Source organism: Natator depressus, chromosome 3 (assembly GCF_965152275.1).
Source record: "Natator depressus isolate rNatDep1 chromosome 3, rNatDep2.hap1, whole genome shotgun sequence".
Lineage (NCBI taxonomy): Eukaryota > Metazoa > Chordata > Testudines > Cheloniidae > Natator > Natator depressus.
Genome location: NC_134236.1, coordinates 201,773,943 through 201,846,031, shown reverse-complemented (window position 1 = coordinate 201,846,031; position 72,089 = coordinate 201,773,943). Strand labels below are relative to the sequence as shown.

The following is a 72,089-nucleotide window of genomic DNA, read 5'->3' as shown; positions in this document are numbered from 1 at the left end:
AGTCTCTCTATGCATTAATCCCATGGGGCTAACGGGAGCTACTCTCATCCACTGAGCAAAGAATGGACTCCCACACAGAAAACCAGTGACTATGGGTATGATCCAGAAACACCACCGAGTATGGGAGTCTTTCCCATTGAATCATAGAATCATAGAATAACAGAGTTGGAAGGGACCTCTGGAGGCCATCTAGTCCAACCCCCTGCCCAGAGCAGGACCAATCCCAGCTAAATCATCCCAGCCAGGGCTTTGTCAAGCCTGACCTTAAAAACTTCTAAGGAAGGGGATTCCACCACCTCCCTAGGTAACGCATTCCAGTGTTTCACCACCCTCCTAGTGAAAAAGTTTTTCCTAATATCCAACCTAAACCTCCCCCACTGCAACTTGAGACCATTACTCATTGTCCTGTCATCTGCTATTACTGAGAATAGTCTAGATCCATCCTCTTTGGATCCACCTTTCAGGTAGTTAAAAGCAGCTATCAAATCCCCCCTCATTCTTCTCTTCCGTAGACTAAACAATTCCAGTTCCCTCAGCCTCTCCTCATAAGTCATGTGTTCCAGACCCCTAATCATTTTTGTTGCCCTTCGCTGGACTCTCTCCAATTTCTCCACATCCTTCTTGTAGCGTGAGGCCCAAAACTGGACACAGTACTCCAGATGAGGCCTCACCAATGTCGAATAGAGGGGAACGATCACGTCCCTCGATCTGATTGACTTCAGTGGGCTCTAGATCTGGCCCTGTAGCTTTGTACCATGCTCAGCAGAGTGTAGGCATGGTGGGACCAAGCCAGTAGGGTGGTCTAGGGTAAGCAGAAGCACTCTTTCTTTTCTCGGAGAACCTCCTGGGTGAGTGTCAGAAGAGAGTTCAGAGGTGGCCTTTATAGGCATCTGAAGCAGCTTGCTGCAGCTCTTTCTTCCTGACTTTAATCCAGCTGCCGTAGTGATCCAGCTGGCACTGGTCTGGAATTTACTACATGCTCAAACACTTTCTCTGAAAGTGGCTGCTGCAGTAGGGGAAGATGCCTCTTGCTCACCCAACTTACGACGGCTGAAGGCCTAATAACAGATGTCTTGTCCTCCTTTCCCATGCGTTTTTTACTGCTTTCCTGGACCGCAGCACGTTACATTACTGTGGGCAGCTAACTGCCATGTCAAAAAGCAGAAACAGGTTCCCTCATTTGGACTCTCATGGCAGCAGGCAACTGCTAATGGTGCGACGTGCACTGCTCAGAACAAAAGCTTTATTCCATCTCCCTATTTGATTCCTTCTTTACCAACAGCCACGCTCCCTCTCAACTGCACGGGGGCCAAGGAGGAGGAAGGGGCAGGGAAATGTTACAAAAGTGCAAGGTTTCAACACGCTTACTAAGCTTGTGATTTACTTGTAGAGCTTAACTCTTTTTGCCAATTATTTTAATGATGCTGCAGGCGCTTCTCATGCTTGCACAGTTGCTGTGCTGCTGAAACAGTCTGGGCAGATCACATGGGGAATATTCCGACAGAGAATGGGTCACCCAGTAAGAAAAAGCAGCTTGGGGAAACCACTCCTCCTTTGCCAGGCCTCCCCTTCCCTCCTCCCCTTGTCTGTCTGCCTCTCTCTCTCGCTCGCTCTCTCTTTGAAAGCTTTGAAGGCTTAAATCTCAGATGGGGGCTTGCTTGAGCTTTTACTGCCTTTTCTATCCCCAAAAGCTTATGTTCACTCAAAATGGCAATTACTCGAGTTTAATTGAAACCATTTTGTGTCGCTCCAGACTCAGTGCTTGATCTCAATAGTAAATGAACGTACAACATAGTTTTATTACTCAGGGCTCTGTAGTCATGTAAGCCCGCTCGCCTGAGTTAGGCTTTCCCTTTCCTACGTAATTCATACCTTATTCAGTTCTGAGCGAGCTCCTGTAGATTTGAGCCATGATAAGAACATGAATGGAGCCGTCTACATTTGAAATCAGGTACACTGACTGAAGAGTTTAACTAACATGTGTCAGTGTGTTACTGTTTGTTTGTATTGCGGTAGATGTGGAGGCTTGCACTGAGATTGGTCCTCTACATATACACATAGTAAGGGTATGTCTACACTATAAGTGGCACAGCTGCAGCTACACTACACTAGTGTAGACACATAGCCCTGGTCTACGCTACAAAGCCAGATCGAGGTAACGTTGATCTAACTCTATAAGCGTCTACACGATAATGTTGCTCCCATTTATGTAACTCGCCCACCACACCGACTTAATAACTCCACCTCCGTGAGAGGCGTAACCGTTAGGCCAACGTAGTTAGGTCGACACAGTGTCAGTGTAGACACTGCGTTGCTTACATCAACGGTGGCTGCCTCTCAGAAGCCGTCCCACAATCCCTCACAATGACAGGTAAATCAGTGCAAGCGATCCTGGGGAGGAGGCGCACCGCCGACACAAGAGTGGGCATGCAAAAGCGATTTAAGTGCTGCGGTGGGAGTACACTGACGTAAGGTAGGTCAACTTAATTTTGTAGTGTGGACATGGCCTTACTACAGCGCGGAAGGTTTTTCGTTACTTTAGTAAATCCTGGTAGCTCGGTTGACAGAAAAATTCTTCCATTGACCTAGCTGTGTCGACAGTGGGGGGTTAGATTGACCTAACTAATGCTACACAGGGCATGAAACTTTCCACAGTCCTGAGCAATGTGGCTAGGTTGACCTAAGTTTTTAGGTGTGGATCAGGCCTCAGAGGTAATGCCTGTCTCAGAGAGTTTATATACTAAATAGGCAACATGGATAAGAGTGGAGAAGGGAAGGGTTATTTTCCCCATTTTTACAGATGGGGCAAAAAAATGAAGGTCCTGATCCTACAATGTGATCAGAGCCCTGCACCCACACACAACCCCATTGACTGCCGTGGAACCCCACCTATAGCCTCGGTGTTGCATGTGAAGCCTCTGGCAGAGGTAGGAATTGAGCTCAGATTGCCCGAGTCCTATTCCAGTGCTTAACTCCAATCCCAGCCTTCCTGCTTGACTGCAGTAGAATAAAACGCTAACTGGGGGGTCAACTTAACCCTTTGTCTCCAATGTATTTTTGCTGGCATACTGGATAAAAATGTATTAATCGAAGCTGTGTGAAATGTTGGAAGTGAAATCTGAACCAAAGTGAAACCCAAAGTGACAAACCCAAAACTCGGACTAGATCAGCCACAATGCCAGTGACCCAATTTATGGTATTGCCTCAAACCCATATGGAATCCTGATTGGCTGCTGTCAGCAGTTTTGCCAGTTCCCATTCAAGCTGCGGGGGAGTGTTGCCATTATGGGCAAGTTTGGCTGCAGTTGTCTAGCTCCCCAAAGGAGCTCTGTTTGTACCAGCTGAGGATGTGTCGCCATGCCCTCCTGGAGTCCGCACGGACATTGCTGCCTTTCTCTGACTTGGCGTTATTCTAAGAATTTCATGCCATTTTATAATCAGTCTTGCATGACAGGGTACTGTCTGCACCACTGAAAGGCAGTCTCCTTTTTAAGATGTTTTAGCTTTCAGGCTGCCTTAAAAGCTCTTGTATCAAGAACCTGGTTTTCTTTAAAGGTTTGCTCTAACAAAGTGCTTGCAATCATGATTAGAAAACTTTCCAAACCTGCTCTCAGTTTGCTTAACTGATGAGATCCTGACTGGGTCCTGGGAGGTAAGCATGTCCCCAGGTGAGGCTTAGGAAAGGGAAGCCAGACAACACCCTCAGGGGAGGAGGTAAACACAGGGATTTTGGAAGCTGCTACATCAAATGGCCAGGGAATTATGATTAAAAGACTAGTCTGACCCAGAGATAAAGGTTAAAATCCTGGCTCTACTGAAGTCAATGGAAGTTTTTCCCCTTGAATGCAGTGGAACTATGAGGGAACAGCTATTCATGTGTTAAAATAATCTAACCTTATCAGACCTAATGCTGAGTAGCAGAAAGGGGTTAGCCAAGAAACTGGAGCCGAAGGAAGGTTCCTTAGTAGTGAAAGGGCCACTTAATCTGTAAAGATCACTTGTATTTAGGAAGTGGCAATGTTCCTAACTAGGCGTCCACTCTGCTCCTAATGGAATTTTGCCATTGACTTTGATAGGAGCAGGATTGGCCCTTTAAAATGGAGCCCAGAAAGAGCCCTGAGTAATTTACTGCAGAAAGGGTGGAAAGGCCCTAGGCAGCAGTAGTATCATGATGGTGATAGTTAATACTGAGGGGTATGGAGTGCCTCGAATTGCTCCAAGAACTTCTGAATGGTGGCTGGGGGTGTGATGTGGTGTGGTGTGGTGTGACAGGACACTCGAAAGCAATTGACCCCGGATTTCTGTTTTGATGAACTAGCAGTGTTATAAACAATGTGTCGGGCACAAATGAGGGAAAGATCGAGCCATGATTTTTCTGCACTGGAGCACGTCCAAAGCCAAAGCCCTGGGTCTGAAATCCATTCTCTTTGTGGGACTAGAAAATCTAAATCTAAACTTTTCAGCCTACGCAAGGAGAGCAGAACTGTTACCTGTCACAGTGCTTACTCCCCTTCCTAGCCCCAGTGCCCAGAGCACCAGCATCTGGAGCTTTGAAGCCTATGGACATTGTGCCCTGCTCTGAAAGACGGAAGCCAGAATTTTGAAAAATGGGTGCCTAAAGTTAGACTCTGAGGGCCAGATTTACCAAGGTATTTGGGCATCTAAAAAAGTAGATGTCTAACCTTCTTAGTCAAGGGAAGTTGGGCACCTAACTCACTTAAGTGTTTTTGAAAATCCCACTAGGTGTCTACATCTTTAGGTTGCAGGTATGTAGGTATTTTTCAAATATCTTTGAAAAATTGGCCCTTAAATCCTTATTTAGGTGCCTGAATAATTGGTCAGACTTTCAAAAGTGCTGTGTGCTCCACAGCTCCCACTGCAGCGAGTGAGGTAGTTTGAATGTAAAATGGAGCCATGGTAGCAGGTCCATAGCTAAGGTGGCTAACTCACTTTCCAGCACAGACGGGATTTTCAAAAGCGCTCAGCGTTGGCCTAGTTCTGCCTCCATTCGCGTCAATGGTAAAACTCCCATTGACAGCAGGGGGAGCAGAGTTGGGTCAATGTTGGGTACTTCTGAATATTCCACTATCTAAAACTAACTGTGACCCACGCAACCTTCAGGCCCTGTGTTGTATGCAGTGTTGTTGTCGCCGTGTCAGTCCCAGAATCTTAGGGCATGTGGTGAAGATGCTCTATGCCGAGAGGAGAGAGCTCTCCCATTGGCATAAAAAAACGACCCCCGCGAGGGGCACAAGCTATGTCAGTGGGAGATCTTCTCCCGTGGGCAGCACTGTGCCCACTCGCGCTTATGCTGGAGCAATTTATGTCGCTCAGGGATGGAATATTCACACCCCTGATCTGATTTTTTTCCATCACGCTTGAGATTTTTCCTGTGCTAGGTAAATAAGGCCCAGGTATTTGGGGGAAAAGAAGCACAGGATTGAGCCGTTAGGATACGTCTTCAGCCTTAAATCCATTGCTTTTTGAAAGGCCCTTTACACTTTTCTCCCCAGCCTGGTGTTCTCCCAAATGTTGCCCTCTGATTTTTATACAATCACTGGATTCAGCTTTTTTATTGGTCCTTTGGAACATTTTTAATTATCCCTAAAAGATCATAATCAGCTGCAAGGAAACAACCTGAAAAAGTAACACACTGATTAAAGCATCTATAGCTGTTGGAGTTCTGTGGCATGATGCTTCCAGCTGTTTAAGTCGGGTAAAAGAGCATTTTAATGGCTCAAAGCCATTTAAAAATGTGTGTTTTATACATATAGCACATGCCACTGTTTGCCAGCTGGCCTTGACTGACAGCAAATTGCCTGGCCTATAACCTACTGTACCGTAAAGCTGCCTGATTCTAATGGGTTATTTATCCTTTCTTGCTATTACCCCATTGTTTGTTTAAAAATAGCAATATTAAAAATTCCTTTGTCACTAGCAGGGCTGATTAGGAGATTGTTGTAAAGTACTAGCTGGCAATCTTGAGGGGCATCAAAATCTATTTACATCTCCTAACACAACCGGGATATTCCCTTTGCTAATTTACTGCTGACATTAAAGAGCTTCATTTGGACAGTTTACACCTGGCAATCCAGCAACCTCTACATTCAAAGGATTCTTTAGAGAAGCTGAAAGGTCTTTCCTTGGCTTCAGTGGACTTTGAATCAGGCCCCAAATCAAAATATTTCAGTAACTGAAACCCATGTGGTTGGGCCTGAAAACACAGAATGGTATTTTCTGCAACTCTTTAAGTTACTATGGCAATTTGTATGCACAATTTACCAGCAGGGTGGATGGGCTGGACAGCTTAATACACTAGTACAATTTCCCACCTAAGCCATAAGTCTGAGCACTTAAATAAACCTTTCAGCTCTTGCCTTTTGTTCTTGCTATGGGGACATTAAGCAACAACTTTTTGTAGCTGGACTTCTCCCACACGCTCTGCGCAGCTTCAGAGGTTGACCACAATGTGTCTGGGGTGCGCTGTGGGTGAAATTCATACCCACGCAGTGGACCAACACAAGGCCTATGTACAACTTAAGTCATATTTTGAGGGTTTTTATGCAACATACATGGCGCATATGAATTGCACTGGCCCTTTGCCCAGGAGTGAATTTACAGGCTTGTTAAAAGCAGTATATACATTTTACCTAGAAATCTTCACCACCATCTGGTGCAGAGGAATTATGTGCTTCGCAGTTTTCCGCTGAGAACTAAAATGCATGCATGTCTGTGTGTTTCTGGGGCATGATGGGGTGTGGTACCATGTGCTAACGAAGCTGGTTTTACTGGCATTCATTTAGGAGGGCTGCATTACTGTGAATGATACAGTTCATCCTGACCTAGTGATAATGAAACCTTCATATTACCACATTGCGATGGGGTGTATCGACCCCATCCTGCCACAGTCACTAAGGGGTTAAGACAAAAACATGAAAAATGTCATAGAAAACGTTCAGCAAAAATGACAAGACAAAAAAGACCCCCACCAGAACAACATTTATTTGCATCACTATTTTTTAATCTCTTCGGGGAGGGGGGGGGAATTCCCCACCAGCCGTAGCGATGAACATTGCATTTCACTAGGCAACGTGGAATTTCAGCTTTCCACTAATATAAAGACTGTGGCCTTGATTCCCCAAACATTTATGCATGAGCTTAACAGTTATGACTTCTATGGGACTGTTCTTGTCGGTAACGGTAAGCATGTCAGTAAGTGTTTGCAGGATCAGAATCCGTGGGTTGTATTCTGGATGGCTGGCTTGTATAAGATGAATTTGACTAGCAGTTGTTGGGCATCAGACCAGTAATCCATGGTCTCACCTGATTCAGGCTCCTGACATCTTTTGGGGGGCGGGGAAGGAGGGTGAAGAATAATATTTGGTGGGCTGTTTTGTTTTGGTTTGGTTTTAAAAAGTGACTGTTGGAAATCTACTCAGAGGTTTGGAATGTTAGCCCCAGTCCCCACGGAGACAGATCAGGGAGCAGAGAGTAGGTGAGAAGGTCAAAGATGCAAAATAAATGAAATTTATTCCATGGTTCCACAGCTTGTTTGTTTATGTAGTGTTTTGATTTATTTAAAATGAGTTTATCCCATGGCTGAGTCACGGAATTGATTCAATGTTTGTCATACTCACCCACCACATGTGAGTGTGTACGGAGTGTATGTGTGTAAAAATATATATCATATAGAAATATGATTCAAAACAATATAAACGGCAAAAATCAAACACCCCCATAGTAATGCTATTCTAACTGCACCATTCAAATTAGAAACTGCAAAGTTTAAGGCACCAACAGGAATGTTAACCAAAATACACTGCGCATCCTGTATGTTTTATGCTGTATGGTGTCTTAAGATCCTGATTCCTGACAAAACTGAAGGACATGCCTGACTTTAGGACTATTTGCAGCATGTTTTGAAACAAATAAATGTGTAAAATTAAATGGATAAGTCACTGTATGCAAGAGTGTAAACTCAAGTTGTTAAATACAGTAATCTGCTCAAATACACATTTAAGAAGAAATGCAGGTAACATTTCTATCCTTCTGTGAATCATGGGCTGGTTAAAGTTGTTGTAGGAGATGTAATTTTTATATTTCCTGACACTTCAACCCTAAAATTCCACAGTCGTTTGCTTTTAATTTTCTAGGGGTTTCCTATTTTCAGGGGGTGGGGAGGGAAGGGTCTGGGACATAAATGCTCCCTTGCACAGCCAACAGATACCAATGCCCACCTACTAACTGGGTGATGCTGATGAACTTTGGAAAGTTATAATTCCTTTTATGAATATGTCGCATCTCTCTCTTCTTATGCTCTTGGATCTACAATCTTTACAACAAGAGGAAGATTCCAGTGACAGCCTGGTTGCTAATTTTGGAGCAGTCTGTGCCATACAAATTCCAGGAAAATGGCAGCTGACTGCTCTTAACAGTTGCTGGAAGAAGAGAGAGAACTCAAGAGGAGGTTCTCATGGGCAATCCACCTGAAGTGCTGGACTTGAAGGATGGCAGATTGCAGTCTTCCAGGGAGCGTGGGGCACAATTGCTGAGGAAAGATGGAGGGAAGACAGGAAAAGCAGAAGGACGCTGAGGAAGGATGGAGGAGAGAGGTGCAGAGGGGAGAACAGTCATGCATATTTGCTGCTATGATTGAGATTTAGCAGCAACACCTCTGGTTTAGCTGACAAAGACCTGATGCATCAACATCCCTCCACAGCCCCCAAGGATGTCCTGTTGCTGCTTGAATGTATTAGACTGGTGCTCCAATATGGGGCAAGACCTATGCAGAGAAAATTAAACACAGGCCTGATCAGACATATATTGTCACTCTCATGTACCACAGCAGTATTCTTCCAAGGGGAAGGGCTGGGCTTGGTCCAGTGTCCTACCTGGCCAAGCTGAACCAAGCACTGTAAAGACTTGAACCTGGATATGGCTTCTTCTTATATTGCCTCATCTTCTAGGAGCATTTCTTCACTGCTCACCTTCCAAACGATCACGCATAGAAGTAGGACAGCCAGAGGATGCAGGACATGGAGCCACCAAACAGCTCTCAATGTTCAAAAAAAGCCAGGTGGACCTTCTTGAAAATCTCCCACAATCCTCTAGGCCGGCAGCACTGTAGGAGACTATGTGTAGGATAGCTGCCTGGATTCTTTCAGAGTACACTGACACTAAGATGTGGACAGACACTCCCAGGCTTGGCTGGCTGCTGTAGTGGTCACAAATCTGCTGTGTAGACATCCTGAATGGTGTTTGTTGTAACACAGGTCAGACCGCTGTATTGGAGCCCATTTATACTAAACGAGGTTCCATCGACAGTGAGGTTGATACGTTGTAGACTCAGAGATGACCTTTAATGCAAGAGGCTTGTATTCCTGCTGGGCCTTGAAGGCTACAATAGGAACTGTCATCAGCCACCCCCCAAGGATTAGGGCCAGACTTTCAAAGGCATTTAGGAACCTAAAGATGCAGAAAGGCACCTACTGGGATTTTCCAATAGTGTCCATTTGCATTGTTAGGTACCTTTGATCTTAAATGTGTTACCACTTGTTCCTATTCAGCGTGACAAAAGAAAAGCCCGGTTACAATAGGAAAAAATGGTTCAACGGGGTGTTTTACATACACTCTTTTTTGTGGTATAATTGTGGATGCTTTCTCCAATTTGATACAGATTGTTCAGGGTAGGGTGTTTTTCTTTGAGGGGGCGTGCTTTGCAGGGCTTTATTTTACAGCTCTCTTATTTCTTCAGTTCTGCACTCAGGTCAAATACAAACTTCTGGGGGCTTTTTTTGGGCGGGGGAGGGAAGGGGAGAAGGGCAAACACTGTTAGTTGGAGTTGTCTATCTCAGTCTCCTGTGGACCATCCTACCCACCGGCTACATTATCTTCTGTTGGCTTCTATGCAATTAGCCACAGTCGGGTTGAGGAAAAACAAACTTCTGATCTATGTTCAGAATTGCAGTGATTTAATGTAAGCTATATGTATTAGAGTCAGGGCTGGAGACCCAGCCAGACTCAAAGCGATAGCATGCTAAACACTTTACAAACACAGAGGACGGTCTCTATTCCAAAGAGCTTGCAAATGAAATCAGGACAGACACATGGTAGGAGGGTAAACAGGAACAGAATGGTGAAGTGATTTGCCTGGGATTACCCAACAGACTAGTGTCAGGAATATGGTCCGGGTCCCCTAAGTCACAAATCAGTGCCCTATATACTGGACCCTACTACCCCACTGAGTTCTGACGCAGAAGGGATGATCCGGGGGTTAGGGTGTTGGCCTGGTATTTGGGAGGACGGTGTTCAATTCCCTGCCCTGCACAGTCTTCCTATGGAACCATGGGCAAGCTATGTAAGCCCAGATCCTCAAAAGTATTTATGTAGGTGCCTAACTCCCATTGACTTCATCTCTCTGTGCCTCAGTTCCCCATCTGTGACATGGGATAATAGCACTTCCCTACGTCCCAGGAGAGTGGTGAGGATAAATGGTACAAGATCATGAGGGGCTCCAATACTACTGCAATGGACACCGTGTTACCCTTGTCTGATTTTACTTCTTTCTATTCTATTTCCAGGGGAGGAGCACCCGGGAAGCCCCATCAAGATCAGGTCCCCATCATGCTAGGCACCATACCAAGACATAGTCCCTACTCCAAACAGCAGACACTGTAAGGTTCCACTCCTGTAACTGGATCTTCATGGGCTGACCCTGTTGCAGTCCCTACTGTAGTCAACAGGGCTCTGCCCAGGCCCAAGATCTCACGCCGATCTGATTTCAGCAGCAAGGCCTCTAAGACTATCACTTATAAGAGCCTTGTTAACTATTAGTTTTTTCAGCTAATGTGATGTGAGTTGACAAAGCAGGTGGCAGAGGAGGGATGTTCCAGGGGTTAGAGGCATAGGCTTCCTGTGTGACTTCAGGCAAGTCAGTTAGGGCTAAATCTACAAAGGGACTTAATTGCTTAAATCCAACACTTATGTGCTATTGAGAGTCTCAAAACCTCTGCTTGGCTGCTGCCTTGCTCTATGGGTACCTAGGTTTCTGCTAGGAAAGTCCCATAGGTCAGTGGTTCTCAACCAGGGGTACACGCATCCCTGGGTGTACGCAGAGGTCTTCCAGGGGGTACATCAACTCATCTAGATATCTGCCTAGTTTTACAACAGGCTACATAAAAAGCACTAACGAAGTCAGTACAGACTAAAAGTTCATACAGACAATGACTTGTTTATACAGCTCTATATACTATACACTGAAATGTAAGTACAGTATTTATATTCCAGTTGATTTATGTTATAATTATAGGGTAAAAAGGAGAAAGTCAGCATTTTTTCACTAATAGTGAGCTGTGACACTTTCGTATTTGTATGTCCTGATTTTGTAAGCAAGTAGTTTTTAAGTGACGTGAAACTTAAAAACTAAAAGACAAATCAGACTCCTGAAAGAGGAACAGTAGTTTGCGAAGGTTGAGAGCCACTGCCCTAGGTGCCTATGTTTCTGCTGTTGGGCATGTGCAAAATCACCTAAGTCCTGATGTTGATGCTCATGCCTAAATTCTGGCAGGATTCTTCAACTGGGCATCCCCCTGCCTATCTCACTTGAGGGGCTTGGTCTGGTAGATGTTCTTAGGCCTTCCACAAAAGACAAGTGGGGCTGATTGGGATGGGAGTCAGGGGGTGTAACCACCCCAGCATACCTAATAGCCAGGGCCCTCACCTCAGAGTGAGAAACCTGCTTTCAGATCCCCACCACTCCACCTGATTCACAGCAAGGACTTACACTTGGGTCTCCTACGTCTCAGGAGTGCCCTCACCTTGGAGCTATTGGCTATTCTGGACTGGGGTCTCAGTGTCTCCTGCTGAAGCTGTTTTACTTTGTATGGACTACATATTCCTGGATGAGACTGACTGGATAGCTCAGTGGTTAGGGCCTTCAGGTAGGAGACCTCAGTTCAAGTCTTTGCTGAGGAATGTTTTATTTCTACAAAGTGGTATAGCTTCACCAGGAGATATTGAGAGACTCATTCCATGATAGCCAAGAGCCTGGGGATTGGGGCTCTGATGTGGAACAGGAGAGACCAACGTTCAAATCTCTGCTCCAAACCAGCCAGAGCAGGGATTTGAAAATGAGTCTCTCACATCCCAGGTGAGGGCCCTAACCACTGGGCCTCTGGCTAGAACTGGCTGACCTGGCTTAGTCACCTAACTCCAGAAGAAGGCTCACAGCTGAGAAAACTGATTGGCGTAGATGCCTAACTACATTTCAGTGGTGGGGCCTCTCCTTGACATTTCTTACTGACTAGCTTAGGGGCTCCCTACTGAGGTTGCTGGCCTCTGTGAATCCCATCCTTAGGTGCCAAACTCCTCCTGCATAGGATAGAGAATCTGGTCACCTAACCGTGAATTTCACTGGGCAGCAGGGGGCCTAAAAGTTAGGGGTTGAAATATCTAACTCCCTTTGTGGATCTGTTCCTTAGGGATGGTCTACCCTACAAATTAGGTTGGCTTAACTACATCGCTCAAGGCTGTGAAAAACTTCACACCCTGTGCGATGTAGTTACGACAACCTAATTTGTAGCATTAGATGCCACTAGAATATTTCCCTCAACCTACCAGCTGCCTCTTAGGTGGATTTACTACAGTGAGGGGAGAACCCCTTCCGGTGCTGTAGTAAGTGTCTACACTACAGCTGCACCACTTTAGTGTTTCAAGTGTAGACACACCCCCAATAAGCATAATAATACTGCTCTACTTCACAGGAGTAGTGTGAGGGTAAATACATGTAAAGATTGTTAGGTTCTCAGCTATTAGGGTAAGGGAGGCCATATAAGTACTGTAGATAGATAGAAAGCCACGATAAGTTGGGGGAGCAGGGCAGGCTATTGCTACTAATGTCTGGTCTCTGTATTATAGCAGTGCTCCCCAATATGCTGTAGGTGGAACCTTCCAAAAGCCCCAGAGGGACTTAGTGATGGGACCTGTGCTCCTAAACCACTTAGACTATTCTGAACAACCCCACCCTGTTCTCATCTTACAGTAGATGTAAAAAAAATTAATCCACCAAAAGCCACATTAAGAACAACACTAAAGATGATAGACTATGTATGAACTAAGAGAAATTATAGCTAACGCTCCTCTGAAAACTAGGCAGAGCTGGGAACAAGGCAAGTAATTGAAACAAAGTGATCAAAACCAAACCCGAAAACAGCTTTACTTCCAACGTAAAACAAATGTCATGAGTGAGTGCTTGTGCAGAGTACATACCATACAGAAGCCACAAAACTGTATTGTTTTTTCCCGCAGTCCTGTCTAGTTCTAATAGGATATTTCTATTCTAATAGGATATTTAAAAAGCTGGAATGATAATGAGCTGAGAAAACATGACTCTAGACCAGAAAATAAAATGGCAAGTGTTCATTATCAAGGGAATATTGGCAAATAAGTGTTAGAGAACAAGAATGCCTGATGATGCAATGTTTTTCATCTGACACTGAGCACAGAAAACCTTTTCATATGCTCTAAATCTGCAGCTACAATAAAGCCTTCATAGAGACAATCTGCTTAAACTGAACGTCATACTTGCCTTTATTTTATTTTAATTGCAAAACGCTATCCAGTTTCACTGCTCAGACATGCAGCTCTTAAGGCAATATGCACAGCTCTGTATTAGCCTCCATTTTATTTGACGTCAATATCTCTGCAGTGACGAAGTTATAAGCTACTGAAGTGACATAACTGTGATGCAGTCATCTCTTTTATGCAGGATAACACCCACACCTAGCTTTTTAACCATTAAGATTTATATAATTGAAAAACCCTGCTTGTTCTTGACCTTCCTGTTTGAATCCTCTACCTCTCCATAACAGTATTGTTCAAATGTCCGATTTTACACCACTGAAGTCGGTGGAAGTTTTGCCATTGACTTAAATGACAACAGGATAAAGCTGAATAGTATTGGGATAAAGCGAGTATTTGGCCCCAAATAATGCCTACCTCTGGTACACTACTTTTTATCAGTAGATCTCCATCCACTTTACGAAAGAGGTCAGTATGATTATCCCCATTTTATAGACGGGGAATCCAAAGAACAGAGAAGGGAAGTGATTTGCCCCATGTCTTCCAACAGGCCAGTGGTGCAGCTGAGAGTGGAACTCTGGTCTCCAAGCCAGCGCACTATCCAATGAGCCATATAGCCTCTCACAATAAATGATATTCGTTATTTATTTAACACATTGTTATGCCTAAAAATCAGTCATGACTCCATTGTGCTAAGGGCTGTAAAAATATATGAAACAGCTGGAAATGCGTTTTTGTTGTTGCAAATTTCAAAAGTTTGCTGAAATTTACAATTTTGAAATTTCAGGGGGAAAATATAGAGGAGGGGGGGAAGTTTATGTGAAAATGTTCATTTCCCCCACTAGCCTTTTTGGTGTGTGTGTGTGTGTGTGTGTTGGCTTTTTTTGTTTTCTGAGCAGCCTTATAAATGATAATCACAGACAATCAATCTGTCTCTTAGTGTTAATGCTGCACAAACATGTGAACTGATCACCATATTCTAGATCCTTTGCAGATGTAAATCAATTGATATTAATGGTGCTTCCCTTGGATTGAGAGCAACAGATGGCTCTGGAGACAGTGAAGTAATAAATCCATAAAACAAATATGGCCTTTAGTGTGATCTAGATCTGAATGAATCTTGGGATTGGGGGGGAATGCTGCAAATGTTCATTCCAATTGTTAAATCAATTTGTGTTTGCTTTCCAGAAAGCATTGTGCCGTTGAATGGTGTCAGAAAACAAATTTCAAAGCCATATGTGTGAGAATTCCTGGAAACATAAGATTAGGACAGAAGACAGTCAAGGTCTGGAGTTTTATACCAATGCATTTCTCAGTCCCTGAGTTGCAGTCTACTTTATTCAGTTTGCAATTTTGCAGTACTGCATAATCACCGAATCAGTTTCTCTAACAATGTCATTTTCAGCTGAAAGGTTTGTTTGCTCCATACATAAGGCCTATTCTAGTTACAGATTTGTTCTTTTGTGCAGCATGGGCTCCTTTTCGTTACTTCCTTGTTGAAATGATCAGTTGAAAACAACATAAAGAGCAGAGATATCAACGAGGAAAAAGACAAAGAACACCGAATGGAGTCACACCCAGTGATCCATCCCTGCTCATGGAAACACTTAAGCATGTGCCTAATTTTAGGCACGTGCTAAAGTCCCATTGATTTAACTGCCTTGATGAAAAGGGACAGATTTAAGCACATGCTTAAATGCTTTGATGAATTGGGTGGAAGTCATTGCTCTGCATTCCACCTGTAGCCTCACTAAGCATAGAAAGGGGCTCTTCTTGAACCCACAGACTCAATAAATGCTGCAAATGTAAACAGATTGGTGATTTCAAGATCATTTGGTCTAAGGCAATACCTACAAGGAAAAACTTTGACGGTAAATGACCTTGAAATCTCCATTCTACCCAGGAATACAGAAATTAAAGTACTATTGCTTATAAAACACTGAATACAATTTTACATGTCATTTTGCTCTTTCTTTGATGCTCGTAAGTTTTGTAGTGCAAAGAGAGAGGGAAAGGTTCATGTGATAATATTGTCACCGTTCTGTTGTCTGTCACTAGCAATGTAGACATTATGGAAATGTACAAAACACTGCGTCTGCATGACGTTTCTTAATACAATTCTGATTTCCTTACAGCTATGATGGAAAGGAAGTCAAGATTTCATTCATGAACTTGAAAGATGATATTAAAGAAAGCAACAACTTTGAAGAGATGCCAGACATCAGCCAAGGTAGAATAGAATTACATGGAATTACTGTCATTGAAAACAACTCACCTCATAAGTAGCCTCCTGAGAGGGAATCCACCCTCTTTCTTTAAGGGAACAGAAGACAGGTGGGCCAGAACATACAACTGGTAGAAATTAAACAAACCATCAAGAGCAAACATGTCTTTAAGGCTCATTATTAAGTGAGATTGTAGGAAATGTCCGCACATCAAATCCACACCGATGCAAACAGGAAGAAGAGTTTAGAAAGAGAGAAAGTTCAGGATGGTCTTGACTAATTATGAAGCCAAAACAGCACTCACACCTTTAAATCATTTTCTGAAACAGCCCCCTCCCCTATGTGATATTACTTACATTTTCCATATTTTATCGTAGATTTCCCCCCCTACATTTTAAACTGAGGGGTTTGGGGGAGCACGGTTGTGACAGCTCAGTCTGGGAACTTAAAATCCAGATGGCTTCTTTCTGGCTTGTGCATCATCACCAGTATAAAGATTCGCCAGGCCAAATGCTGTCCTCGTTTACACCTGTGCAACCCCTTTTGCATTAAATTATGCCCTCACTTACACCTGTGCAACTCTTTCTCTCCACTGGCCACTGTGAAGGCGTAATTTGAGGATCGTTGGGTTGCACAGGTGTCCTTGCAAGTCAAACTGCGTTAATAGTTGTGTTGATGAGGCATGAAGCAGAAATGATTGCAGACGCAATGCACTACACACAGCTCTATTTGGGGCTGAAGGATATAGCCAGAACTTCGATAGCTGAGTCCTCCTTTGACAAAGTCAGCTGCAGGGATACAGACACCTCTCTGAACAAACTCTTCACGAGCTTCAAATCAGTGTATTTCAGACGAGAACACCTTCCTACATCTATTAAACAGCTAGCTGCCACTTTACCATTGATCAGCGGAGGATTTGCTATGGGGCAAGAAAATATGCACCGTCCTGTATGCCTTACCTGTTTCATATGAGAAATCTGAACTGATACAAGTATCTCTGCTTCAGTTCTGATATGCCAGTCTGTTCAGATTCCCACGTCCGATGTAGAAGTTTTTAGAAGGAAGAGGGGGACTAGGCATTCAGAGCTAGATTTCCTGGGGGAGCAATTGGGAGGAGGGTATAATGAACTCCCCTTTCACAGCTAGGCACTTGAACAAACAAATAGTAGGAGAGAGTCCCTGCCCCCAAGAGCTTTGGCCCAGATACCCAAAGGTATTTAGGTACCTCACGCCCATTGAAATCAATACCTTTGAGGATCTGGGCTTTCCATTCTGAACAGATAAGAGACAAAGGATGGGAAGGGAAACATCTCTCCATTAAGTCCAAGGCTTTTATGGCCTTAACATCAGAAGGCTCCATGGACCTATTTATATTTAAAATCAGAAATAGGCAACAAACCTATAGGAACCTCTTGACATGTTAAATCAGGTCAGAGTTTATCCAGGCCTTTGGAACAACTGTAGACACATTTCTCCCTACTATGGCTCATCATCCTAATATAGCAACCATATGTAGATAAAGTAAAGCTGGGCATTCAGTACAACCCACGCTCCAGGCACAGGGACTAAGTGTTAAGGCAAGAAATGACTTTTTCCTGGCGTGGCCCACTGCAGATTGAACTGGAATGGCAATTAGACATTGAAGTGCTCATTTAATGTCAGTGATGTGTAAACTACATTGCTATTGTTATTTTAGTGCTGATTTACATAATTGGAGTGCCCTGAAGTCACACTGCATGCACCTTAAATTCAAGCTAAAGAGCTCCAGGAAGTCATAAAATTAAACATGATCTGGGATGGAGTGCTGAAGGAAAAGTCGCTAAGCTGTCACCCTTTCTAGGGCTTGAATGTCAGCCTGGGCCACCACTCCTGCCCATGCAATGAAGAGGAAGCAAAGTAGAAATCAGAGCTTGGCAAGTCTCAGGACTTGTGGTCTTCATAGGAAACTTTTACCAGTTACCTCATTATCTCAGGTTTCAGAGTAGCAGCCGTGTTAGTCTCTATTCGCAAAAAGAAAAGGAGTACTTGTGGCACCTTAGAGACTAACCAATTAATTGGTTAGTCTCTAAGGTGCCACAAGTCCTCCTTTTCTCATTATCTCCGTGTAGTTAAAGTGCTACAGTTATACTGGCATAACTCCGCATTTGGACACTCTTGCTCCGGAATAAGAGTGGCTTTTTCGGGGTTGGGTTAGAGCCTTTCCAAAGCAACGAAAACTAAACCAAAGAAGGCTGCTGTTTTACCAGAGTAAGAGTGTCTCCATGGGGAATGATACCGGTGTAACTAGAGCCATTTAAATCCACACCTTAGCTCATACGGGTGTAACTTTCCTATATAGACAAGCCCTAAACTGTGCAAAATGGGCCGCTCAGAATGTTGGAAATGACCATGGAACTGTCTCCTGGGGCTTTAAATTCTCCACACATTGATTTGATCTGTGAAATCCCATCAGTCTTTTGCAAGGCCCCTCACCCACCCCTCCTGGGCGGTGCTCCGAGGAAGAGGCACAACATGGCAAGGGATTCTGGCTAGTTCAAGTGAGAGCCTATGGTAGGACCTGGACAGTTGATCCTTTGTATCGTCATTTCTGTTGCATTAGTACCTACAGGCATCAACTTTGACCAGGGCCCCAGTGTGCTAGGCACTGTATATGCATATAATAAGGGACAGTCTCTGCTAGGAAGAGCTCATGATCCAAGTAGGACAAAGGGTAGAGAAAAGGAAATGTTAGTATCCCTATTCTACAGGGAGCCACGTCACAAAGAGATTAAGGCCCAGAAGTTAGGAGCCTAAAGACTTGCCTACTGTCACACAAGGAGTATGTGGAAGAGCTGGGACCTGAAGCCAGGTCCCTTGAGTCTCAGTGAGTCCAAGATATATCACCCTTACTGAATCTATTCACCTTGACATGAACTAGATCAGGCACAGTAGAGCCAGCCCGTTCTTCCATGTCATGTTCTGAACTCGTCTCTGAAAACAGCTTCAGCAAACTGGAGTAGCCGTGGCCACACATTATCAACTGCCACATCAAAGGGTTTCGCAGCATCACACTCCAGCACCAGCTCTAGGATGGATGGGAACTAGTCGTGGAAATGGGCAATCAGGCCGCGAAGCCTATAGACCGGCACCCTGCATCTGCTGAGTAGGACACAGAGAGAGGCTCAGTGGTAAAGCCAATCCAAAAAGGTTTTCTAAGGAGGAGTTGCATATCCAGAGAGTTCTGACACATGTCCACCACTGGAGGGCAGGCATATCTTAAAAACGTTCAGGGCTGTCAGCAAAGCAGCCCTGAACTCCCAAGAACTAGGGGGCTGAACCTAGAAAGTCAAATGCATATAAAATGGTGCTTCCCAAAGGATAAAAGGAGCTTTCTCGGGAATCTGATGCTTTTCTTTCAGTCGGGCCAGCACATGATTTCCAGCTCCCCAGGCTACTTATGTGTGTGACATGCAAGGTGCGAGTGGCAAACGTTTTAGCAGGAAGCTCCACTCCCCTTCTGTTACTACTGATCCAACTAGATGCTAGAGTTTAACAAAGAGGGGGCTGTGTCACTCTGAGTCTCATATCTCTGCTCAAGCCTGGGGACACAGAGTCATAGGTGCGGCCAAGGTTGGCCTGTAAGATGGGTACATTTCAGGCAGTGTGCTTTGAAGGAATTAAGACGTCAAGGTGCCTCTGGGAAAAGGAACTGATCTGAGTCCAGGGGAACATTTCTGGAGGTGCTCCACGACAAGAAAGCAGCACAATGAGCTTGATACCTACTTAAAAAGCCCCACATATTCTTGGTTGTGGAGTCATCCCTCTGAAATCTTTTGAATATGAAAGGTCTTACCCCTGGGAGATTCTACAAGCCGGAGATATGAACCCCCTTCGTTTCAGGGGTGAATATAGGAACTCGACCTAGTTTTTCCTTGCTGGCATGACAGCAGCAGTTAGTTTTCCTCTCCAAGAGCCAAACACATCCACTGCAATCTAAACAGCTTTTTAAAAAGTGAGAAATGAGCTTTCTGTTATCTGTGCAAGGTTCAAACGATGGTTGAGGTTTGCTCTAGATTTGACCAGGACTGCTATATTGTGTTAGACATTTTAACATTAGACAGAGTACATGTAGATGCATTAGACACAGTGCATCCGATGAAGTGAGCTGTAGCTCACAAAAGCTTGTGCTCAAATAAATTGGTTAGTCTCTAAGGTGCCACAAGTCCTCCTTTTCTCTTTGCGAATACAGACTAACACGGCTGCTACTCTGAAAAAAGTGCCTTTAGAGTAACCATTCGGATGCTGTTTATAAGACCTTGAAGTCTTTGAACCACATCCACAACAATGGGGCGAGGCCATTTACACCAACTGAGGACCCGGGGTCTGTTGTTTATGTCATTAACTGCGAATGCTTTATGTTCACCCACTGAAAAGCTAGTGTGTGGATTATTTTTAACTTTTTCTATCGGCCTAGTTTATTTTAAAACACCCCGATTCTCCCAAAACCTTAGCTGACCTTCACACCTTAGAAGTCAGCAAACACCTAAATCCCACGACACGAAACTAATCCGATTTGTATAAGCAGAGCCCGAGACTTATTTCTCTCTTCTCTTGCAGAGGGAACGTATAATGAATGGATCATTGTTCAATACACATCTCTGATTTTCCTCTGCTTTTCCACTTGTAGGCGCGCAGGCTCCAGCTAATGCGATTGTCATTCCCCAACTCCAAGGTTGTGCTCTGCCGGACGTTTTAGCCAATGCATGGATTGATCCCGATTCTCGTTTGCCCAAGGACTCGGGGAGAAGAAACTATTCCCTACAGGGCTAGATCTTGTGGCACGGGAGATCCCTAGGACTAGACTTATTAAACTTGACGCTAAACTAACAGCTACCGGCTGACAGCCTGATCCAACTCCTATTGGAGCAGAATTATCCGCTTCCCATCGGAGGCGCCTTATTTTGCAAAAATCACGCTGCCCGTTCGTTGTCTCTCATCGGGATGACTAGCTCCGATACAGGCTGGCAGGGCACCGGGCGCTGCATTTATTTATTTATTGCATGAGCAGGCCCTGGTGTCTGCAGAAATCAAACCGCGACCAGGATAGTGGGGGGGGGAGGGTGTACTGATTGGGGGGGGGGGGGAGGAAGAGGGTGGGTGGAAGGAGAGACAATGCTCAAGATTTGATTTGCAACGCAGGAAAGGTAAAACCCCCTACCAAAAAAGACATGTCCAGATCCTTGATCTCGGTTTAACTTTAGCAACCAGGTTACTGGAGGATCTTTTGCAAAATAAATAAAACTCACCCGCCTCCGAACTAAGCCACCTGGAGGCAGGTAATGCTGCAGGCTAATGGGCCAGGGCTGGCGCGACGCGTGACTCCTGAAACTACCCCCTGCGCCTTCCTCCCAGAAGTTTTACAATCCTAGTGCTGCGGGTTTGGCTCTGGCAGCCGCGCCTCGTCCTAGCTTCCCCCCACAACCTTCTCCTCCTTCCCAACCCGGAAAGGCTGGGAAAGCAGCGGGGTGTGTGTGTGTGTGTGTGTGTGTGTGTGTGTGAGAGAGAGAGAGAGAGAGAGAGAGCCGCCCCAAACCCGCTCCCCTTTAGGGTGGTTGCAAAGAGCAGCTGGGACCGGCCCGAGGAGGCGGCGTCCCCTTTAAAAGCCGCGAGCGCGGCGCGGCCACCGCTCGCTCCCCGGCCTCGTGATTGGCGGGGAGCCTCCAGCCCCCGGGGTCGTGACATCAGCAGCGCCACAAAAAGCCAAGCAGGCATCCAGCCCCCTCGGCCAATTTGCCAGCGAAAGGGAAGGGCCTGGGCACCCCCCGCGCGCCGCGGGAGGAGCGCGTGCGAAGAGAGCGGGGGTCCCCCTAGCGCCGCCGGCGCCTCGCGAAAACGGGAGCGGAGGGAAGGAAAAGTCAAAACTTCAGCTGGCTGCGGCGGCCGCTGCTGGACTCGTCTCGCTGCTGATGCTAAGGGCGTATTTTTTCCAAGGAGGCGGCGGCTAGCTGATTTGCATATCGATCTCACCCCCCCCCCCCCGTGCACACACGAAGCCACCACGCTTGTGGATCGCTGCTTTGCAAAGGGAGACCCCCCCCGTACCCCCCCACCCCAGTCCCCTGGCTGAGACTCGCCGCCTCCCGCTGTCCGTCCGAGGCGGACGGCGCTCCTGCGTCCTGCCCCGCCGCTGTCAGGGGAGCGACGGCCAGGGATGCTGCAGGAACGCCCCGGAGTCCCCGCCGCGGACGCCACCCCCCGTCCCCGCCGCTGCGGCTCGCAGGTAGCGCCCGGGCCGTCGCCGAGCCCGCTGCCCGGAGATGACTCCCAGGAGGCGCGATGGGCTGCCGCGGGGGCGTTAGAGCGCTGAAAGGAAGCGGGCGACGAGCCCAGCAGCCGCCCAGTGTCTCCCAGGGCAGGGACGCCGGTGGCTTTGGCTAAGGACGTAGCGGGACTATTTCCCTCTTGCTTCTGAGAGCTCCCCCCCGCCCCCCGGAGCTGCTGAAACGTGCCCGGAGAAAATAACTCTCGCCCCCCCCTTCTTTCCCCACGGGGTGCCGCATCGCAACCCCCGCACGCCGCTGGGGAGGTGCTTGCAACGGATACAAACCCGCTACCCGGCGGGGAGCCCCCCTCGCTCTTCCCGGGCCAGACGCTTTCTATGTGGAGCCGGTGTCAATGGACGGGCCCCGGTGCGCTGCCGCCGCTGCTTAGGCGATCGGCGGGCTCCTAAAGGTAAGCGAGGCGGCCGGGCACCTGGGCGAGCCCCGCGCGAGCCTCTGGCTTTTGCACACCTGTCCCGCCGGGCTCCGACCGGACGCGGCTACTCCCCCTTCTCCCCACGGCGGATCGGCACATTGCAGTCCCCACGTGCAGCCTTCCCACTCCGCCTCCGTGCAGCCCGCATGGAAGCTACTCTAGGGTGGCTGTTCACACCCCACTGATGAGGGGTGTGTGTGTGGGGGGGGGAGGGCTTTTTCTAGGGGTGACACTAGCCTGGCCGTCCAGGTCCAGGCTGGCCCAGCCCTTGAGCCGCCCCCCGATCTTCTTTGTCTTGCATGCCCCCCCAATCCTTCTATAGCACCCCGCAACCACCAACCTGACCCAGCTAACACCCCTCTCTGGAACCAGCTGGCCGTGGCCCTAGTAGGATCCCACCTCGACATGGAGATGGCCGGAGCGGTTCCTGTCCGCGGCCAGTCGCTGTGCGCAGAGGTGCCCTGTCTCTCTCCATCTGCGGGGCTCCGCTCTGCTGTGGGCCAGGTTCTGCTGTGCAAGGGCCTGGCCCATGGGGGCGGGGGGGGCTTTGGATCCGGCCTGGGATCAGGAGTCCCTTCGGGAGGCGGTGGAGCTGCTGCAGGTGTAACCGAGAGCAGGACGTGTGACCCGGTGTGGACAGGGCAGATCCGTTTCCACGGCCCCCAGCCGTGCCCTCGGCCTCCCTCTGCAGGGGGAGCAATAGCTGGTGTGCAGGACCGGGCCCACGGGGTGTGTGTGTGTGTGTCCCGGCCCCCCACCCCCACCCAGGGAAGCCAGCTCTGGATCGGGCCCCGGAGCCGCGTGGGTCATGCCGGGGTGGTGGGACGGGAGTGGGCGCCCCTCGCCGGCCGCCCTGACTTGCCCCCCATCCCGCCCCTCTCCGCGCAGGTTGACCATGGTGGCCGCCGTCCGCTCCCTGCTGGCGCTGCTGCTGTACCAGGTGCTGCTGGGCGGCTCGGCCGGGCTCATCCCGGAGGTGGGCCGGCGGCGCTTCAGCGACTCGGGCCGCGCCGCCCCGCAGCAGCTGCTGAGCGAGTTCGAGCTGCGCCTGCTCAACATGCTGGGGCTGAAGCGGCGGCCGAGCCCCAGCAAGAGCGCCGTGATCCCGCCCTACATGCTGGACCTCTACCGCCTGCAGGCGGGCCAGCAGCTGGGCCACCCCGCCCTGGGCCACCAGCTGGAGAGAGCCGCCAGCCGCGCCAACACGGTCAGGAGCTTCCACCACGAAGGTAGGGGCCGGGGCTGGCTGGGCTGGGGTGGGTGGGTCTCTCTGCTGGGCTGGGGGGGGGCCTCTCTGCGCTGCCCCCTGGGGATCGCCCTCCCCGCCCCAGCGGTTCTTGGGAGCTCTGGGTGCGGGTTCTGCCGCCCCTTCCCCTACAGGAGCGGGGAGAGGTGGGAGGATATGGTTTGGGGGAGAGTGTGTGTGGACTGGGGTGGGGGGGCGGGGTTGGTAGGTCCTAAGCTATGGGTCCTAAGCATGTGTTCAGTTGTCAGGAGTATTGTGTAGATGAGTGAGTGTGAGCAGGTCTTGTGTGGTTGGGGTGTGTGTGCCATCAGCATTGGACCCCCCCCCCCCCCAAAAAAAAGGGGATGGGGAGAGGTGTGTGTGTGTGTGTGGAAATCTTTCCAGATAGTCAGGTTTCAGAGTAACAGCCGTGTTAGTCTGTATTTGGAAAAGGAAAAGGAGCACTTGTGGCACCTTAGAGACTAACCAATTTATTTGAGCATGAGCTTTCGTGAGCTACAGCTCACTTCATCGGATGCATGAAGTGGGCTGTAGCTCACGAAAGCTTATGCTCAAATAAATTGGTTAGTCTCTAAGGTGCCACAAGTACTCCTTTTCCTTTTCCAAATAGTGACTGTTTGGCTGCTAATTTTTGTTAAACTCACAAGAACGGTGTAGTCACGTTTTTTGTTTGTGTGGTGGTGGTTGTTTTAAAAGCCCTCATCAAAGCAGTCCTTTCAATGTAATTAATGTTCTGAGGCATTTATTCCGAAAATCTCCTCCCGCTTGTCTCCCCCTGAGCCCATGTGAAGTTTTCATTTTATTTTTACAGCTTGGGTTCAAATTAAGAATTCCCACAAATAGCCTTCAAAAATAAAAGCTAAACACCAGAAAAGTCGCCCAATTGATCTGGGTTAGGTTTTTGGAAGGTTTCTAATCCCTGGGAGAGATCAATGCAACAATCAATTGTATTGTTTGCACAATGACTTTCTTGTTTTGGGTTTGAATCTAGGATAGATTTAGTGTAGATCTAAGGTAAGCCTTCAAAAAAACAGGTTGATAAAAGCTGGTCATTGGACTTCATGTGCACCTGAGCCTTCAGGTAACATGGTCATCTCTTAAGATGCTGAATGCATTTTAAAAGTAGGTAAAATGAGTACTTACAAGAACTGGAGTGTCTGTGGCTTAAAGTAAAGCTATTCAGTTGTTCAACAAACTTTTAGTACCCATCATCTCTCCGCTTTGTTAAACGTGTGCACATAAATCTATTTGTTGAAAGCTTTCCAGCTTCTGAGAGTTTGAATCTAATTAACTAGATCACTCCTGTATAACTGGAGTCCTACATGTAGAAGTTCCAAAAACTAGTTACATTTAGCTGTTACATACAGCTAACACTCCTATCTTTGATGCTTACTAAATGCATACAAAGATGATGATCTTGACTTCCTGGATGAGTTTCTTCCTTTTTAAATTTGTCCATTTTGTAGTTAATTGGCTTACCAGTTGTATGCCCATGGATGGACAAATAAACTCGCATAACATAGCTGAACTGGGGTATCTAATCTGACACAGATAGACTTGTACAGTGAGTGGTTTGTATGTTGCCCATCTGCTCTTCGCAAAAAAAAAAGTTTCCAGAACTTGTAAATAACTTCTAGCTATTAGTCTTCAGTGGTGGCATGCTGTACTCTCACTGTAAACTTAATGAAAATACAGACTCCACATGTTATAACATGGAGCTGTGACGAAAGAAATTTTATTAGGATTTAATTAAGTTGGTATACAAAGGAAGTGGCCTAAGATCAGTCGTTATATTGTCTGATGGGAAGCCTTATAATGAGGAAGAAGATTAATGGTGAAATCTAACCTTGCACTGTGGTTTGTGCTTGTGTGTGAAAGTAAATTCTTCATAATGAATGGGGGGAAAAGCCAGTGCATGGTTCATTCATGCTAAAACACTTCTGAATGTAAAACTATACATGATTTGAGGGAGGGGGAAGAGTCTAAAAAGTTGGAACTCTACAAAAGCACATTTTATAGCTTAAATCTGCAATTTAAGTAATCATGCAACAAATTAAAAAAAAAATCTCAAAGCACTTGCCTTAAAACTATTGGTCAGATCTAGCTACCTGGAAATCCTGTTGACTCTTGAAAAAAACAAGAGTCCATGTTTAGAGGTAGACAATTACAATACAGCTGTATATATTTATAAATTTTGGGCTGGATCCAGAAACTTTGATGAATAATGCTTACTCATACAAGAAATTGAAATTAAAGTCAATGGGATTAATCACTTGAGTAAGAATTACTCACCAGAGTAACGATTTCAGCTAATAAGATGAATGAATTGTCGTCCAGCATATTTATCACCAAAGTTACACTTTTGGAAAGGCTTATTTGTTAATACTCTTGTTTATAATTTATAGGGCTACACACATGGTCTGAGCCACACGCAAACCCATGCGTTTCCCCCCTCAAATATCCCAAAATGTTTAGTATTTGGGGGTGGGGGAGAGAACAGGATAAACTTTAGGAAACCATTTCTCATTTGTATTGTTTAGAATGAACTCGTTTCATTGTCATAGTACTACCCCTGAGTTTCAGCAGGAAAAAAAATCAATACAAATGCCACCTTTTATGGATATTCAGAGTAAAATAGTAGGGTATGCTTCATAAAATACCAGTACAGATGTGGAGTTCCTAGTCTCCAATTAGGACCCAAAATCTGTATATTAAGATTTGTAAATCTAAATAGTGGAGTAATATTTTTGGAATGGAGTTTAAGGGATTGACATAAAGCCATATTTTTGAAAAAAACAGAAATGCAATAATTACCTTAAATCCTCAATCAGTTTTAATTATTCTGATTAGACCTCCACTAACTACAGTGCTAAAGTTTTCTTGCTAATGTCCTTGAATTCCAAAGTAATGCTTCACATTTCTTACCCGTTATTATAACCACCTGGAATGCAGAGTCTACCAGAATTGGATCAAAAGGCTTGACAATGAATGAAGTATTCTTAACTTCATGCTATACATGCTTGCATAAATAAACAGAGACAAGGGAAGCAGTATTTTTTTTGTAAAAGTTTCAAATCTCACATGTGGCGTTACACTGTTTAAAGTTTCCAGCCGAAGAGTAATTCACGTTTTTGCTGCTTGTTCGGTTACTGATGGTGTTTTTGTTTTCCCTCTTTGATGAACTTAGAAGCTTGGGAAGAGCTGCCAGAAGCAAGTGGGAAAACAGCACGGCGTTTCTTCTTCAATTTAACTTCCATCCCTAACGAGGAGTTTCTCACCTCGGCTGAACTTCAGATTTTTCGGGAGCAGGTGCAGGAAACCTTTGAGAACAATAGCAGCTACCATCACCGTATTAATATTTATGAAATTATAAAGCCAGCCACAGCCACTTCTAAGGACCCTGCCGCGAGACTTTTGGACACCAGGTTGGTGCATCAGAATGCAAGTAAATGGGAAAGCTTTGATGTAACACCAGCTGTAATGAGGTGGATTGCACATAGACAGCCTAATAATGGGTTTATAGTAGAGGTGGTTCACTTGGACAATGAGAGCAGTGTTTCCAAGAGGCACGTTAGGATTAGCAGGTCTTTGCATCAGGATGAAGATAGCTGGTCTCAATTCCGGCCGTTGTTAGTAACTTTTGGCCATGATGGCAAGGGACACCCTCTCCATAAAAGAGAGAAACGCCAAGCAAAACACAAACAGCGCAAACGCCACAAATCCAGTTGCAAAAGACATCCTTTGTACGTGGACTTCAATGATGTGGGGTGGAATGACTGGATTGTTGCCCCCCCAGGATATGGTGCCTTTTACTGCCATGGGGAATGCCCTTTTCCATTGGCAGATCACCTAAACACAACAAACCATGCCATTGTTCAGACTTTGGTCAATTCCGTGAATTCCAAAATCCCTAAGGCTTGCTGTGTTCCAACAGAACTGAGTGCTATTTCCATGCTCTACCTTGACGAGAACGAAAAAGTTGTATTAAAGAACTATCAAGATATGGTTGTGGAGGGTTGTGGGTGCCGCTAACACAGCAAAATATATTAGACAAATACAAAAAAAGCTGACACTTTAATATTTCCCAATGAAGACTTTATTTATGTAATGAAATGGAAAGAAAAAAAAAATACAACTATTTTGAAAATATATTTATGTCCACAAAAAAGTTGGGAAAACAAATATTTTAATCAGAGAATTATTCCTTTTAAAGATTTTAAATGTATTTTAGTTGTACATTTTATATGGGTTTAATCCCAGCACATGAAGTATAATGGTCAGAATCTTATTTTGTATTTATTTACTATTATAACCACTTTTTAGAAGAATAGCTAATTTGTATTTATATGTAATCAAAAGGAGAAAATATAGGGTTTGTACATAATTTTCCAAAATTGTAGCTGTTTTAATTGTGTGTATTTAAATTGAAAAGAATACATGGAAGGTTACTATGGCAAAGTGCGTAGCACATTTGCTTTCTGCTGTGCTACTGTTAAGGTCACAAGTTCAAGTCCAGAAAAAAGTGGATAATCCACTCTGCTGACTTTCAAGATTATTCTATTGTACAATTCTCAGGAATGCTGCAGGGTGGGCTGTCCAATCCATGAGAACTGGCATCCTCCTTAGGTGGAACATTTGGATAAGAACCAGACATTACTGATCTAGTATAAATACTGCTATTCCCAACTAATTTGCAGAGTGAATATAAGCAGGGCCAATAGAAATCTTAGACCTACAGAAAAGTTGAATGTTTGTCATCCTTCTCCTCTCATTTAAATCCTTATCCTGGCCAAATATTAAATAATAAAATATGATGATTTCTTTTCTTTTTTTTGTGTGGTGATATATGCTAAAAAAGGAACAATTTTATTTCTACTGGCCCTTGTCTCTAACAGTTGGGAATACAATTTATTTTTTTTCCTTACCTCAAGTGAGAGCTCATTTTATGCGGAATGCTCTAGAGAACGAATCTTCAAACTTTACCCTAAGTACAGAAAACTATTGTTAGCTGTGGGCGCTATCTACTTTCAGCTGCTGGTTTTGCTGACTCTCGGAGTAGTTTTGTCTTTCTTTCCGGGGTCTTGCGTTTGGAAAGAATTTTCCCGCCAAATGTTAAACCGATTTCAGATAATAAATAATAGAGCTCTGACATTTCATTCTGCAAAGTCCCATCTGTAAGAGCAAATGGTTCATTCACAAAGATAAACTGTTTTCTGGGTTTTCTTGCTTCTTAAAGACTTCATTTTATTTATAAATAATATTTTAAAAAGGGCAAAAACATGATTTGCAGTTGGCAAGCAAGGCGTTAATCGCAGCTCATACTTATGAACATTTACAAGACTGTTGGTGTGGTAGTCTGCAAGTAATTTGTAGAAGATGGGAAGAGGATACAGAGGCTGGGTTCCTTGTTGCACTGGAAGCCCTGCCAAATATTAGACTAAAAAGTACCTGAGATTGGCTTCTTGCTGATGTACTGTAAATTGGACTGAAGCCAAGTGCAGAATGAAGTCAAATTAGCCTATGGGTGGTAAGTTTGTTCTTACATTCAGAACTCTTAGCTCTTAAAAGCTGTAGAATTGGCCACAGAATAATGATTCTGTGATTATATCCTCCAGGAACTTTGAAAGTTGCTTTTTTGTTTTTAAATCTAATCAACCAAAACCTTTGCCAGAAGGTGGCATTTCAAAGCCAAGAGGGCAAGTCTCCGTCCATGGACCTTTTAGGCCAGCTTCTGAAATAGTATCAGATGCAAGCCATGTCACTAACTTGCTTAACGTGTGGGGTTGCTGGGTTGTGGGTTTTTTTAACTATTAATAAAAACCAGTATACTACAATGGATGTACTCACTGGGCGCATGGGTCAAAAGCCTTCTAAATAGACCTTCTAAATAGATCTTTAAGGCCTGTTAAAGAATAATTCCTTTCTTTGCCCCAAATCTGCAAATGCAATTGTTAGAGGGGACAGAGAAAAACTAGAGTAATTACTGGTTGGATGTTGCCATTTTTCTTTGAGCTGAAGATATTTATTAGGCTCCTCTGTCAATTTCTGTGGCAGGATAAGTTTAATATATACACTTATTCTAGCAATATCATTTAAAAACATCTATAAAGAGAGATTTTTTTCCATTCTCTAGTTTTGTGTACTTTGGAACAACTAACGTTTATTTGTAATGCTGATTCAAGATCATGGCCTAGGCTTCTGCTGGACGGTCAGTCCTCTTGGTTTCTAAAGTTCTAGTGGCATTTGGGGGGAGGCATAGTTCACTGGTTTGAGCATTGGCCTGCTAAACCCAGGGTTGTGAGTTCAGTCCTTGAGGGGGCCATTTAGGGATTTGGGGCAAAAATTGGGGATTGGTCCTGCTTTGAGCAGGGGGTTGGACTAGATGACCTCCTGAGGTCCCTTCCAACCCTGACCTTCTGTGATTTTGTGAAGATCTGCTTTGGCCATTTTAACAATTGCCTATTTTAACTTTCAGTTCCTTGCCCCCTTAAAAAATATGCATAGTGTTTTGGTCTGCACTCTGGCTTGTTGAACGCATTCATGGCCACTGGCTCATGAAGGCTGTCAGTCACAGGAGTATGTGGCAGTTAACAGATTCTCTGGGCGTTCAATAGTGAACAGTTGCAATGCATAGTCTTTGCAGTCCTAGCAATACTAGAGCCTTCTCCACCCCATGCTGCAGAAGCCACTCCTGAACTGCACAGAAATTCAAGAGTCATGCCTTGGATTATACCACTTCTATTAGCCTGAAGAGTCTGATTTAAACCCCCCTGAAATCAATAGGAAAACATCCATTGTCTTCTATTTACGCTTTGAATTGGACCCTGAATCAGATCCTAAATTCTTATGTCTCCTGACTAAAGTTCACAGCTCCTAACTCGTTGTATAGAACACTAGTCTAAGAGACTTAGAGAATAACGACTGTTTCACTCCTCCTTTAAGGCATGAGAACACACTGATGCTACAGCACTTGTCCATGCATGAGCTGTACCTGGCTCAGGGCCTGACACTGCATTCCTCATAAAGGCAAAACTCACACGGAAACCAATTGGCTTGGCTTGACTAAGGACTGCACTCTTAGTAAAATACATGGTGAGGCCCCTGAGTAGCTTTAAGCCCTTATAGGGCCCAGATCCTGGCAATGCTGTTGTAGCTGTGTAACTTTGCATGTGAATCCCTCTGTTGATTTCAAAGAGGCTGCTCGTGTGCGTCAAGTTAGGCATGTCTACAGAGCTGGGTTTACAATATTTTGGGGGAAAAGTGTAACCCCCCCCACCATCTCTCAAGACTGAAAATGTCACAGAGCTGAGTTGAAGAGGGTGGTCGGGGACTTTAAAAGAATAGCATAGAGTATAGATATTTGTGGTGAATTTGGTCTTGAAGGTTAATTGGGACCCACTACTAAACTTTGGAAAATGGTCTCTGACAGTCCCATCGGAGTTTCGGGTCCACTGACAACTGCTAAATCAGCCTCCTCAGTACTAAAACTGTGTTATCACAGTCCTTAGGAGGATATTCTTTCTCTACAAGAAGAAACAGAAGTTGTCTTTTTCCTCATAAGAGGAAGATACAGAAGCCATACCATTGCCCTTTCTAATCAGCCTGTGTTTGACACACAATCTTACATTTCCATTAGCAAGTATATTACTCGTTGACGTGCCTCTGATCTATATGTGTGGTGAACCTGGTAGACAGGCATGTTGTTTGTAAGTTTCAAATCGGCATCTTTCCAACTATGAAGTGATCAGCATCTCTGCCTAGGATCCCTGACCCTTTCACGTGACACCCTAGTGCAGTGGCTCTCAGCCTTTCCAGATTACCGTACCACTTCCAGGAGTCTGATTTGTCTTGAGTACCCCCAAGTTTCACCTCACTTTAAAAACTACTTGCTTACAAAATCAGATATAAAAATACAAAAAACTGTCACAGAACTCTGTTACTGAAAAATTGCTGACTGTCTCACTTTTATCATACAATTATAAAATAAATCAATTTGAAAATAAATATCGTACTTACATGTCAGCGTATACTGTATAGAGCAGTATAAACAAGTCACTGTCTTTACGAAATTTTAGTTTGTACTGACTTTGCTAGTGCTTTTTATGTAGCGTGTTTGGAAAACTAGCAAATATCTAGGTAAGTTGATACACCCCCCTGGAAGACCTCTGCGTACCCCCAGGGGTACACATACTTCTGGTTGAGAACCACTGCCCAAGTGAACCTAAACATTTTACATAAAATTCAGTCTGGTTCTGAGGTTAGCAACATATAAAAACATATGCGGGAGATCCTCAGTTGATGTAAATGACCTTATTTATACAGCGAGGTCCTCATTGCTGGTATGTTAGGCTCATGCCTACACCAAGTACTCTTTGCTTTCACCCCTCTTAAGCTTCTAGTGGACTTTCACTTTTATGCAATCAATTTTTATGAGGCCTGCATATGAAAGCTACTTGCTTATTGTATTCTTGACTCTGAAGTAGGAGCTCATCTGGACTGGATTTACATGAGACCCACTTTGCCACACCACTAGGAGTGAATAATTATTGAACTATTTTACCATACAAGTATTCCTAAATTGTTGATTTTTTTTTTATTTGATTTCAGGAGGCAGCTAATTGCCATATGGCAGCTTGATGTTAATGTTTAATGAAGATCAGGAAACACAGTTTATGAAAAGCTTTTGTATAGTAACTGCAGAGTTTCAAGAACTGTTTTATACTTCCTGACAGTGCAGGTCTGGCTTAATGGTTTGTTTTTATTGCTTAAGAGTGTAAACCTTTCTTCAGCCGATGTGTGGAAATTATATTCTCATCCTGCATTACGCATTTCTTGTTGCTCGTTACTCATTCACGGCTTTCCTTTCTGCCATCTGTAAGCAGAGCTTTGCTGTTTCAGCTACATGCAAAATACTTCTATCCTTTGCACAGTAAGATACTTTTCCTTAGCACCCACCCACCCACCCCTCAACAACAACAAAAATGCCTACTCTGTGTCTATATTGTTTTTTCTCTGTTTTGGGTGGAGTCTGTCTTAGATTTTGGTTGCTAGATGGTTTCTGTAGTAACAAGCAGAGGAAAACCTCAAGCCTGAAAAGGCATTTGTAAAGATGCCGTATCTTGCCTGAAGTATTACTTTATATCATTATGTATATGGAATATGCCTTTTTTTAAATATAAAGGCTACTTTTTCCCTTGCGGTAGGGCAGACAGCTGCTATGAGACCTTGATTTGTTGTGCTCTTACAATATAGGAGTGCATGAGAACCATAAGTCTTGTTCCCCATCGACTTAAGCTGCTTGAAATACCAATAAAAGCCAAAAAGTATTAAAGATGTATTTTTAAAGAAGTAATAAATGGTTCTTACAGGCACAAACCACTTTGTTTGTTTTTCAGTTACACAGGGGGCAAAATGAGGGTAGATGAAGAAGGATGCAAGACCTTCATAGTTTCACAGTAGATCAGAACTGTGGCTGTTTCCCCCCCCCCCCCCCCCACACACACAAAAAACTGTTATTTTTAAAAAAACGACCTTGGTCTTTGCTTAACATACTTTAAGAACCTAATTTGACTTGACTATACTTTAAAGCACTCATCTGTTTCTCTGAGAAATTCCAGAGGTTTAATATAATTTAATGGTTCTCACACATATGTCACATTTGACTGTGTCCCAAGTGCATCTGGGGACAAAGTTGATGGGAGAAATATTGTAGATTGGATCTTTGCTTCCCTTGCAGTGTTAACCCTTCGCTACCTGTACCTCGACCTTACCTACAGCAAGCACTGGGTTTTCATCTATGCTGAAATTGAGTCTAACATGTAATGCTGTCTGTGACTCTTCTACACTGGTCACCTGGATCCCAGAATATCAAGGAATATTCTGCAGTCTTTACTGTAGCCAACTTGCCCCTCACTTCAATAGGAATGTTGCCTGATTAAGGACTCAGGATGTACAATGGGCCCATTCAATGTCAAAGGATACAGGCTTTGTAAGACCAAGGGCCATCTTTGTGCTAGAAGTCTGAGGGCCGAAGCTCTTTTGCATATATATTTACATACGGCTCTGAATGCACTCAACTGTGATACTTGTCTGGACTTGTATTGCCCTTGGTGAATAGAGATTAGAGAACTCCCCACAATGTACAGAGACAGAAAACCTGCAGTGGATCAGCTTGGTCCTCAACCTGCATGGAGAGGTGGCCCTGGGCTGTATGTTTTATGACTCCACAGATCCTATATTAGGTAACCCTCCAATACATCCTTAGCAGTCCAGTGTAGTAACTCTATTGTATGTTTCAGAGTAGCAGCCGTGTTAGTCTATTCGCAAAAAGAAAAGGAGTACTTGTGGCACCTTGGAGACTAACAAATTTATTTGAGCATAAGCTTTCGTGATGCATCAGATGAAGTGAGTTGTAGCTCATGAAAGCTTATGCTTAAATAAATTTGTTAGTCTCTAAGGTGCCACAAGTCCTCCTTTTCTCTTGTAGGTAGTGCTGATGTACTGGGATAGGTCCCAAGTTGGTGGATCTTGCCCCCCTGTTTGTAGTTTTCAACAGGTGCATGCTGAGGTGTGTTTTTTTTTTCTTGGGGGGGGGGGGTTGGGAGGGAACAAGGAAGAGAGCTGAAGTTGGAAGTGCTTAAAGCTGCTAAACTACTTCAGGTAGAAAGATCACAGCAGTAAACTGATAAGATTCCAAAAATTCAGTTTCCCACAACAGCTGGAGGATGGCAGATTTACCATTTAATGAGGCTGTTAATCCCATTAGAGATTAAATTAAGAAGGTCTTTCTGGGAGATCACCAAGAAACGTCTGAAGATTGTACTGAATAGTAATTCTAAGGCCGGAGAGGGCTGACAGGCCTTTCTTGAACTGCAGGGTACTGTTTCATTCAATGTCTTTCATTAAACCAGAAAGCATTCAATATCAGCAGCATTGAAATAAAAGCACAGGATTTTTAAAAATTATTATTCTGGAAGTAACATGTAAATCAGAACTTTGAAATATTTGGCTGGATCCTTGGTGGGGGAAATCAGTACAGCTCTATTGACATCACCAGTTGAAGATCTGGCCCATCATATTAAAACAAAGCTTTGGAAGCCAGCAAGAGACCATCTGTATTTAAAGTAGCTATGGCCATAACTCCAGGAGCTTGGAACTTGCACAAAACCATTTTGATGGCACTCTGTACATCCAAGTGATGGGCAAGTGTTCTAGGATATAATGACGGTGCAACCACAGGCTTCAAAAGCATAGAATGTCTGTGGTAAGATGCTGTTTCCACATCAATAATATACATACAGGCATATTGAAGCTTAACTGCAAGGCCAAGGGGGGATGGGGAGAATATCTCACTACAGCATGCATGCTGAGCAAAAAGCTTCTGCTCTTTACAGCCAGAAACAATGCTTCATTTCATTATAACCTTGACTTTTGCATTTTTTCTCATGACTTATTGATAATTTCATACGAGACTTAATAGACCAAAGGACGCTTTAGGAATTAGGAAGTGAGACAGGGTACATTCTATTTCTTATAAACATCAGCTCCACTGATGGAAACATTTAAAAACAACCCATTCTATTTAAGGACAATTCAGATATAATTTTCCTGCTCTTATTTTTTTCCCTTTTTCCTTCATTTGCATGAAAAGACCCTTTGCTTAAAAGCAGGATCTCCCTTTAAGAACTCATCCCGTCTTGCTCTTTTCTTCATCACGACAAATTCTGATCCTCCATCTGACATTACGATATCCACAGCAAGCTAGTTTGATGTCACAAACTGCTGCTATTAGGCCAGACCCTAATTTATACAGAAGCCCCTTATCGCAGCGCTGGCAGGGTAAAGGGATCTTACAGTTAATGATAATTGGGCCCAATAACTTTAGATGAAGAATAAGAAGGCACAAAGGCTTCTATGATAAAATGGAGATACCTTTATTGATCCTGTTCTTGTTGTTTATCACACAGCTCACACATGATCACACAGATCATGGCTGTGTAGATTTTTTGATACCATATTCAATATATGAAGCATGGGCAACTCTCACAATAGTATCATGAGTCTTGCAATAACTGGTGATCATCTTAAAGCTCCAGCTCCTGGAGTCAAATGATAACATAAGAATCTCAGCTTTCAGTTTTTTTTTGTTGTTGTTTTTTTTTACAAAGGAACTTTTTAGCCCTCCTGATTGAAGAGGAAAGCTTGAAAACGTGACCCAAGTGCACCCTATAGGCATAGAAAGCAGATGATAAAGAAAAAACTGACAACTTAAAAAAAACACCACCACCTTCCCTAGACTTAAAAATCATCTCACAACTTTTGAATGTTCAGGTTTGGCAATCGTGTATATGGTAGGTGCTTTAAATATAAAAACAGGATAAAAGATGAATATATTTTTCCTCAGCTATTCTGTGGTTATTTCTTGCAAGTGTTAATGTGTTAACTCCTAAGTTTCGATGTTTAGGGGCAAACAATTTTTCAAGGCTGATGGAAATGAAAAATTTCAGCTTTGAAAATAGGGCAGAGTGTTATAAAAATCACTTCTGCACCTGTTAAGTTATTGACTCACGCCCAATAGTTACTTGGCTAGTGGCACAAAGGAATGAGAAACTGTTTGTGCCCATTGAGCCTTCTGTCTTTGACAATGGGTTATTTTCCTGACTGTCAACTGGACAAACTTTTGTATCTATTTCTGTAAGACAGTTGTCTTGTTAGGGGAAACTCTACAGAAGCATAATACACATGTCTTGAATGTCCCTCCATAAGCCAGGGCCCACACTTTGGCCTGTGCATTAATAAAGCTCCTCAAAGCACTAGAATTTCTATCCCTTTCTTCAGAGATGGGTTTATTTTTTTAAACAGAAAGAGTTCAACATAAAGCAGATAAACCAGGCCCTTCCTAAAGCCTCTTCCTTCCTAGGCTTTAGCCTCTGACCACCCAAGAGGTATCTTGGATGAACGAGGAGAACTCAGTCACGAAGGAGATCCAGGAGAGTGGAGGTAAGGTGTCTCTCTCCCTAGGAAGGTCTGGAGAAGGTAGTTTGAAAAGGGACATAGGGATGGAGTTAGCCCCTGGAGTGGGCCCTGGAAAAGGGGCAAGGCCCAGCGTGGTAATCCTGTGGGGTGGCATTCTAGGGGAGGAACAAGAAGCAGGTGGGGGTCTAAGCCCTGGTCTACACTAGGACTTTAGGTTGAATTTAGCAGCGTTAAATCGATTTAACCCGAACCCGTCCACACGATGAAGCCCTTTTTTTCGACTTAAAGGGCTCTTAAAATCGATTTCCTTACTCCACCCCTGACAAGTGGATTAGCGCTTAAATCGGCCTTGCCGGGTCAAATTTGGGGTACTGTGGACACAATTCGACGGTATTGGCCTCCGGGAGCTATCCCAGAGTGCTCCATTGTGACCGCTCTGGACAGCACTCTCAACTCAGATGCACTGGCCAGGTAGACAGGAAAAGAACCGCGAACTTTTGAATCTCATTTCCGGAGACTGTGGGAACTGTGGGATAGCTACCCACAGTGCAACACTCCAGAAGTCGACGCTTGCCTCGGTACTGTGGAAGCACTCTGTCGAGTTAATGCACTTAGAGCATTTTCTGTGGGGACACACACACTCGAATATATAAAAACAATTTCTAAAAAACCGACTTCTATAAATTGGACCTAATTTTGTAGTGTAGAAATACCCTTAGAAAGAAGCTTGTGAATCAGAGAAGAGCCTGTCTTAATCATAGGTTACTGGGAAACCACACAAGGGACTTGGAGGTGGGAAGTGGCCCAGGAAAGCAGGAGCAAGGCTTAGCTGCTTAATACAGGGTCCCTAGCAGAACCCAGAGCAGAGGGTGGGTCTGGGTACCCCTCGTAGTCCCTAGGAAGGAGCAGAGAAGCCCAACCCAAGTACTATCCAGTCGGGTGCTGCTGAGGACAGCCCAGAAGATGTGTTGAGAGAGAGCCTGAGAGGATGTCTTGTGAAAGGATGTCTTGTTGGGAAGTTTGGACTTCTAGTTTTACCCTGGAAAGGATCCAGACTAGATGTGACTTAGCTAGAGGGCTAAGTTGTGGACAGAAACAGGCCATTGCAGCACCAAAGTGGCTGTATAAGGGTGTTTGAGGTGAAGACACCCACAGTGCCATGCTCTGACACCAGAGGGCGATTGCTACACAGTTCCTGCTACTACCAGATAGGTGGGAGGAATCCCATAGGCAAGTCAGCCAAGAGTTTCAGAACCAACTAGTGATTTTGGGTGCCTCACTTCTCGAGTGCCCAAAGTAAGAGCCTTTACAGTGCCTGATATTCAGGGGGTGGGTTCTCAGCACTTTCTGCAAATCAGGCCTCTCAAGTTGTGTCCCCAAGAATTGATGCACCTGAAATAGCTAATTGTGCTCAAAACTCTTGGCCATGGATTTCTCTTTCTAGGAGGTGCTGTAGTTACCCTGGATACCCACAAGGCATTTCTAGGGAACTGTGCACTAGCCAATTTGCTTCAGCTCCATGCAGCTTAGAGAGAGCTTCATTGCGACTGTGAAATGTGACCCAATTGTACATAAGGATAGGAAGTGCCTGGGACTGGTGATCTGTGCAAAATGCTTCTACTCCTGCTGGGGAAGCCTTCCAGGAGCCAGATACATAAGGGCTTGGCTCTGCAAGGCGGCAATACTCACAGCTTTGGTAAGTAGTTTAGATGTGAATAAGGTCTGGTCAGTATTAGGTTGGAAAGGAAAGATGGTTCTAGTGATTAAGCCACTGGCCTGGGAATGTGGGGTCAGCCATAGACTCCCTGTGTGACCTTGGCAAGATAATTAGGCTGAGATTTCAAAGCTGTCAAAACAATTTGGACACCTGGTTCCCAGCCATTTTAATTAACTGGGAAGCTTTGAAAAATTACAGCTTTAGTTTCCCTGTGCCTCAGTTCCCAGTCTGTAAAACTGGGGGGATATTTCCCTACCTCAAAAGGGACATTAAGAGGATACATTAATGTAATGATTGTGAGGGGCCAAAGAAGTATCTCGCTAGATATACATAGACACAGGTGCTAATGACTTGCACGCAGGGTGATGAGAGTACACTGTATCAGCACCTTGTAGACTTTGCCCCCAAAGATATATCTAGCCACATTTTAGGCATGGGATACAGAGATTACGTTCACAGCATATAATGTTAGAGAAAAACAAATACGCTTGCTGAAAAGTTGCAACAACACTACTTTCTTTCTGAGGCCTGGTCTACACCTAAAACTGAGGTCGAACCAGACAGCTGGCACATAAAATGAAAAAGGTTGTAGAGGATTTTTTAATATAAGAGTTAGGGGAAAGCCGACTGGTGTGGAGGAGCACACGTTTTGGGCAGAGACATCCCTTAGGGATGAATTTATTAGAGGGGGGAACTCTGTATCTTAGTATAGAGGATAGGAAAGAAATTAGTGAAGTAGAGGTAGGAGCTAGTGAGGAATAGTCAAATGTAAGAGTCTCGTAAACAATACACATGAAGGCAAGCAACTAAATATTGACAAAATTTATGAGTACTTACATACAAATGCTAGAAATCTAAATACTAAAATGGATGCACTAGAGTTCCTGGCATTAAATGAGGATATTGATATAATAGGCATTGCAAAAACTTGGTGGAATGGTGATAATCAGTGGGACATGGTAATACAAGGGTACAAAATATAATGGAATGATAGAGTAGGTCGTACTGGTGGGGGAGTGGCACTATATGTTAAACAAAAGCATAGAGTCAAATAAGGTGAAAATCTAACATGAATCAAACTGTACCATAGAGTCTCTCTGGACAGAAATTCAGTGCTTGAATAACAAGAGTATAGCAGTAGGAATATACTACTGACCAGGGTGGTGACAGTGATGGTGAAATGCTAAGGGGAGTTAGAGAGGCTACATAACCAGAAAACATCATAATGGGGGATTTCAACTATCCTTATATTGACTGGGTACATGTCACCCCAGAGCATGATGCAGAAAGTTTCTGGACACCATAAATGACTGCTTCCTGGAGCCGCTAGTCCTGGAACCCACAAAGGGGGAGACAACTTGATTTAGTCCTAAATGGACACAGGATCTGGTCCAAGCTGAATCACTCCGCCATAGTGACCATAATGTAATTAAATTTAGCATCCTTGTAGGGTTTAATTTTTAAAAGGGAAACTATACAAGAATGAGGATTCTGGTTAACTCGAGTCAGTCACAAAGGTAAAATGCCTGCAAGCAGCATGGAGACGACTTGAAAACACCATAATAGTGGCTCAGATTAAATGTATTCCCCCAAATAAAAAAAGACTGTAGGAGGACCAACAGAATGCCACCAGGGCTAACTAGCTGAGTAATGGAGGCTGTTAGAGGCAAAAAGCCATCCTTTTAAAATGTGGAAATCAAATCCTAATGAGGAAAATAGGAAGGAGCACAGATTGTGGCAGGTAAAATGTAAAAATATAAGGCAGGCCAAGGAAGAATGTGAGAAGCAACTTGCTAAAGATGAGGAGTACTTGTGGCACCTTAGAGAGACTAACAAATTTATTTGAGCATAAGCTTTTGTGAGTTACAGCTCACTTCATCAGATGTTAAAGATGCTAAAACTATTTTTTTTTTTATAAAAGTACTTCAGAAGCAGGAAGCCTTCCAGCTAGGCAGTGGGGCTACTAGACAAAGGTGTTAAAGAAACAGAGGGTGAATTCTCTGCATCGGTCTTCGCTGCAGAGAATGTGTGGGAGATACCCACATCTGAGCTATTCTTTTGTGGTGACAAATCTGAAGTGCTGTCCTGCATTGATGTGTCAATAGAAGAGGTTTTAGAACAAACCAATAAACTAAACTGTAATAAGTCACTAGGACCGGATGGGATTCACCCAAGATTTCTGAAGGAACTCAGATCACATTACATACTAAACTTATTAGTTCTACAATTTCATATCTATCAATTAAATCAGCTTCTGTACCCGATGACTGGAAGGTAGTTAAAACAACACCAGTTTTTACAAAGGGCTCCAGAGGAGATCCTGACGATAACAGGCCAGTGAGCCTAACATCAGTATTGGCCAAATTGGTAGAAACTATAGTAAAGAACAGAATTATCAAACACATAGGTAAACATGATTTGTTGGGGAGGATTCAACATGGCTTTTGTAAATGGTGAGGTGTGACTTCCCACCTATGAGAATGCTTTGGGGGAGTCAGCAAGTCCGGGGATAAATCAATATAGTGTACTTGGATGTTCAGAAAGTCTTTGACGAGGTCCTTCATCAAAGGGTCTTAGGGAAGATATCCCATGGGATAAAAGGGAAGATCCTCTCATTGATCAGTAACTGCTTGAAAGGTAGGAGACAAAGGGTAGGAATAAGTGGTCAGTTTTCACAATGGAGGGAGATGAACAGCTAGGTCTAAAGATCTGCACTGGCAGTATTCTGTTTAACATATTCATTAGTGATCAGGAAAAGGGGGTGAACAGTCAGGGCCGTTCCTAGCAATTCTGGGGCCCTAGACGGCCCCCTCCCCACGGAGGGGGGGCAGGCAGGCCTCGGCGGTGGGGAATGGGGGGGCTGGCCCTAGGCCTCCGCGGGGGGGGGGCGGGAGCAGAGCAGGGTGGGGGCCCTGGGGAAGAGCCAGAGCAGGGGCTGGAGCAGCACGCAGCTACGCAGGGCACCAGGAAATTTGGCGCCAAATTTCCCGGTGCCCTACGCAGCTGCATACTTTGCGTATGGGTAAGACGGCCCTGTGAACAGTGAATTGGCAAAGTCTGCAGATGATACAAAATAATTCAAGATAGTTCAGTCCCAAGCAGACTGTGAGGAGTTACAAAAGGATCTCACAAAACTTGGTGACTGGGCAACAAAATGGCAGATGAAATTCAATGTTAAGTACAAAGTAATACATATTGGGAAAAAATAATCTCAGCTATACATGTACAATGACGTGTCTAAATTATCTGTTACCACTCAAGAAAGAGATGTTGGAGGCACCGTGGATTGTTCTCTGAAAACTTCCACTTGGCGCACAATAGCAGTCAAAAAGGCTAACAGTGTGTTAGCAACTATTAGGAAAGGGATAGAAAATAAGACAAGAACATATCATAATGCCACTATATAAATCTATGGTGCGCCACACTTGGAATACTGTGTCCATTGCTGGTTGTCCCATCTCAAAAAGGATATGAACTGGAAAAGAGAAGGGCAACAAAGACAATCAAGGGTATGGAATAGCTTCTGTACAAGGAGAGACTAAAAAGATTAGGGCTGTTTAGCTTAGAAGAGAGACTACTAAGGGGGGATATGAAAGAGGTCTATAAATCATAAATGGGGTGGAAAAAGTGAATAGAGGAGTGTTATTTACCCTTTCATATAATACAAAAACCAGTGAAGTTAATAGGCACCAGGTTTAACACAAACAAGAGGAAGTAGTATTTTTACACAACATGCAACTAACCTGTGGAACTCATTGCCATGGTATGCTGTGAAGGCCAACAGGATAACGGAGTTCAAAAAAGAACTGGATACATTCCTGGAGGATAGGTCCATCAACGGCTATTAGCCAGATGGTCAGGGAGAATATCGTAATGCCCTTATATAAATCCATGGTATGCCCACATCTTGAATACTGCATACAGATGTGGTCCCCTCATCTCAAAAAAGTTATACTGGCATTAGAAAAGGTTCAGAAAAGGGCAACTAAAATTATTAGGGGTTTGGGATGGGTCCCACATGAGGAGAGATTAAAGAGGCTAGGACTTTTCAGCTTGGAAAAGAGGAGACTAAGGGGGGATATGACAGAGGTACATAAAATCATGAGTGGTGTGGAGAAAGTGAATAAGGAAAAGTTATTTACTTGTTCCCTTAATATAAGAACTAAGGGCCACCAAATGAAATTAATGGGCAGCAGGTTTAAAACAAATAAAAGGAAGTTCTTCTTCACACAGCACACAGTCAACCTGTGGAACTCCTTGCCTGAGGATGTTGTGAAAGCTAGGACTATAACAGGGTTTAAAAGAGAACTGGATAAATTCATGGAGGTTAAGTCCATTAATGGCTACTAGCCAGGATGGATAAGGAATGATGTCCCTAGCCTCTGTTTGTCAGAGAGTGGAAACAGACGGCAGGAGAGAGATCACTTGATCATTACCTGTTAGGTTCACTCCCTCTGGGGCACCTGGCATTAGTCACTATCGGTAGACAGGATACTGGGCTGGATGGACCTTTAGTCTGACCCAGTATGGCCATTCTTATGTTCTTATGATGCAACCCCATGCATGGGGTGACCCTAAACCTCTGACTACCAGGAGATAGGGGTGGATCACTCCATAATTGTTCTGTTCTGTGCATTCCTCCTGAAGCTCTGGCGTGGGCCTCTGTCAGAGACCAGATAGTGGGCAAAATGAACCATGGTCTGACCCAATATGGCAGTTCTTATGATATAGCTATGGTACTATAGGGCATGAAAAAATTCATATTTGAGCTCCACAGATATGCTGGCATAAACCCCAGTGTAGACACAGCTAGGTCAATAGAAGAATGCTTGTCTCGCCCAGGTACTGTTGCTTGGGGAGGTGGTGGGGCCTAACGCGATAGAAAATCCCTTTCTGCTGTAGGCTTTGTCTACACTATGGGGTTACGCTGATATAGCCACTATCTTCATTGTAGTGTGGAACACAAGAACCCCAAAACAGAGAGACAAAGCAGGTTGCTCCCTAAAACTGAGGTACAATTGAGCCCACCTTACAGTTAGGCTGGCTGTAGATTGGCTGCTACTCCAAGAAGCTTCCCTACGGAGCCCCCTGCCCTGCAAACAGAGCCAGAAAACCCCTTAAAAGTGATAGTTTGCACTTTCAACACTGTGCTCAAAACACCACAGAGTTGGTCAGGACTTCTTAAAGAGAGATTTTGTTTACACATAGGCATAAGCCTGGATAGTTACTCAAAATACACAATTGGGCCCACAGGGAAACAAACACCATTGCAAAAACACTGTCAACAAAATATTTATTAGCGGGAAAAGCTCATTTAATTTAGATTTCATTTAAGTTCCATAATGTTCTGCCATTTTTTTTTTTTTTTTTTTTTTTTTTACAGTGAACATTAAACATTTACAAGACAAAATGACTACTTATTAACATTTCCATTTATTCAGCCTGACTTCATAACAAGCCATACACCCTGTTCAACATAACTTATGGTATGTCCCATTGCCCAGCATTATGTGATCATGCAATGAAAGCCCCATAATGCACATGGGCAAAGGGAAGGGTTAGAGGAACCAAGGGAGCCCTTAATTCCTGAGTTCCCTGACTTTTGTGGGCTTAATTCACAATTTTAACATTCCATTAGTAAGTGGTTTGTTTTTTTTCCTATTTCACTTCAGAGATTAAAGGCTCCTTCAGAACTGACATTTTTGTTACTCTCGTCAGTCCTGTATCAGCTGGGAAGGAAAGGGGAGCAGTTATCAATACCAATTTTTACATGTCGCCAATCTTATTGCCAAAACTGGTCATCAGAGGTCTGTTCAACATTGAATACGTTCAACACAGGGCTGCTACTCTTGATAGGACTTTGGTCAGAAAAGTGTTTTGGAGGCAGTGTAACCTATTGGCTACAGCGTGGGACTAGAACTCAAGAGACTGGGGTGACTTTAGGCAAGTCACTTTCCTGCTTGGTGCCTCAGTTTCCCCATTTGTACAATGGGGATAATGATACTGACCGATTTTGTACAGTGCTCCGAGATCTATCGATGATATGAGGCTGGTGGCAATATCATTTCAGTTGCCTGCTATTGATGGGCCTGATGCTGCATATCACCCTTATTGTTTGACAATAATACCTAGAAGGCCCACACGGGGCCTCACTGTACAAACACAGAGTAAGAGGATAGGTTCAGATCCTCAAAAGTATTTCGGGTCCCAGCTTCTATTGAAATCAAAAGCAGTTTGGAGCCTAAGTACCTCTGAGGATCTAGGACATAGCCCCAGCGCTAAAGAGCTTCCATTGCAGTCATGGTGTCTTTAACTTCAGAGGAAACAAAATCAGGCCTGTTGTCACCAATGCATGTACCGGTTTATCACATGACCACTTTGTGGCCAGAGGACCAGATTCTAACACCTTTACTGATCATGAATGGCAACTTTTAACATGAGCAAGGGTATCAAATATGGCCCCAAATTAATCTTTTATGATGCCATTCTAGGTTTTAGATGAACTAAGTCCATTCCTAATTTGTTGACACATTTGTTTCCACGGACCAAAGATTTCTGTCTCAGATTCTTCAATGTCCCTTGTACATTCTGAATTTGGAAAGGTATGTTGAACTTCACCGATACTATCTTTTTCCTCTAAAGTTTTACAGCGTCATGTTCAAATCCCTGAGCCTTTCTCTCTCTCTCTGCATTCCACTTGACTCAAATATTATCTGTGAAAACTGAAACCGCTTGGTGTTTTAAAATGAAATTGGGACAGTGACTTATTTTATAAGATTTTTCTGATTACTTTGGTTAAACTTTATTCCCAAAAAAGCCAAGATATTAAACGTTGACACATGGTTATTCTGTAATGTGTACATAAAACTATTTTTCCTAGAGACATTTCAGAAGGATTTCTATTAAATGGCCATGTAAGTATTTTCATGTACTTTCACACCTCTAAATTTGCTCATTTGCCTCTGCCTGGTAAATATGTGGTTTAAAAATCTATGCAAACATACAATATGAAAGGATCCTGTCTAAATACTTATTTACAAAAGAGGGTTAGAATGACCCTAGACAAATATTTGCCTCCTAATCTTCCAGAAAAGATTTTATTTATTTCTTCTTTCACTGGAAAAACAAACAAGCGCCATCAAAATGACATTACAATTTTTGCCTGGGGCCCTGATCCTGCAAAGACTTACATGTGTGCTTAACTCTAAATATTATGACTAATTCTATTGGGGCCTAGGCAAGGCTTTTGTAACCACCACAAACCACCCTGCCCCACTTCATATCTTGTTACAAACCCCAAATGCTGTCCAGGTTTATCAAAGTTTGTGACCCTTCTGAGCATGCCTGTTCCTCCACTTGCCCCCCTTGGGTTCTGGGGCAGGATTTATGGTTTCATGTGAAAAAGACTGACACGTGGCACTTCTGCATGGTTTCAGCCCTAATTCCAAAACTCAATGTGAAACCAGGGCTGCGAACTCACCCACCCCAGAAGCAAAGAAAAAGTTCATTGACACCCATGTGAACTACAGCTATTAGGGTTTGCAGTGTCTGTCTACATTAGCGGTACTCCCCTCCCCCAAGTGCTGAAAAATCATGAAGTCGGCCTCCCCCAAAATCATGAGATGGCTGAATAATTAGGAGATTTAAAACCAAACACACTTTGGATTCCTTTTATTTGTCGTCTGGGTTTTGAGCCTTCGAGGGTTATGCTTTCAGGCTTCTCTGCAACCATGAGGGCTGGTGACTGACTTCTTAACAGCAGAAGTGAAAATTCTCACATAATTACCTGACTCCAGGAGATGGGGCTTGAAGAAAAAACACCAAATATCACAAGACTCATGATTTACACACACAAAAAAGTGATAACACTGTTCAGGGTGTTCTTTACAAAATAGTCCTAATATTTATGGGCAGCCGATGAACTTGCGTGGCTAGCTCCCTGCCCCTCCTCTTATGCCCCTCCATCCCCACAGGAGCCCAGAGCACCCCCCGCTGTGGCCTCCAGCCTTGCTGCAATGGGTGGCGTGGATGCAGAGCTGGGTGACAGCGCGGCCCGAGCACCAGCTACCCCAAGTCCCCACGGTAGAACGGCCAGCCCCAGCCTCGGGCAGCCTCAGAATGCAGGGAATGGCAGGAGGAAGCCTGAGGGCAGAGCATGGGCAGAGCCACACCAGGCTGTTTGGGGAGGCACAGCCTCTCCCAGCCTATGATACCCGCTGCCCATGATAATATTGCGAGCGCCTGAACGGCTGAACTAGTGTTAGCACTATTAGGGCTTTTTGCGGGAATATTCAGGAGTGTGGAAATCATGGTGTCCTTGGGACAAAACCCAGACCAACGATTTCAGTGGGAGTTAGACACCTAGGTACTTTCGAACATCCCACTAAGCATCTATCTGCATCTTTAGGTACCTAAATACCTTTACACATCCAATAGTATCTCTGTGTTCCCCATCTGTAAAACAGGGATAATTGCTCTTCCCTACTTCATAGGGGTGTTGTGAGGAGATAGACAGTAAAGATTGCAAGGTGCTCAGATACTGTGGCAAGTACCATAGATAGAAAGGGAGATGGCAGATGACCAAAAGATGTACCCAAAGTATTCTGACATCATTCCCAAATGCCACTATTTTGGCTATTAGAAAAACAAGGTGACTTCTGGTAGGCCACTCTGAAAGATATGACCTCACTCACCTCGTCTCTCTAATATCCTGGAACTAACACTGCAATACTTTGATTAGGCAGAGTTACCTGCCGGTGACGGAACTATCCTTGGGCAATCACAACAGCCTTCTCGTAGGACAAGTGCATCCTGGTCCAGATAGGGATTAGGACTTGCCTTTTCTCAAGTCCAACTGACTGACATAGCCAGTGTTTTATGCTTCGTTGTTCTGAGTCTTCTGCCATATAAGATCTCACAATGACAACAAGATTAATTAACTAACTCCAGCTTTATTGTGGCTGCTTACAACATGGCTTCTTCCGCCTCATGGTTTCTCAGGCAGTTCCCAGGAAAGCCTGAAAGTGCCTGCTTAAGCAATCTGCAAGTCCCAAATGTGACTAATGAATTTTGTGCCTACTCTCATTCCTAAGAACTGCTGGAATAACTCTTCTTTCTCCCCAAAATATAATGCCAGTCTGGACACACAACTCATCTCTTATCTGAAAGAATGGTGTTCTCTTTTTAGGTACTTAGTCTTTTGTTGCTGGCAATCCATGCAGGACCATGAATTTCAATGTCTGCAGCATCTATCTTCCTCTCTATCTCTCTCAGCCTTTCTTCTGAGATAGGTAAGGACTGCACCATATTTATTGTCTCCATCTTGGCCTCTGCAGATCCCTCCTTGCTGGGTTCTGGCAGGTATGCATGGCTCAAGGTGTCTGCCAACTCCAAGACTATGCTTGGACAATACTTGATCTGTACCTCGTACCTCTGCAGTCACATCATAGAATATCAGGGTTGGAAGGGACCTCAGGAGGTCATCTAGTCCAATCGCCTGCTCAAAGCAGGACCAATCACCAATTTTTGCCCCAGATCCCAAATGGCCCCCTCAAGGATTGAGCTCACAACCCTGGGTTTAGCAGGCCAATGCTCAAACCACTGAGCTATCCCTCCCCCCCATCATCTGCTGTAAGCACTTTGGTGCACTGGCTTTCTCCAAATGCTTTTGAGGTTTATTGTAAGATTGTATGTTTATGGGGCAACCATAAGTGTATTGGTGAAATTTTTCCATTCCAAAGAATATTTCTAACAACTCTTCTTCAATTTGAGTATAGGCCTTCTCTGTCATGGACAATGCTCTGCTTGCGAGCACAACAGGTTGTCCCCTTTACAGCATGGTAGTTGACTCAGATGCATCACATTGCAGCATCGGGGTTCCTCTGCATTGTACTACTTCAAAATGGGAGACTTCCCAATCATCTCTTTTCCTTTCCAGAATGCTTGCACATGTTGGTCTGTCCAGTCTCATAAGGTGTTTCGACCTGTCACCTGTCTTAGGATCTCGCAGCTCTCAGACAGTTGGTTGCAAAACTTTGCTAAATAATTGACCATTCCCAGAAATCTTTGGATTCCTTTAATCACTGAATCTTGGCTTTTGTCTAATTGCCTTCACTTTCTCTGGGTCTACTTTCAGCCCTTTGAAGATCAACAAATGTCCAATGTATAGTACTTCGGTTACTCTCAACCTGAGCTTGTCTAAGGTCAATTTAATATTCTTTTCTCTGCATCTCTGTAAAAATTGTAGTCACTTGTAGTCATGATCTCACTGTGCTCATTCTGGATCATCAGTCTCTCCCCTGACAGTGCATAGTCTGCTATTGTCCAGATTCCTGTCAGGGTCAATCTGCTCTGGAATACTTCTAGTGCCAGACTGATTCCCACTGGCATCCTTATGGTCCATCGGTATCTCCAACATGGAGTTGCAAACGCTGTCAAGTAACTGGATTTTTCATCCAGTTTGATGTGCCAGAATCTATTTTTTACATTGCACACTGTAATGAGTCTCACTTTAGACCGATCTGATAATATGTCTTCAATTGTAGGCACAGAGAAATGGTTCCATTTCAAAGCTTTGTTTAAAGGTTTTGAGTCTATGTACATTTTCAGTTTTCAGAATGGCTTTCTTACCTCTGCAAGATTGCTTATCCAGTCTGTGATCTTCTCTATAAGCTGTATAATTCCACAATTCTGTAGACTCTGCAGTTCGTCTTTCAGTGGCTGTAGTAATGTACTTTTTCTTTTAGGCAATTTAACTGGCTTCACACTGGTGTCAATCTCTATTTTATAAACACCATTTAGCAGTCTGTCTCCCTGAACACATCTCTATACTCCCTCTGTATCACATCCTGATCTCAAGTAATACCATCCAAGGTATCTTCAGTCACCCTGCTATCCACTTTCATTATGTTCCGGAACTGTATTTCTATCAGGTTCGTGGCTTGGGCAGTCTTGCTGTCCAGAAGTGGGACTGCTGTCTCATCATCTAGGACCACAAAGTCCAGTCGGTATTTTGTTTGTTCCTTGGATTTCTTAATTTCATTTTACATTTCCCCCACAGGCTTTAAAGCAGTAAGCTTCTACATTAACAGCAGGTTAGTCTCTTCCAACTGTATGTCTGGGTTCACTGGACTGATCGGGATAATGTTACAACTTTGCACCACAATCTAATTGAAATCATATCACTTTCTTCCCAAGTAACATGGCTGCATATAACAGTTTCTGGTGCTTCCTAGGGTCTTCTTGAGCTGTGTTTACCACTATTCAGTCACCCACATAATGTCCTCATACACACTGGTGCTCTCTGTGGTCACTGTGTGTCCCTTGGATTTGTTTTTGTTCCTTCTGAACAAACACTTGGCTGCAAAATGATTAAATTTGGCACAGATATGGCATTTTCCCCATAAGCCAGGCACTTCTCTTTCTGTCTTATGTTTTCTCCTACAGTAATTGCATGTGTCCACACTGTTGTCATCTACTGATGTTGTATATGGTTTTGATTACTCTTCCTTATGTATTGCATGGACAGTTTCCACTGACTTCCCTTCCAGACTTCTAGGCCTCTCTTTGGACAGCTCTGCAGGCCTGCATCTCTCCAAGCTTTTCTCCAAAGTGAAGTCAGCTTCCCTCGGCAACCACTCTTGGTTTTGCTAACCTCATATCCCATGCACTATCAGTCACCTATCTTTAATATTTCCAAAATTGCAACTGGTTGCTAGCACTTTTAAGTTGGCGCTCTGCTGAGCTATACCCTCTCCAGCTGTCTGATCCCAAGTAAAGAAATTGTATCTTTCCACCATTTCATTGTTCCTGGGGTTACAATGAGTATCAAAACAGGCCATTTTCTAAGGTGCACTGAGCTTGGGGAATTTCTATGAACAGAGTCTCACTTCTCTCTCTCTCCCCCTTTCTCCAATCAGGTACCAAAACCATTTTATTTTCACAGCATCTCCTTTATCTGCCATAGCAATATCTACTAGAGGTTAAATTCCTCTTTCCAGCTCTTCCACACTTAGTTAGCAAGCTTCATGTGCCTGGAGGCTTCAGTCCCTCCATTTTCTGTTATCAGCTCTGTCTTGTAAAACAAACTGTGTACTGACAGAAGTATCCTTCTCTCTGCAGTGCAGCTCTCGCCTGCTGTCTAGGGCTTGATTACCACTGCCATCGTGTTTTATGGGTCATTTGTATCTGATCTTCTGCCATATGAGATCTCACTTCTGACACAGGGTGAATTAACAAACTCCAGCTTTGTGGTGGCTGCTTCCAACATGGCTTCTTCAGCCTCCTGTCTTCAGGGACACTTCCCCAGGAGGCGTCGCTTCCAAACAGTTCCAGCCAGGAAACAATATGCTGCCTGCAAGCATCTGCTAGGACTTTCATATTGCTACAGCCCACTTTGAGCAACTTCCCACCATTTCAGACATAAACTGACGGCCTAGTTCTCCCCTCAGTTACGTCATGACTGTCAATGAAGGGAAAGCAGTGAAACTGAGAATTTGGCCTAAGTTCTAAAAGGCTCCCTGCTACCTGTTTTCTAAATCAACAACCTAAGAAGGGCTTTGTGCACCCAACAGCTGTCCACTCAAAAGTGACACCTTTGAAGATTTATATCTTAATGTTCTTAAGCTCCCCCTCCACAGAGCCCACCCTTTTCATAGGGTCTGATCCAAAGCCTATTGGGGTTGATAGAAAGACTTATGTGCTGGGGGCTTTCTTCATTCTCCCACAACTGGGTGAGCCCTGCTACCAGGAGCAACGGAAGCACTCCTGAAAATGGGTCATAGCAGGTAGGCTCTACAGCGTTGGTCTTTCCATCCTTCAGAAGGTGAATGTTAACCCTTTTCTTGCCAGCTCCTGAAATGGGTCAATGCACCTCATTGCAAAGCCCCAAATTAGCTTTATGCAAGCACTTCAGGTGTGGGAATCACCTACTTGGGATAAGAAGCTGCAACTGCTTCTGCAGAGCTGAGGATACTCACAGTTCCTCCTGCACCGATGATGCAGTCAGGCTGGCCGTTCTAGTCTGAATAGACCCTTTGCAAAGCAACCTGCAAGTGATTATTGCACTTATATAACAAAGGCTCTAATTGAGATCCTAATTGTGCTTATGAAGCTAGTTGCCCTGCCTATAAATTCAGGGTGAGGCCGTTTCACCATAAATACATACCCATTATCAAGAGGTACGTGCACTTATTGACAATGGAAGAAACCTCCTTTAAGAGGAAATCGCATCTATTGGGACAATCAGAAAAGCAATTAAGGAAGAAAGATAGTTTAGCGGAGTCCTTGTGTTCTTAATATCATACACTAAGTTGTTGTTGTTTTGTTGTTTTTGCTCTCCGCTTAATTATTCGGGCATGTGTTTTGTGTTTCTTTCTGTTATATTTGGCTACAAATATAGGAAACCAGCTGCATTATGCAGATTCAAGAGCTAATTATTCATTAAAACAATATAGCCAAGATCTATAGATATGGATTAGTTGCCTCTGGTAGGTATTTTTTTTTTCCCCTTAAGTTTCAGACATGAGTGATTTCTCACAGGGGACTTAAAAAACTTCACATGGAAAAGAGACTACAGTGCTAACTTCTATCCTTCCATACAATAAAAATCCATTAGCTCCAGAATGGCAAATGGCCACAATAGAAGAAATGAACAATGTTTTGGGTTCTTAGTTACAAAAAGTGTTATGCCAATGCTAATAAAGTGCCATGGGGAAATCTTCAACCAATGAGAACTTAAAATAACCACATACAGGCATTTGCACCAATTAAAATGCAAATTCATGCTAGGGTATCCAGCTTGTGCTGAAATGTGGGGGGGTGTGCATGCACCTTAAACGTTGCTTCAGATCCTGGTATTATTTCACAGGTGTATCATGTTAAAGTGAACATGATCATTTTGTTAATTGCAGTTCAAGCTCATTATGGAACTATAAAGGCAGAAGAATGAATGTACCCGTGCATTTAATGGTAAATGACCTTGGGGGTGGGAAGCAGTCAGGTGTGTTGCCCTAGGCTATGATTCTCTTCCCCCCAGCCCCCAAATTAACATACATAGCAAAGAAAGGAAGAATGAACAGGAGGGGGAAAAGCCAGCAGGTAACCAAAGCAATCTCTTAGGCTTCCAGGGACACTGAAGGGAAATGTTCATTTCTAAATTGCTGGGAATCTTGCAGTGGCTGGGTCACACCAGGTGACTGTTGTTGTTGTTGGTTTAGGTTTCTTCCGACCAAATATGGTGAAAACTAAACCAGTGAGGTTTTGAAACAGCCAGACTCAGTCTTGGGACTATGAGTGCCTGTATGACCAGCCAAACACTTCCCCTCTGAGCTTTGAAAGGTTTGAAAGTGTTTCTCACAGAACTTGGCTGCTTGAATTTCCTTATTGGGATCCCCAAGCTACCCATGTTCCACATCCTTTCAGGTTTGGTTGGCCAAGATTTTCAAAAGTGACTAGTGATTTTTGCATGTCTCAATATCGGGACGCTTCACCTGAACCAGCTTCAATGGGCTGATTTTTTTTTTTTTTCCCCCCAGAGGGCAGCTGCAAAGGACTTCCTGAAAATCTCAAGTCGCTTCACTTAAACACTGACTATATTGGCAGTGCTCTTATTAATACAGAGTGGAGGTGTGGACAGAAATAGTAAATCGAAGGCTGGTTAAAATTTGCCATTGGAACATTTTTGACTGAAAATTGGATTTTCGACCGTACAAAATTTTCTGTAGAAAATGTCTACTCTCCTTTAACGTTTCTAGGGTGGGTTTTTTTTTAAATTTTTTGTCAGAAATGTTTTCCGTTTTCTGCAGGTTCTGGTGTGTGCGTTGAGGGGAGGGAATCAGTTTTCAGCAGTTCTGATATTTGGTTTTTAGGTTCTCTGTTTTTCAACAAAAAGTCAATTTTTTTCCTCTGAAAATTTAGATGAAAATAATTGTTTTGGCTTCCGTCAGCAATTTCAGTGGGAAAAAATTAAACCATTTCCCAACCAGCTCTAACTAAATAAATCATTTAAATGTACAGAAAAAAGCCCTGTAAGGTCTCAAGAATACACAGCGTTAATTGCCATCATTAATATCTGATGAAATTATATACTTCTAGGCCAAAGGCGGAGCTTAGTTGTTTCATTACATCTGGCTCAATCTATTCATATTTTTCAGACGACTTCTAAAGGGTGCAGGACAATAATAGTTAAATAATCCTTCCTGGCCTAAGTATTTAGACTGTATCTTTGTTCCTGGCAGATGACTCCTAAATTTACTAGCCTTAGTCTGAATGTTACTGCAGCAAATAACGGCCATCTAAAATTTGCTGGAGGAGCTGTTTAACTGTTCCAACCCAAGAAATGGAAGGCAGGATTACATAAATCTAGAACCTTTCTCTGCAACGTCTGGTGCTGGTCATATCAGAGACAGAATCCTGGACTAAGGTATGACTTGATTTGGAATGCTGTGTACAATTCTGGTTAACCATGTTCAAGAAGGTGAATTTAAACTGATACAGGTGCAGAGAAGAGCTACTAGGATGGTCAGGGGAATGGAGGGCTTATCTTGAAAGGAGACTGGAAGAGCTGGTCTTGTTTGGTCTAGAAAAAGTAAGGCTGAGAGGGGACATTATTGCTTTCTCTAAATACATCAGTGGGGTACATACCAAGTTGGGTGAAGATTTATTTAAGCTAAAGGACAGTGTTCGCTCAAGAATAAATGGTACAGACTTGCCATGAACAAATTCAGGCTGGAAATTAGAAGAAGGTTTCTAACCCTCAGAGGGGTGAGGTTCTGGAACAGACTCCCAGTAGGAATAGTGGGGGGGCAAACAACTTGATTAGTATTAAGAAAGAGCTGGACAAACTTACAAATGTAGTTGTTTAATGGGGTTGCTTCAGAGGGTAGGAAGCAGGGCTCAGAAGCCTTGGGGCTCACTTCTGATTTGTCTTATGTTTCTAAAAGTTTGTGCTTCAGGATTTCAGCTAGCCACCTGCAGGGGTCAGGAAGGGATTCTGCCCCCGTCCTCCCCAATATTTTTATCTCCTTTCTCTGAAGCACCATGAATGGCCCTGGCTGGAGATGGGATCTTGGTTGGGGTGGACCAGTGCTCTGAGGTGGCACTGAGCGTTCTCTTTCTCAGGTGCTTGTTTGAAAGTTCTTGCTCACATGCTCAGGACCAAACTGATCACTACATGTGGGGATGGGAAGGAATTTCCCCCCAGGTCAGATTGGCGGGGTTTTTTCACCTTTCTCTGCAGTGTGAGAGTATGGGTCACTTGCCAGAATTATCCAGGTGTTTCTCAATCATTTTCCTGCCATTGTGTGGGCCTCAGGCACAGGTGCACTTCAGTCCCTCTTATTCTCTGCCTGTGGCACCTAACAGTTTAGTCTCCTGTGGGCTGTAATGTTATGGTCTAATTTCAGTTGTTGGGTTTAGCTTGCAGGTGCTGGGTGGTGGTAGTGGCCTGTGATATACAGGAGGTCAGATGGGATAATCTGGTCGTTCCTTTTGGCCTTAAATTCTATGATTCTGACTAGATGGACCCCAGATCTGAACCAGTCTGGCGATTTCTGTGTTCCTCAGATTCCTAGCCCAGCTACCAATGTTAATTTTAGAGCAGGAAGAGTAGATTTCCAGGGCTGGGTCCGGGCACCTCGATGGCTTCAGTTTGTAGTACCAAAAAAAGTCAATTAAACAGGATAACTCTCCAGGAAGTTCAGATATTGATCCATAACAAACTACTTCAACTTAAAGGGAGTGTGGTACTACTTACATTGCTGCCTTTATTTCCAGTTAATCTCATTACTTTCATTAGTAAATTTTATCACACAGTCAGCAGTTTATTGGTTTACCTGCAACACAGATATGATCTATGCCACTTCATGGATCTAAAACAAGAGCGTGCCACTCTATCCAGGCATGTGGTGAGCTGTGCGACCACAGCTGAATGAGAGGAATACAATATACCCGGTTGACATCGACAGCTCATGAAAGCACATTTTAAAAGGTTCAGATTGGAATGAAATCTCTGCCTGTTTGGGAGCACTGAGACAAATATAGTGGAAACACTTTGAAAAAAAATGCATGCAGGAGTTTGCAACCATCATAGTGTTTTGTATAATTACAATGGGTGGATCTGAAAAATGAAAATTCTCTGAAGTTTGCTGTAAATCTGAATAGATCCAACCCTTTACTTAACAATACAGACATTTCAGTAGTAGCCCTGCTTACCTGCTCTTTGTGTATGTATATATGAGTGTGTGGTATATATTTATATAATGCCTTTCTAGCTATCCATCCTCTCTGCTCTTTAAGACAAAATGTACGAGGTTAGGGATTAGTTGTTATGAGGAAAACCTTGAGGATGGGAGGGGGGAGAAGAGGTATGTTGGTCTTTCACTCCCTAAAAGTTTGACTGGATAAAGATTTTCTTAAAATGTGTTTGCTTTACATAAAACAGCAGTCCCCACTTTAATTTTCATGTAGAGCCCGTGTGAAGGTTCTGACCGTACTTCTGTAAACTTCATTACAACTCATGTCATTGCGTGCCAAATTATAATCGCCATGATCTTTGAAATTAGGCATCTGTTATCTCTTGCCTGCCGTTTACTTAAGGAAAACAAGAATTCAAAACATTAATGAACAAAATCTTTACAAAAATACTCTGTTTACAGTGTGACCTTTCCTTTCTAGGCCAGTTAGGTAGAATTATGCTTTGGCTTATAAATGTTTATCAGCTACCAGGAGTGGTATCAGAGTTCTCAAGAAAAATAAGTGCCACTAAAACATTTGTCTGACAAGAACTATAGTGAAATAAACCATGCTGAACTTTCTAAAAGAGTTGCAGTTTTGATAACATAAAATAGTCCTCTGGCAGATTTTCCTAAAGTTTGACCACTATGTGTTACCAGAAGATGGCAACAGTTAGCTCAAAAAAAAAAAAAAAAAAAAAAGAAAAGAAAAAAATCTGGGCCAGGATGTCTCAAAAGACAGTGGGTAAAAAAAACGATGCCAAAATCTTAAAACTTGGCGGTCTGAGGTCAGGCACCGAAACAGATATTTACATACCTGAAGGGACCTGATTTGTAGAGATGTTGGGTATATAGCAGGTCCCAGTGAAGCTGATGTGCTGTACCAGAGATTGAAAAGGAGTAAGTGTTGCAGGAGGAGAAGGCGCTCAATGAGAGTTGTGCCTGTCACAGCTCTCAAAGATCTATCTGCAAAGAAAGGTCAAGGGTGGTAGTTAGTATGGAGATCCCCCCGGAAGGTTCATGTAAGTAACTCATTCCAAATTCTCAAGTAAGTTTGTCCATTCCTGCCCACAGTAGGTCAGATCTTCTGGTGGTATATATTGCTGTAGCTGCACTAAAGTTCGTGGAGTTATACCAGCTGAAGATCTGGCCCATGCATGTTCAGATGAAGCTTAGTCCCAATTCCTTAGTTCTCTTTCCTGCTTGCCTTTGGAGCTCGACTGAATGGATATTAAATGGTATTCAATCATAGAGTCAGATCCCACGCAGAGTTTATGGGACTGGCGCTTAGAAAGACCACCGGCCTGGTTCTCTCTCATTCTATTCCTTGTGTATCATTTACACCAGTGCACTGTTGGTATGAAACACTCCACTTCTAGCTTGGGCAACGGAGAATCAGGCTCCATGTTGACTTGTAAACTAAGCACAACTGGCCTGGAGTCGCTGTGTCTCAGAAAATGTGGTACCCCATAATGCCGTTTTGTACACAGTCATGTTTCAGAATTGCACTTATAATCGTTAAGCACTGTGGGGATATAGTCAACACACCATTCGGTGTGATGGATATGAATTTCTAGATAACACAAAGAGTCTCGGCCTCAGGAGCTATCTAATAGCCAGGAGCTTCTCAGAGTTTGTGGGTGAGGCAACATTCCTTATTGTCCCCGTAGCAAGGTGGCCACCCACTCCTGCCTGGAAGGGCCTAAAACAGCCCTGGGAGAGGGCTGGGGCAGGGGAAAAGCTGGGCTGATTGGCAGAACAGCCGCAGGTGGGGGCCACACCCCAAACAGACCCAGCGGGCCTTATAAAAGCCAGGGAAGCCAGGAGCAGAGGAGTCTCTCTCTGCCTTGAGAGAGAGACTGGCCTGGCTGCAGGGGCTTAACTAAGTATCTGGAGGGGAGCAGGGCTGGGGACAGGCCTGGGGAGCTCCGGCCTAGGAAAGTAGCAGGCTGAAGGCCTGGTAAGGCCTATTAGTTACTGGGGTTGCAGGGGGCAGCCCATGGGTAGCCAGAGGCAGCAGGTCCAAACCCAGCCTTGCCTGTGATGAGTGGCTCACACTGCAGTCTTCCCTAGGGCGTGGGGGCTAGCTGGTACCTGGCAGGACCCTATGACTGAGGTGAGGTAGGGATAGTGGGTGTGGGATTCCCCTAGGAGGGAGAGACCCAGAGCTGTGGGGTACGGCCAGGGGGCAGCACCCAGTTAAAGGGGCACCGGGGTCCTGGGAGGGACACGGGAGCCAGCAGCAAGGCAACAGGGTGCTCTGGAGGCTGGAATGTTAATTCCCTGAGATGACCAGCAGGAGGCACCGGTGGTGAGTCTGCGCCCAGTTACAATCCCATGTGAATGGGAGTAACTAACAAAAACCTTAAGTGGGGTGGGCTAGATTCTAATATCCTCTACATAGCTGGCTTCAGTAAAGTTACTCTTAATTGGTACTGGTGTCAATTAGGTCAGAATGAGGTCCAGCCTGTTTAATAAGTATGTGCTCCTGATTTGTATATATTAACTAATGGAGTCATCATCCACGTATAAGCTAGAGTTCTTGTGGCCACTCATGGAACTATCCAACACGGTTTTTAGTTCCACACATATATGCAGGGAGCATCTATTTTTAGGCTAGGATTGGAGCTTGTGGCGAGGGGCTTATATGTGTATTCTTCTCACGGTCAGACCATTCTGCTCTGTAAGCTGATGTCTGAACTCTTCATTGTGCTTTTTGGGGTGGAGGACCTATTTCAATGGTCAGCTCCTTACAGATTAATGGACCTAATTTGGACCCAGAGTTCTCAAAGGGTGCAATACTATAGAGTTGGTGGCACCCTGTCAGTGGCCATTTTTGCTGCTGTTTTCCCTTAATCATCAACAGATGGCTCCTAAATGCCCTTTTCCTTCAGAGGATCTGTAAGCGATGGATAACTTTTTCCCGTCTCTTGAACTGGAACCAAATTGTCCATCTAAAGCATTTGATCACAGGGAAGTGAACTGGATGCTAGACCATTGAAAGTCCAGTCACAGTTCCTGGTCTGTGTCTGCTATTAGAACTGATATCCAAGACCTATTAATACTAATGGTTAGCAGTTGTAGTTTAGCTGATGCATTTGAATAATGTTTTTTTTTTTTACGCACCAGCATTCTATTAATTCTTTCCAGTTTGCATACCTGTCCAAATTGTCTATTGTCCCATGCTATCTTTTAAAGCATTGTCTGATAAAGAGAGACAAATATGTTAATAATAGAATGAAGGCACTGGTCAGTTAATAATTAACTCCTAGTTAAATATCAGAGTAACAAGAGAAACTGCCTCAATTGGATGACCAGTTAGAATGGTAAACTTTTTCCTTGTTCTACTAATTTTAAAATCAACTGCCAATGCCATCAGCAATCAGACTTATATTTGGTCAGAAATAATAGATGGTATTACTAGTCTTTCCTCTGGTCCGTTTTTTTGGGAGGGCTAGATCCTAGTGTAAATCAGCATTGCTCCATTGAAGATCTTCTGTGCCTGTACTGATTTACACCATCTAGGGATGTTTCTTTGTCTATCGTCCCACTGTGCGGCATATAGTAGTTTGGGGGGAAAAATCTTGGCTACTCCATTCAGACATCAGACCTTAGTTTTTTGCATGTAAAGATGCAGAGGAATTATTACGGCAAATCTCGTTCACAGTTAAGCCCCCACGTGACATTAGGCAAGTGAATTTCCAAAAGTGCATGGAGTTCAGTTTCTGCCCTTCAAAGCAAGGCTTGTTTGGTTCATGTGAATCCATTTTATTGAGATGTTGGCCAAACCATCAGTGATGAGGTGATTAAATATGCACTCAAGGTTACTGGTGTTTCTATATATTTGCCTTCATTGCGTTATCCTAGAATCATTTATTATTGGAGGGATGATGGCTATCTGTGGTAAAAGGTAATTAACTTACTACATGAGGCTAGATTCACTGAGGCATGTGACAGGAGGTGCAAACTACACCTCTCTCTGCTGGCAAGGCCCTCTGTGGGCCAAGGGTTGATTCACCACAGTGAAATGAGGTTGTCGGTCCACCACTGCACTCCCTCAGCATTTCTTGCCAGAGGGAAGCCATGTCAATTTCCGCTTGGGTAAGATAGTGTTTCTCTAGGTTGGAAATATATTCTGTGTGGATCAACCCGCTTACTGGGTGCCTAGCCACCCCCTTTTCCTATTTATCTAGCTGTTTTGGGCCCCTCCAGTTACCTTAGTGTGGGAGACGTTTCACTGGTTTCGAACTGGTCTAGCTTTCTTGTGAAGAAAGTGGTGGACTTTCTGCCTCTGAAACTGTCTGCTAGGCTCTAAGCTGCTGAATGCCTTGGGGAGTGGATCTAATGCCCCCATCCTCTTGATAGTACTTCCTGGCAGCCTTAGAGCCTAGAGTCTACCTAGCAAGAAGGGAGGGTTGTTTCTAGGGGTGTTATTTCAGGAACTCCATATTAGTTAATGTAATTACCCTGCAGGGCAGGTGGAATCTTAAAGGCTCCAGGATTGTAGCCTTGAAGAGTGAGAGACAGAATGTAGCAATGTCTACTTTATGAACATTGATCTCTCATGGAGGATGGAGTCCAGTTTCATTGACAGAACATTCTAATTCCTGTCCTGGTCACTACTGTCTTCCTTTTCAGCAATTCTTCCAGGTTCTTTAGGTTCTGAATAAGACTGGTCTTGTATTGTATTGTTTTCTTTTATTTATTTGGATGCTTGTGGAAAGGAAGATTGCAAACTTCTCCAAACAGCTCTGCAAAATCATGACAATCCTGACCTGCAGTACCCTTGCTCCTGAAGATCTCTCACACAAAGGCTGAAAATTAGGCTAGATTGTACCAAACATATAGGAGAAACTTGGGATCTTATCCTATTTCACTCCAGAGGTAAAAGGCTAGATCATTAAATCACTAGGTTATGTTGTGTCCTAGCCTTACTTCTATATTTCTGGTTTGCTGTTGAAATTCTGACCACCTTAATTGTAATAATATTTCAGCAGTCCCCTGAGTCTTTGAGTTGCACTAAAAGATGAGTGCCCTTGACTTTAGATTTCTGCACAGTTCATACAAGATCCAGATTGTCAGCTGATGGAAATGAGCATTGCTCCACCCTAGTCAATGTAATGACACCTGTTTATACCACCTGAGGACCTGGCCCAGGCGAGGCAGAGAACACGCCATCTATCAGCCGATCTTCTCTTTGTGAGACAAAAGCCTTGCTTTGTGAGCAGAAGGCCATCTCTCCACCCATCCTTTCAGGTATGAGGAGCCAGCTAAAAAGCTAATTTTAAAAGGCAAAGCATAACCTGTTCAAAGGAGAACAGAAAAGAAGTTTTTCAAACGGCTTAATGAAGCACTAATTAAGACTGGCAGGGACAGATTTCACTTCTGCTCTTTCCATTCTACATAGAAAAGTAAACACCCCCTAATGCTGTTCCTGGGAACAAAGCAGTTTGCATGTAACATTGAAGTGCCCATTTAATAAAGGAGAGTGATAGAGAAGTACAGGGTAGGTGTGAACTGCATTCAAGTAGCCTTTATTATTTGTTGAACAGGAGCAGCGAGGGACCTTGCTAGCCTAAGCACCATACAAGTGCTCAGGTAGAGACAGACACCATACAAACATTGCAGGAGAGCTAGTGTGATGGCCACTATCCTGGCCAACACGCCAGGGATTAGAACATAAGAACGGCCACACTGGGTCAGACTAAAGGTCCATCAAGCCCAGTATCCCGTCCTCTGACAGTGGCCAATGGTGGGTGCCCCAAAGGGAATGAACAGACAGGTTATCATCAAGTGATCCATCCCCTGTCACCCAATCCCAGCTTCTGAATCAAGGATTCAGAACTGAAGGCATAAACTGCTACATTTTGAACTGAAGCCCTGTAGCTGGGGCTGTACCAACTCCTGTCTTTTGCCGATCAGCCTAAAGGGGGACCTGTAGCACCTCACCAGTGGGATACACTGACAGAACATTCTAATCCTAGATACTCGATACTAGAGTATCAATGGACAGGACAGAAAGAAGTAGGAGAAATGAAGCATTACTCTCCCTATTGTGCAAATGGGTGCTAAAGCACAGAGATTAAGGCCCATATCTTCAAAGGGATTAGGTGCCTAACTTCCATTGAAACCAGTGTGAATTAGGTGCCTAAATACCTTTGAGGACCTGGACTTAAGGTCATAGAGCAGCATTTCCCCAATGGTGGGTCCCAACCCAACAGTGGGTGTTGTGGTAAGGCTCTTGATGAGTTGTGGGGCCCCAGGCGGACATATACCTCTCCCAGCCTGGGGCGGAGGGGAGACGCTGGCACTGGGGGTGTTGGAGAGTGAGACCACCCCACACTGGCCCCATGCTGAGGGGGGGTGAAGGGTAGCTCCTGTTCTGTGGGGCTGGGCCTGTTTCCCTGCTCCGGGCATTGCAACCTAGCACACAGGGTAACAGTGCACAGGTTTGGACCAGACCATCCCTCCACTATATGCCAGGTCACAGCATCGCTTACTCAAATTTGGCTCTGCCACCCCTCCATCATGATGGAGAGACAGTGGGGCTAAACCTGAGAGGCACTGCGCCCCCATGCTTCAGGTTGCAATGCGTGGAGCTGAGAGAGGAGTTGCCCCGGCAGGGTGACTGTGGGGTGGGCCTGCTCTCCAACAGCCCTCCCTGCCCCTGGAACCTCCCTTCTCCACCGGGCCAAGGTTAGGATTGCAGGGCTGGGAGGGAGGAGGCGTATCTCTAAGGATGGGTCACAAAAAAAGACAAAATGCAGTTGGTGGGTTAACTTGTCCTAGAGGCAAGTCTGTGGCAGAGCTGGGGATGGAATGCAGGTCTCCTCAGTCCCACTCCCGGGCCTTCAGCACAAGACCCACCTTTATTGCCATAAGCGTGTGTCCCTAGCAAGGGGCAAATTCAGAATCGATAGGGTTGCTGACTGGATGGACCTTCCTGCTACACAAGCTAAAATGGTGCCTGAGTTCACAGATAAATAGGATGAATGCAGAGCTAGGTCAGGGAGGAGGTCTGTGGGCCAGAACGTGACATGAGGGCAGTTCCTTTTTTTACATCATCCCGGTTTGGATCCGAGACTGCAGCAGCCTTGTAAGGAAAGCAAAAATAAAAACACGGGGGAAATTCTGGCTATAAACCTATATAATCAGCCTGAACGTTGGCAAAAATGAGGTCATTTCTTGTGTTTATATTTTTACATGCTTTGTAAACTTTTGCCGCTGCCTCATGCCACTGTGATGTGAAGGGAATTTCCTGCATATGCAGCATTGTTTCTGCAGAACTTTTGGGAACAAAACCCCACCCCAAGTGGCAAAGAGAAATAGCACTTGCTTCTGATGCTGGTTGAGAGAGATGAATTTATTGAAGATAAGAGGCAAAAATCGTTTTGATTTTTAGTTCTTCTAATATTTATATCCGACTGGAAAGAGAAATGATCACTTCCATCAAATGGTGATACATTTGAGCACTTTAAATTTGCATGGGCCAGGAGTGTCAACCAACCTGGCTCTGCTGAGATCAGTGGGGTCCGTGACTATTTACATCAGCTGAGGATCTGGCCTGTAGAGAAGATGCTAGTCAGAACTCTGTCCTAGTGTCTCTCAAATTGTCCATCAAATCTACAAGTGAAAGAGGTTTGAATGAGAAGTGACTCGCTCGCAAACTCTCTTCTTTGTGAGCATGAATGCCGCTTGCTACTCACATTAGCCAGACAAGTTCAGGCAGGTAGAATTAAACCTTTGACCTTTGGTCCCCATGAAATAGAACTTAGTTAGTGAAAACTAATTTATAAATGGGAGGAAGCCTACACCTTTGCTGGCCTTCCTCTGTCTGTATGACAGAAAAACCTACAGTTTGATTTATGATTTTTTAAATCAAAAATGCAAAGGATCCATTAAACATATAATTAATAAGCTTCCTCAAGGAATCTACATCTAGAATATTGGCCTAAAAGACACAATTGCTTAAGTTCCTTTGGGGAAAAACCCATCAGTAATGGAGGCCTGAACCTGCTGCAACTCCATGATTATTGGCCCTGGGAAGAGCAGTGAAAGACATCTATGTTCTTATAACAAATAAAGTTACAAACCAAAAGTTCAAGGGAGAGCGCTTCTTCCCCCGCTCCCCACCCTGATATGCTGCTCTGGCTGTAAAGGTGCTGCAAAGGGCAGGGGAGAATTCTTCCTAGCACAGGACCCCTGCAGGGCCAGCAAAATCACCTCTGTACTCTGCGGCAGATCAACACACAGGCCCATGGGGCCCATGCCCAGGTGTCCTGACCAATTTGAAGGCCCCCACAGAAGCACTGGATGTGGGGGGCCCAATGTTCTTTGTGCACAGGGCACCCATAAATCTTAATCCGCTTCTATAGGTCCCAGATATCAAGATAGCATCCCTCTCTTTCCATTACATTTAGAAGAGACTGGAAAGAGCAAAGCTTCTGGTGTAAAATCCAGGCTGGAGGAATAAAAGCTCTAGGCAAACATTTATATTGGGCTCACCTGATATCAACAGATTAAATTTCGGGTTTCAGAGTAGCAGCTGTGTTGGTCTGTATCCGCAAAAAGAACAGGAGTACTTGTGGCACCTTAGACTAACAAATTTATTTGAGCATAAGCTTTCGTGAGCTACAGCTCACTTCATCGGATGCATTCAGTGGAAAATACAGTGGGGAGATTTATATACACAGAGAACATGAAACAATAGGTGTTACCATACACATTGTAAGGAGAGTGATAACTTAAGGTGAGCTATTACCAGCAGGAGAGCAGGGGGCGGGGAGGGGGGGGACGACCTTTTGTAGTGATAATCTCATTACAGTGTGTATGGTAACACCCATTGTTTCATGTTCTCTATGTATATAAATCTCCCCACTGTATTTTCCACTGAATGCATCCGATGAAGTGAGCTGTAGCTCACGAAAGGTTATGCTCAAATTGGTTAGTCTCTAAGGTGCCACAAGTCCTCCTTTTTCTTTTTGTGAATACAGACTAACACGGCTGCTACTCTGAAACCAGGATTTTAACAGTGATTTCAATAGCAGTAAGATCAGGCCCTTACTGCAGAGATTCCTCCAGGGCAGTGGTTCTCAACTGTGGTCCACCGCTTGTTCAGGGTAGGCCCCTGGCGGGCCGGGCCGGTTTGTTTACCTCCCGCGTCCGCAGGTTCGGCCAATCGCAGCTCCCACTGGCCGCGGTTCACTGCTCCAGACCAATGGGGGCTGCGGGAAGGGCGGCCAGCACGTCCCTCGGCCCATGCTGCTTTCTGCAGCCCCCATTGGCCTGGCAAACCGCGGCCAGTGGGAGCTGCGGTCGGCCAAACCTGCGGATGCGGCAGGTAAACAAACCAGCCTGGCGCGCCAGGGGCTTTCCCTGCACAAGGAGTGGACCACAGCTGAGAACCACTGCTCCAGGGGATCTGGAAGAAGAGGCGTGTGAGGGATGGTGACGGGGAGAGAGCCAATCACCACTCCATGTAGCGGAGAGGAGAGTCACCTGCAAAGGGTGGTGGTCTAGTATTAGAAATTAAAGGCAGATGTGCCTTGGCTTCCTTGTCTGTTTAGAATGTAAGCTTTTGGGGGGAGGGACAGTCTCTTTAGGTAGGTGGTGAGGGGCATGATATAAGCACCTCAATAGAAACGTTTCTTTCTTTAGTCACACTGTAGAGACCCCGTCATCTGACAGCAGCCTGGGCTCAGAAATTAGACTTTGGTAATTGAAGAAAGAAAATAGAGGCTTTGACAAAACCTCCCTATGAATAACAATCAGAATGTGTCTTTTAATGGCAATATCTGCCCGCCAGGTTGTGAACACAAACCCAACACCATTGTGCCACTCCATGGGAATGGAAAAGGGAAAGGTCTTAGAAACTGACCATAGTAAAACTGACCAGTTTAATATTACTGGCCAAGAGGAATGTCATGCAAAAAGGAGAAAAGCCCTCCCCCTCAAATAAGTGAAAAAAGTAAATTTTGTTTTTCGCCATAAATGAAGGCCAGGACTTTCAAAGGAATCTCAGGGAAGTCAATGGGAACTGGGCCCTTATATGCCTATTGTTTGTAACACAGGCAAGGATTTGCTCAAATGCATGGTTTTCTTATTTTGACAGCGTCTTTCAAGCAGGGCTCACATGGGCAAATGCCCTTTTCTGTACAACTGGCACAAAAGAGCCCCCCACCCCCTGTTGTGGGGTGTGTGGGGTTTTTTTTTCCTCTGGGGAGTGTAATATTTGAATGATTGAGTGTATGGAGTCATCACTGCCAACACTACCATTCTGTGCACTGTATAAGTCACTAATGCTGCAGGGAGCTCCATGCAGGGAGCAGGAGGGAGAATAGCTGTGTGGAGGATCAAGGTCGAAATGATTGTCTATTTTCCTTTATAACCCCCTGAGGCGTTTGCTAGAAAATAATGCTCCAAAAATGAAGGATTTTTTCTTTTTTGTGAGTGTAAAACCAAAATATCATGACATTGTCAAATTATTCTCGCTCTAATTTCCATATATATTTTTAAACTCTATAGCAGACAGCCAATAAACCTCAAGGTGAGTCGATTCTGCTCCCATTGAAGTTGATGGCAAAACTCCCATTCACGCAATGGTGTAGGTAGGATCAAACTCGGAGCATAAATAATCAGGCACTGGAGTGGCTCTGTGATCTTTCTGTCCACATCTTTCCGTTCCTCTCAGAAAACCTCTGAGGTTGGGCCCAATATTAATCTCATACACAGGCTGGGAGCATCTTTGGGATTTTTTTTTTCCTTTGTGAGTTTTGATCTTTCCCTTTGAAATGGAAGCAAATTCCCTGCAGGGTGCTCTGTGATCACTCGCTGGGTGTAGTCGCATGCTTTCACTTCTTGCTGTAGGTGAAATGGCTCATGTGCAATGGTATTAACTCTCTGTTAGACATTCCTGTGCTCAGTTGAAAAACAGGAGCACACTGGATGGGTTTATTTTCCTAGATTCTTAACTGCATGGGCAGCTCTCTTCCAATAAAGCCTTGGTAAAGAATTTATGTAATTATTGATACTACAATCCAACTTATAAAGCTTTAGGTGCCATTAAAGAAAGCAACATTTCCTTTTAGTTTTAATGGAATGAAACAGTAGACACTGAAAAGGAAAGTTCTGTTTGTAGAGTAAGTGCTCGAAAAATGTGCCTAGTTTATGTGGATTGAGGCACTAATCCAATATATAAGCATGTGCTGAACTTTAAGTGTGTGAGTAGTCCCATAGGCTTCCAGCAAATGACTTTAAGCACATATTTAACTTTAAGCATGGGGCCAATCAGCTGCTTAAAGCTGAGCACATGCTTAAGTACTTTGCTGGATCAGGGCTGTGACTGGCAAGATTCAGAGAGCCACAGGGGACTGCTGAGTTGTCCTAATAAACTTCCAAAAGTAAGTGCATAATCCTGCAAAGTCAAAGTCGTCCGGAAGGCTCAGGGGTTCACCATGTAGTTTTCTTTGCAGGATTGGAGCCTAAAGTGCCTGATCTTGCAAACCTTTCCTCCCAGCTGTAGTGATGGTGGTGGCAGTCAGCCGTGCCACTAAATAGTCCCATATATGTTTGCAGGATCCGGCCCCAAGGCCTTGTCTGCATTAACAGAAAATCATGTTAATGAACTATTCTTTTTTTTTTAAAAGAACGTTTAGTCTAAAATGGCCGATGGTACATGAATTTTTCCCCATTCTTGAGCCTTTTAAAAAATTGTCTGTTTAAAATCATCACTTTGTCTCAAAGGGTTTTTAAAATCTGCGTTACCAAAGTAATGCCTCCTCTGTATTTACCATGCTAGCTGAAACTGTCTTTGAAATGCTTTCTTAACATGGCCAATTATATGGTGTAGATAATGCCTTAGGCTCTATTCTTCCCTTAGTTATACCCTACATGGCTTGGACTGTCATGCTATTTGCATGGTACCTGTATTTTTTCTTCAGCTCTTCTTTAAATTCGGTGCAGCTTTTCTCTGTTCAGAATTTGGTGTCCATCACTGGAAATAGATTGTGCATTTGTACATGTGCACGTGTGTGTTGCGTGTGATATCTCCATAAAAAAGGAGAGAGCGCAAAAGGGAAAGAATTGGCCCAAAGATGTAAGTGACATATTTTTGGCTTCATTTTTTCCTCTTTAAAACCTTGGGAAAACGGAGTAAGTTTAAATCTAAATTTAAACCATTTTCTTGGGGTCAAAAATGCCAAGACTCTCTGAGACAGGATTGATTTCATTTAATTTCTTGACTTGAGAGAACGTTTCAAAATTGTCCTGTTTCTGACATTTTCAAAATGAAAAATTTCCTTTTTTTGTTCAAAACAACTTTTTGTTTTGAAAGCTAAGCTGACTATATAGTATAGGTTTTATTATAAAAAAAATTAAATGGTAAATCAAAACAACTTTTAGGAATCTTTAACATATTTTGATCCAAACTTATTTTTTCCCCGCCGATTTTCTGTTTGTGAAAATTTTTGAGTTTTTGACTTTTTGTCCCATTTTGAGACGGGGGAAGAACTTCTGAAATCACAAAAACGTTGGCAGGATGAGAGAACCACTTCCGCTACGCTCTATTAAAGCTACCATCATGACGAGCATTAACTCAGCAAATAATCAAAACACTCGCTGAGTTGAGTAGCCCTCGGAGGCTGCGTTTTCACACAGGAGTTGGTGTTGCTGAATTTTTTGCCCGTGTATATGGTGGGAGAAGCTAGCTTCATTTGGACATTGTTGTTTGGAACACTAATGGCAGAGCCCAGAGGAGAGTTAGAAACAATGGCCATGGAGTTAAATGGAGCCTAACTAGACTGTGCATTAGGAGATAAGCTCTGGGGTTTTTCAACAGAACTCCATCTCCAGATCTCTCCAGTAGGTTGTGAACTGGCAACACCATTCTATCACACAGCTGTGGAGTTACAGCATGACCTTGTGGTTAAGGAATGGGAGCGGGACGTAGGAGATCTGGTTTCAGTTCTTAGCTCTGCCACGCGGTCACTGTAAAACCTCCGACCACTCACGTGATCTCTCTGTGCCTTGGCTCTCCATACGTCAAATGGGGTTAACAACACTTTCTTTGTCTGTTTAGACTGCATAGTAAAGATTGCCCCCAAAATAGACAAGAACTGTCTCTTAATATGTGATGTACAACGGGACCTCAATCTCAGATACAGCTTCTAAGCGCTACTGCAATACGTCTAATAATAACAGCCGCATCAGAAGTATCTCTGAATGCATGTCACTGTCTAGAAACTTCTGTAGATTTACGTCCGCAAGTTAGCTTTCTTGTGCCATCTGTTTTTCTTCAGAAAACATTTTTTATATTGACAATCACAAGGAAAAAATCAACTCTTTATTTAGTTGGAATCTCCCACATGTACACACCCAGTATTCCCTCTTACAAAGTCATGTTCAAATACAGAGTTGTTCAATGCTTGTGCCTTAGTCTGACCTTTTTCAGCTGAATTTGGCAGGAGTTAGGCAATTTATTTGTGCTGCCTGGGATATAAAACCCTCCAGTGACAGATATCAGGGGTGCTGCATCCTTCGAGGTTTTGAAAATAAAGTCAATTTGAAAATAAGGTAAAAAAAACCCTGCCTTACAATTATGAAGGCCTTAGCTGGTTAGGAGAATCCTGTTTCTCTGTTCAGTGTCTTAAAATGCTGCGCATAAAAGAAGCGGTATACCTGTTCCTTCCTTGTGGAACCTTTCCAAAACTCAGACTCTAATATTGTTCACTAGAAAGATTAAAGGATGACATTAGCAATTGATATGGTATGTATCTGGGATAAATTTTTCAAAAGTGTTTAAGTGAGTTAGGAACCTAACTCTCATTGACTTTCCTAAATAATACAGACCAGAACTTCATCTAGAGTGAATCTACAGAGATACTGATACTTTCGATGGGACTTGAGTGTCCAAGTCACTTAGAAGCTTTTATAAATATTACCCTTGATCCCTATTACCTTCCTCATCCCCGCCCCCACCCTTTTGGCAAAATGTTTTTTTCCATTTCTTTTCCTTTTCCACCCGGAGGCATCAAGTTTCCCTGCTATTTAAGCTTATGTTTTTGCTGGAGAACTGGAGAATGGAGGGAAATCTGGTAATGGTGAAAGTCGAGTGCTTTTCAGAACTTTACTGGTATCAGTTCACTCGGGTTTTGGCAAAATGGTCTAAACTTTGTTTTCTGAATCTATATTGAGGCACCTACTTAGATGAGGAGCTACTGGGTCCTCAGATCTTTTGAAAATCCTCTCACAGATTTAGGACACCATTTTTAGTCTTCAACCTTTGGCAAAAATGGAGCAAATGAAGCCACTTGGATTCTTCAGTCTGGCAGAGACCTGAAGGAAGTGGTTGCAGTGCTTCCAAATGTTCCTGGAAGCAAATGGCATTGCAGAGATGGTGGAATCCTTCAGGGGCTTCTTGGTGGCTTCTCAACTGTTCTCAATGAGGTCCAGCCATTATCAGTGGTGATGTGGCATTAGGTGGCTCTATTCTATGAGCTGTGAAAGTCAACCTGAGAAATCAAAGGACAGAGGGTGGATTATGGCTATAGTATGAAGACATCCCTGTCACTTAACTCTCTTGTGGCTTTGTTGTGAAAGCTTGTGACAGCTCCAGGAACCACATTTGCAGAAGTAAAGTTTCTACCTACCATACAATTTTAAATAAATGTGGGAAGAGTATGGGGAAGTGTAATGTACTATCCTCTTCTTTTTAAATTACCAGTGGTATGTTTGTGAGCTAGCCCTTTATGGCACTATGCAGAGGTGGTGAAATGTTGAGGATGATTATTATTATGGTGTTTAGTACATTCCTGAGTCACTGCATAATAAACTCTTCTTATAATATATTTTAATAAGTATCTTGCCTTTTGGCTTTTCATGGAAATGGTGATCTACAAAAGTGTGCTAAAGCATGTTAAATTATCTAAAAAGTATATTCGGGGAGGAGGAGGCGGCTTTCATATACAAACACAGGAATATATTTAGCATCTTGACTTCTGTTCTTGCGTCATTGTATGAAGTGGAAAGACAATGACTAGAGCTTGTTTGTTACATGTCACAAAGGGGAGCTTTGCAAATTGTATTGTAGTTCTTTGGGAGGAACCAGGAAAGAGGGCAGGATGTTAACAACATAAAAAAGAATAGCAATAAAACGCACACCTAATGTGAATTGTCTCAGAGGAAGTGCATATATCTCTCATCAGGACATTTTGGACGCTGCTTTGCATTGCTCGGAGCTTGAAAACACGAATAAGTTTTTTGGCATGCAGAAGTGAACGTGTCTGCTTGAAACACAGCTCATGCACTTTCCAAAAGTTGTTTTGATAGATGCTCTCACAAGCAACATGGAGAAACATCCAAGTTCATTCAATTCTCTAAACATTAGAATTAGAGAGTCTCAAATGTAGATTAATTTTGTTACACAATAGGCTAAATTCCATTCTGTGTTGCCATGCTCTCCAAAGTCCAGTACATGCAGGGTAGCCTTAAAAATCAAGAATAAATGTTAATGTGACAATTACTCTTGCATAATTTGTCATGTTCAGAGAGACTCGCATCCATATGTTAGTCATTTCGCCTTGTGCCAATAGAACTTTAAAATATAGGCAAGCTGATCTCTCTGGACTGCGTGCTTCAGTAACACACTTTTAATTGTTACCCAGAGCATCTGGATGCTGTACAGTTTCCATTCCTTGCTCAATAAATTGCTACTAACAGGCACAATAAATCAGAAGTCAAAATAAGTGATTTTCTGGTTTCCATCATTTTGGGGGGGGGGGGGAGGGGGGAGAAATGAATGGGGTTATTGATTGCATGATTGACACAGAACCTTGCCTACAGCTCATATCAGAGTTTCCTATAGTGAAAAGATAGGGACTGTCATACAGAAAAAAGATTAGAGGTCCATCTGTGGTAGTGTGATATCTGGTCGCCAATGTCAGATGCTTCAGAGGAAGGTTTAACATCTTCTCCATAACCTCCCTAAAAGTCCATTCTATTTTGTGGGGAACTCATTCTAGATCTCCGATGATATTCAGCTGACATCTTGACTAAATAACCTTGTTCTCCTCGCTTGTGCAGCTGTTCTTATAAGTGTGCTTATCCTTGTTCAACACTTATCAAGCTCTTTTGTCTCAATAATACCCTGCAGCAGTAAGTTCCATTAGTTATCGGGTGCATAAAGTATATTTTCTTTCTTTTAAATAAATATTCCCTTGAGTATTCCCCTGGCTCCTATATTAAGGGAAATGGCAAATATGAATACATGACTGCCCTTCTCTCTCCGTTCGTTTACTGTGTGGATTTCATCTATCCTAGCACCTGGAAATAAGGTGCCAAGATTCTCCTGTTTCCCCCACCCCTCCCAGTAGCAGATGTTGGAACCC

The 72,089-nt window shown here is 43.9% G+C and overlaps 1 protein-coding gene across 1 annotated transcript; it reads left to right on the top strand.

The window, feature by feature from the left end:
• Positions 1 to 22,424: 22,424 nt before the first annotated feature.
• On the top strand, positions 22,425 to 28,586 carry BMP2 (bone morphogenetic protein 2). The gene is made up of 3 exons (XM_074947183.1): positions 22,425 to 22,514; positions 23,427 to 23,767; positions 26,972 to 28,586. The coding sequence occupies exons 2-3, from the start codon at positions 23,434 to 23,436 to the stop codon at positions 27,814 to 27,816; spliced, it is 1,179 nt and encodes a 392-aa protein (XP_074803284.1). The 5' UTR covers positions 22,425 to 22,514; positions 23,427 to 23,433; the 3' UTR covers positions 27,817 to 28,586.
• Positions 28,587 to 72,089: the final 43,503 nt, after the last annotated feature.

What these genes read in the sequence shown, in the direction of transcription:
- BMP2 (XM_074947183.1), top strand. Translation starts at nt 23,434, where the DNA reads ATGGTGGCCGCCGTCCGCTCCCTGCTGGCGCTGCTGCTGTACCAGGTG. An exon ending in CAGGAGCTTCCACCACGAAG is followed by an intron (nt 23,768 to 26,971) that starts GTAGGGGCCGGG and finishes TGATGAACTTAG; the next exon opens with AAGCTTGGGAAGAGCTGCCA.